Source organism: Monodon monoceros, unplaced genomic scaffold, assembly GCF_005190385.1.
Source record: "Monodon monoceros isolate NGI ecotype Baffin Bay Population unplaced genomic scaffold, NGI_Narwhal_1 Super_Scaffold_6, whole genome shotgun sequence".
NCBI lineage: Eukaryota > Metazoa > Chordata > Mammalia > Artiodactyla > Monodontidae > Monodon > Monodon monoceros.
In genome coordinates, this window is record NW_021703783.1 from 71,840,213 (window position 1) to 71,912,301 (window position 72,089).

General features: G+C 36.2%; 1 protein-coding gene across 3 annotated transcripts; it reads right to left on the reverse strand.

The window, feature by feature from the left end:
• Positions 1–14,138: 14,138 nt before the first annotated feature.
• DCN (decorin) lies at positions 14,139–52,673 on the reverse strand. 3 transcript variants are annotated; one of them, XM_029206516.1, is made up of 8 exons: positions 50,609–50,976; positions 46,496–46,742; positions 34,929–35,041; positions 28,930–29,143; positions 27,998–28,111; positions 23,647–23,740; positions 20,154–20,292; positions 14,139–14,653 (listed from the first exon to the last, which is right to left on the reverse strand). In XM_029206516.1, the coding sequence occupies exons 2-8, from the start codon at positions 46,707–46,709 to the stop codon at positions 14,459–14,461; spliced, it is 1,083 nt and encodes a 360-aa protein (XP_029062349.1). In that variant the 5' UTR covers positions 46,710–46,742; positions 50,609–50,976; the 3' UTR covers positions 14,139–14,458. The 3 variants fall into 3 exon arrangements, with proteins under 3 accessions (XP_029062349.1, XP_029062350.1, XP_029062351.1); XM_029206517.1 differs by lacking the exon at positions 50,609–50,976 and adding an exon at positions 47,512–47,683 and having other exon boundaries at positions 14,211–14,653; XM_029206518.1 differs by lacking the exon at positions 50,609–50,976 and adding an exon at positions 52,564–52,673 and having other exon boundaries at positions 14,216–14,653.
• Positions 52,674–72,089: the final 19,416 nt, after the last annotated feature.

The window sequence follows — 72,089 nt, forward strand, 5'->3', positions numbered from 1 at the left end:
AAAAATATTAATTAAGGCATAAGATTAAAGAATATAAAAGCTCTTGTTCTTTCAGAAATTGACTCTAGATAAATAGTAGTGTTGGCTCTTTGACAATGGTCTCAGCAATATTTTTTTTAGATCTGTCTCCTCAGGCAAAGGAAACAAGAGCAAAAATAAAGAAATGAGATCTGATCACACTTAAAAGCTTTTGCACAGTGAAGGAAACTGTCAACAAAATTAAAAGGTTACCTACGGAATGGGAAGAAATATTTGCAAATGATATGTCTGATAAGGGGTTAATATCCAAGATGTATAAATAACTCATACCACTCATATAAAAAAAAAAACACAGCCCATTTAAAAAATGAGCAAAGGATCTGAAAAGACATTTTTCCAAAGACATAGAGATGGCCATCAGACACCTGAAAAGATGCTCAGCATCACTAATCATCAGGCAAATACAAATCAAAACCACAATAAGATATCACTTCACACCTATCAGAATGGCTATCATCAAAAAATAACAAATAAGAAGTGTTGGCAAGGATGTGAAGAAATGGGAAACTTGTACACTGTTGGTGGGAAGTAAATTGGTATAGCAACTATGGAAAACAGTATGGAGGGTCCTCAAAAATTTAAAAATAAAACTACCATATGATCTAGCAATTCTACTCCTGCATATATATTCAAAGAAAATGAAAACACTAATTTGAAAAGATATATGCACCTCAGTGTTCATAGTGCCATTATTTACAATAGCTAAGATATGGAAGAAATCTAAGTGTCTATCAACAAATGAATAAATAAAGAAGACATGTGTGTGTGCATGTGTGTGTGTGTGTGTGTGTGTGTGTGTGTGTGTGTGTGATGGAATATTACTCAGCCATAAAAAAGAATTAAAAATTGCCACTTGCAACAACCTGGATGGACCTGGAGGATATTATGCTTAGTGAAATAAGGCCAACAGAGAAAGACAAATACCGTACGTTAACACTTATATGTGGAAACTAAAAGATAAGACAAATGAATGAATATTAAAAAAAAAAAGAAACAGATTCACAGATACAGTGAACAAGCTAGTGGTTACCAGTAGTAAGAGGAATGGGGGAAGGGCAAGATAGGTGAAGGGGATTAAGAGGTATAAACTACTAGGTATAAAATAAAAAAGACACAAGGATGTAATATACAGCACAGGGAATATAACCAATATTTTATAGTAACTTTATGTGGAGTATAATCTGTAAAAGTATCAAATTACTATGTTGTAACCTGATACCTACATGTACTGTAAGTCAACTATACTTCAGTTAAAGAACTACCAAACCAATACATTGTACACCTTAAACTTAAACTATGTTATATATCAATTATGTCTTAATAAGAACAACCCGCCCCCCCAAAAATAGTAGTGTTGGTTTCCTTACTCTGACCGACAAAGAACCAGTATTTTTTTGGTAGGATAATTATACCTTTCCACCAACCAAATATGACCATTCCATATTTGAAGAGTTTGTATTAGAAGTCTTTTTACTTTTAGCCATTGTCATAGGTACAGGGTAGCATCTTATTGTGTTTTGTTTGTTTTGTTTTGTTTGTTTGTTTTGTTTTGTTTTCTGTTCTTTAAATAAAAATTATATATATATATATATTAAAAGTGTACAACATGATGATTAGATAGACATGTAAATAGTCAAATGATTACTACAGTCAAGCTAACTAATGTATCTTCTCACAGAGTCACCATTTTCTTTCCTTTGTGGTAAAAGCAACTGAAATCTACTCTCTTAGCAAATTTCCAGTATTCAAAACAGTATTATTAACAATAGTCATCATGAGCTTTTAAACAGCATTTCCCTGAGGACTACGTGATCTGTACATGTTGTACATCGTTGATCTTACCATACATTTTTTGGGTTATTTACATATTTTCTTTCATGAAATGTCTGTTCAAAAGTTTGTCCATTTTTTGAAGGTTATTTGGTCTTACTGAAGTTAAGTTTATGTGTGTATACACACACAAACACACACACACACATACACACACACACTCTAAAGTTCTTTGTTAAATATATGTATTGGAAATGTTATCTCTCAGTCTGTAGCATTCTTTATTTTTCTTAAAATGTCTTTTGAAGAGTAAAAATTTTAATTTTATTAAAGTCCAACTTATAAACTTTTTTTATTACGGTTCATGTTTTATGTATCATATCTAGGAAATATTTGCTTACCTCAAGTTCACAAAGACTTTCTCCTATGTTTTCTTCTAGAAATTTTATAGTTTTAATTTTTACATTATATTTATGATCCCTTTTGAATTAATTTAATTTTTATGTAGAGTATAAGGTAATGGTCAATTTGAATTGTTTTTCATACCAATATCTAGTTGTTCCAGGACCATTTGTTAAAGTGCCTTTCTGTCCCGTTTCAATTGCCTTGTCACTGTCATTGAAAATCACTTGACTGTATACGTATGGGCTCATTTCTGGGCTCATCTCTTTTTTGTTCAATTGATTTTTATATCTATCCCTTGGCTAATGCCACACTGTCTTCACAGAACTTTTTTAAAAGTGTAAATGATCAATTTTTTTCTTGGAAAAAGAGCTTTGTATCTACTCAGTTGTTTGCATTTTCATGTAAAATTTAGAATCAGCTTGTCAATTTCTATATAAAGTCTTATTAGAAATATGATTGAAATTGTGATGAATCTATAGGTCAATTATCTTACAATAATGAATTGTCAAATGATGAGCACTGTATATGTCTCCACTGTTAAGGTCTCCTTTGACTTCTTTTTTTTTTTAATATCTTTATTGGAGTATAATTGCTTTACAATGGTGTGTTAGTTTCTGCTTTATAACAAAGTGAATCAGCTATACATATACATATATCCCCATATCTCCTCCCTTTTGCATCTCCCTCCCACCCTCCTTATCCCACCCCTCTAGGTGGTCACAAAGCACCGAGCTGATCTCCCTGTGCTATGTGGCTGCTTCCCACTAGCTATCCTTTGATTTCTATAAGGGGTATTTTATAGTTTTTTATGTATATGTCTTACATGTCTCCTGTTAAATTTATTCATAAGTTTTCAAACATGCATTTTATAATTCTAAGATAAACGGAATAAAAAAAAATCCAGGTTTTTGCTACTGGTAAGCAAAAACAAACCTGATTCTTGTATATTAACCTTGCATTCTGTGGTCTTGCTAAACTGACTTATTAATTTTAGTAGGTATCTTTTATTGTTATCTTGGTATTTTTATGACTATATTCATGTCATTTTCAAATGAAGATGGTTTTACATCTTCTAATCTTTATTCTTTTCATTTATGTTTCCTGTCTACTGCATTATCTAGCACTTTCTGTACAATGTTTAATAGAAGTGGTAAGATTAGTCATTTTTGTTTTTTCCTGATCTTAGGGAAAAATGCCCCACTTTCTAATACCGTCATATTGAGGGATAGGGTTTCAACAGATGAATTTTGGAATGTCACAGACATTCAGGCCATAACAGAAAGGGAATGGATAAATGAGAGAATGAGGAAGTAAGCCAGGGAAGAGGTGGAGGAGATACCAATAAGAATATTGAAGGAAAAAAGATATTTTTCTTCCCCTGCCTGTTAGCAATGTAACTCCTTGTCCCCTAGCTAATGGATTAGGCCTATGTTTAATTTCATTTCTCTATCAAAGCCTTTTAAAATTACTTATACCTTGTCTCTTTCAGAATATAAACAAATTCCACTGTTGGTCGTAAAACAGCAATGAGATTATATCAGTGAATACACTTGTCAACCAAAAGCTGTCATATCAATGCAAAGTACTGCTATTGTTATCATTACTACTGCAAGAAAACCCAGTGAAAGGATATAAACTGAGAGATGTTAACTAAACTTATTGTGGTGATCGTTTCACCACTATATATATAGTATGTGTGTAAACACCAAATTATTATGTTGTATAGTCGTCCCTCGGTATCCATTGCAGATTGGTTCCAGGACTTCCCACAGATACCAAAATCCATGGATGCTCAAGTCCCAGTCAGTCCTCTGTATCTGTGGATCTGCACCCATGGATTCCATTAACTGCGTATCACTACATGTGTTCATTGAAAAACATACGTGTATAAGTGGACCTGCACAGTTCAGACTGGTGTTCTTCAAGGGTTAATTGTACACCTTAAAGATAATGTTATTATTTATAGTATTTGTAATAATATTTGTAATTATATCTCAGTAAAACTGGGAAAAAATACATGCTTGCCCATGTGAAAAAATAAGCCAAAACAACTTCAAATCAATTTGCTGTTTTCAGAGTCAAAAAGGACCAAGGTCAAGGAGTTCTAGCAACCTATGAAAAGACTCTGTTTACATTATTACCTGATTTCCTGTTTTTGCCCACTAGGGCCAAAGGCACTCTTTCTCAGAAAGGAGTTTAAAGTGGACCCTAGATATCTGAGAAAATGTAGGCTTTGTGAATGTGACAGCAACTTTTATATCCCAGCTGTGTTCTACAGCCCACTCATGAGTAGCTGAGTTTTCTGCACTAACTTTCCCTTTCAGAAACTACGAACTCTATCATCACTCATCTTAGGTAAATAGATTTCTAGTATATTTATCAATGAGAGTTGCTGAAGCTAGGAAGCTATACCAGAGGAAAAAATCCATCTATCAGTCCAGATGTTATGAAAAGGGTCTTAATCAAAATAACAGCATTCATGAACAGCTGGTCTCATAAGCTTTATTTATCATTTCCTAGACCTCAGAAAAAGCTTTGTGAGTTGTAGGTGGCCTGGTATTTCTCACAGTGTTCCAGATGTTTTTCCTGAAGTCAAAGACAGCCACAGGAAATTTGTTTAGCGTTATAATTTTTAATCAGGAACAGGGACACAATACTTTTGACTTTCATTTCCTCTCAATCTTCTCAGGTATTACCATTTCATTCATTTTTAAAGTTGATTGAAATAATATCTCACTTTCACATCCCACTGTTATTAACTACAGGAAATCAAATATACATTTTTTTGTTTTTATTTTCTCCAGACCTAGCATAGCTCCTGTCATATTCTATGTCTTCAATAAATGTGTGAATTAAATAAATACGTGAATGAATGATCAAATTAATTAGAATTTTACTTTTTCTCTTATGAGCATGTTAAGATTACAGGAAGATACCCCCTCCATACACAGCCCCCACATACATGGTTTTGTGAGAAGATAAGAAAAAGTAAATTATTTCAAGAGAAATGTTTTATATTTTTTTACATATCGATGCCAGATCAGGTGGCCTCATGGATTCTTCATAAACTAGTGATCAATAGAAATTATAACAGAATTGTCTATGCTGGAATTCCATGAAATAATGATCAGCTATGGAATTTATACGTGTTTCCGTGGTTTTCTAGTTAAATGTGTTGGTACAGTGCCTGAGGCCCACCGAGACCTCCTGCAGTTTGAGGAATATGCTTTCTTTATGGTACAGGGCTGTTTATTCATAACTGTCAAACCACCAGCAAGTTATCAATCCACATTCAAGGCAGACACCAAGCTGTATTTTTGTTAATGTGAACTCTTGAGAGAAACAGAAACTAGACTGTGTTTTTATATAATTTTTAACTCATAAGAGAAAACACAGGGATTTTTTCAAAAACCATTAAATGCTTTCTCTTCAAGAGGTTTCTTTTCCTGGTATTGTTCAAGCAAGGACTGTTTTGGAAATGCTGACAGGATCTTAGCAAAGGCATCCAGAGGGAAACATATGTTTATTTATCTAAGAAACCACAAGAACATTGCAAAAGGCCAGAATTGGCCCTGTAAAATGTGTTGCTAGCATTACGGTATGACTGCTTAGTTTTGATAAAGTCAAGCCATTTCTGTGCTGATAAAGGAGGGCAATCTATACTCTGACATCTCCCAAACTTATGTCTACAGCCCAACCCTCTCCCTGAGCTCCAGACTCCTAGATCGAGAGCCTCTTGTATACCTCTTTATAGAAACTGAATAGGCATCTTATTTTGTTTATTTATTTATTTATTTATTTATTTATTTTGCGGTACGCGGGCCTCTTACTGCTGTGGACTCTCCCATTGCGGAGCACAGACTCCGGACGCGCAGGCTCAGCGGCCATGGCTCATGGGCCCAGCCGCTCTGCGGCATGTGGGATCTTCCCGGACCGGGGCACGAACCCGTGTCCCCTGCATCGGCAGGCGGACTCTCAACCACTGCACCACCAGGGAAGCCCTGAATAGGCATCTTAAAAGGAACAAATCCAAAACCAGACTTTTGATTTCAGCGCTCTCCACCACAGCCTCCTCAGCGCTTCCCAACTCAGTCAAGGGTGACTTCATCCTCCCAGTGGCTCAGACTAAAATTCGTGGAGTTGTCTCTGTCCCTCTTCTTTCTCTCTCACACCCCATTTGATCTCTCAGCCATCCTTGCCCTCTGTATTTTCAAAACACTTCCATACTGTGACCCATTCTCACCGTCTTCTCTGTCACTAACCAGGTCAAAAAAAATCTTCATCTATTGTTTATTACAGTCGCAACCTAAATACCCCTCCTGGGTCCATTTCTGTTTCTGGGTCCATGCAACCTGAGGTACCCTTTCATAGACAGTTTAATCAAGTCATTCCTCTGTTGAAAACCCTTCAATAGCTTCCTGTCTTGCTCAGGGGAAAAGATAGTCTTTAAAATTGCCTTAAAAAGTCCTACAGGATTTAGGTTCCCATTACCTCTCTGACCTCATGCCATATCTTCCCTCTCCTTTATTCATTTTACCTGTTCACATTTGATCTCTTTCTTACGAGAACCTGCCATGCATCTTCCTGACATTGGGCTCCTTTTTTGGCTTGCTTCCTTCCATCCTTCATAGCTCTGCTCAAATGTCACTTTATCTGAAGGTCTTTTTCTGACCATCCTATATAAAATAGCAAGTCCCATCCTCTCATTTTCCTTATTCCCTTATCCTTTTCTTTCCTCTGTTTTATCATGCCCCAGAAGGTCTCCTCCCACTGTGATGTCTGCTGCGCGAGGGTGAGACACTTCATTGCTCTATCTCCGCCACCAGGGCAATGTCCGACACACAGTAGGTCTTTGATAAATATGTGTTGAATGAACAAAGTGATATGTGCTAGTAGATATGTCAGGCCTAGATAGGAGGGTTAGATTATTTTGATGTTTGAGTAGATTTAAAAATTGATTTGTGTTCCTACGTTTGTCTGTGAAGGCCTGGGAGCATGAATTTAGCTCTCATAGTCCTTACTGGAATAAGGAGCCTGGAGGGCAAGTCTCCTAACCATCGATGGCTAATCAATGGTTGGGAGTCATGTACTCAGGGGGGCATTTCATCTAGTCCTTCTCTGGTTATTGTGCACTGGGGGGAAATATGGACTTTCTCTTACTTCAAATTTAACTCCATTTGAAGGTTGTTTTACATTCCTGGACGTTTATGTTTGATTTTAATAAGTTTAGTGTTTTCCCTCTCTTGATTTTCCTTTGTTTTCCACCGTTACAGTTTGTAGTGTGAAATTGACAGTCTGTCACAGACCTGTGACTTGAAGTAACTGTGACAGATGGTGCACTAGAATATATAAACAGATCTCTTAAAAGAAATTACTTAGCAATAAGTGTGGGAATTAAAAAATGAGCAGCAAAATCAGAAATGAAATAACTCAGCCACCTGTAACACTTGTTCTGCAGGAGATGAGAGTCTGAAGGGCAATGAAGTCTTGTAAAGAGTTAACAGTGTGGGCTTCCCTGGTGGTGCCGTGGTTAAAAATCCACCTGCGGATGCAGGGGACACGGGTTCGTGCCCCGGTCCGGGAAAATCCCACATGCCGCGGAGCGGCTGGACCCGTGAGCCATGGCCGCTGAGCCTGCGCGTCTGGAGCCTGTGCTCCGCAACGGGAGAGGCCACAGCAGTGAGAGGCCCGTGTACCGCAAAAAAATAAAAAATAAATTTAAAAAAAAGAGTTAATAGTGTGCATTGAGGGGCAGTCTTAGAACAGGCCTCGCTGGAACTCTGGATGAATGAGAAAGTGTTCTGTATATGTTTTTAGTTTACTTAAGGATCAGGCATCTCTTTGTTTGCCTGGAAGGTAAGGGAATGAGACCCTGCATCAGCAGCTGCAATAAGCCGTGGAATGAGGAATTGTATTGTGGAGAAGGAGGAAGGAAGAAAGGAAAGGAAGGTATGGGGGTGATTCAGTAAAATGAGTGAACCAGGAAAAAAAGCGTACACCCAGGTTACGCCTGATTTATGTGATGAGAATGACATAGTAACTTTCATTGCCAGGTCAAGGTCATTGAAGAGGAATGCATGAAAAGAACATAAATACTGTGTTCTGGAAAATTTGGGTCACTTGAATATGGTAAGATGATAGCTCTTAAGACCAAAATGTGTACAGCCTAGGCTAGCTTGAATGTATGAAAGGGGCTTACCCAGCCACAAAGGGTCAGGGCCAAATTCATACTTTCCAACCTGTTATGTAAACCACATACAGTCAAACAGAAGTGTTAATAAAAAGGAAAACAAAAAATAAATAAGCATTCTAATAAAGATAGAAAGAAGTGAGTGTTAATGGTTGAATTATGTCCCCTCAAAAGATAGGTTCAAGATCTAACACCTAGTACCTGTGAGTGTGACCTTGGCAGATGTAATCAAGTTAAGACGAGGTCATACTGAATTGGAATAGGGCTTAATCCAATATAACTGCTGTCCTTATAAAAGAGGAGAAAAGATAGACACACAAGAGAAGGAGGCCATCTGGAGACGGAGGCAGAGATTAGAGTTATGCTGCCTCAAACCAAAAACATCTGGAGCTACCTGGGACCTAGAAGCAGCATGGAGGTGTCTCCCTTGGAGCCTTCAGAGGGAGCATGGCCCTGCCAACACCTTGATCTTGGACTTCTAGCCTCCAGAACTGTGAGAGAATAAGTTTCTGTTATTTTAAGCCAGCCAGTTTGTGGTACTTTGTTACAGCAGCACTAGGACACTAATACAGTGTGTAGCAAGGGGGCAGGGGGGGTTGTTCACAGGAGCCAAGCAGTGGGAGACAAGAGACAGACATGGTCCAATAGGAAATGAGAGGACCTTATTGCTTTGTCCCTCAAAGTACAGACCGAGGAACAGCAACATTCCTGGGAGCTTTTTTGAAATGAACAATCTCAGACCCCACCCTAGACTTGAGACATAATTTCCCTTGAGATGATTGCAGCCCAAACTATGCAGCCTGGGGAAAAACAGCAACAGCAATCGACATATTTAAACCCATTTCATGTATTAGGCTCTGATCTGAGAGTTACAGTCTAAGTTAACCCACTTAATTCACACACCAATCTGTAAGGTATGCACTATTATTATTCCCATTTCACAGACAGGGAAATGAGTCACAGAAAGGTAAAGTAACTCTCCTAAGTATGTGAATAGCAAATGTTGAAGTCAAGGAAATGAGCCACATTTATCTTTATTTCAAAAGAAAATATACAAGAAAAAGTTGTGCTGATACCTAAGAGTGGGATGCTGAAGGGTTAGTCCTCCCTCTCCTATGGATCTGAACAAAATTAGAAACAGTTTTACTGCTGGAAAAGGTGTGCTGGCATATCTACCTTGCAGAGGAAACTCCAAAATCTTCCCCATCATTCCATCTCTAGCCATTCCTCACCCAGCTGCAGATTAAGCAGCAGGGTCGCTGCACTTTTTCCCCCACAAGAGGGAGCTACAGCATGAAGGAGGCAAGACTAGAGAGGAGAGTGCAGCATTCAAGGTCCAGCTCTGAAAAAATTGTCTAGAGATGACGTAGACCTTGAACACCAAATGCCTTCCCATAGAGATTACCATTTCACTGTAGCCATGAGAGTGGGATCTCTTGAGAGGTGTGAGAGAGAAGAGGAAAGACGTTTCCTCCTTCCTATTGAACATTCTGGGAAATTGATATTTTGTGGGCCAGCAAGACTGTGGAAAGAGAAAAAAGGCCACTTCTGCTAATGTTAACCTCAGCTCCGTGTATATCAAATGTACATAAAAACCACTGCTTCTGCTTCAGAAGAAAGTAAAGGAGCAAATCCTCCTTTATGCCAGTGGATCAGAGATGACGTGCTATGTACACTTCTTTTTTCTTTCTTTCTTTTCTTTTTTGCGGTACGCGGGCCTCTCACTGCTGTGGCCTCTCCCGTTGCGGAGCACAGGCTCCAGACGTGCAGGCTCAGCGGCCGTGGCTCACGGGCCCAGCCGCTCCTTAGCATGGGGGATCTTTCCGGACTGAGGCACGAACCCGTGTCCCCTGCATCGGCAGGCGGACCCCCAACCACTGCGCCACCAGGGAAGCCCTTATGTACACTTCTGAGTGGTCGAACTTAGTCCCCACCAAATCTCCCTGTTGAACCTTCACACATTCATCAAAGTCCACTTCAACACTTATCTGCTCAGTGAAGTCTTCCATGTTCCTCTGTGCTTATTCTCCTACCCTTGGAAGATCCTCTGAACTACTGCTGTAACTTGCATATACTCCTATGATAAAATTTATCCCTCTGTATTTCTATTGTTGGGTTAAATGATTGTGTCCTTTGTTAAACTCTGATCACCTTAAAGTCAAAGATGGCATCTTATTCATTCTTATATCCCCAGTGCCTGGCACAGACCTAGTAAATACTTTTCCATGAATAAAAATCCACTCTGTACCATGAAAATCATATTTAAAGTCATTGGGAGTATTTAGAATATGATACCCACCAGTTACATATGGCTATTAACTTAAAATTCATTAAAATTAAATAAAATTTAAAAGTTCTTCAATTCTATCACATTTCTAGTACTCCATAGCCATATTTGGCTTGTGGATACAGTACTGAACAGTATCGATATAGAACATTTTCAAAGTTGAACAGTTTTTGTACAATATTTTCAATTTTTATGAGCCAATTTATCTTTTTTGAAATGTGAAAACACTAATTTGGACTGGTGGGATGCCCATTATTTTATAGCCCTGCACACTATTGCAAAGAAGATGGAAGATGCTATGGATGCTCAGTGATTCTTCATTGTTGGGCACATTCTTTTCTAAAGCAGCAGAAAGCAACACATTGAAGTGACAGAAAGTTTCCCTTTCTTACTTACAGGCTGTGTATCCATGGGAAAATTACTTGACCTCTCTGTGGCTCCATCTGCTCATCTGTAAAAGGGATATTAAATAACCACACAGAGCCCACAGGGCTGTTGTAAACATTAAATAAGATACTTTATATACAGTTAAGACATAGTATTCAATAAATAATAGTGATTATCTTTATGGCACCTGCACCTCAACACTCTAACCTATTAACACTATGTGGAGGAACTGCTGAGAACCATGGATAGATTCCCTTCATAATTTTTAAGACTATCACCTTTGGTCTTGACATGCTATGAATTGCATAAACTGTTGCATAAGCAAAGGCTGACCCTAACTGGATCAGGGCTATGATTCTGAGTCTGCATTTCCTATATCTCAATTTCATTATCTGTGAAATGGAAATAGGACATTCTTATGGAATTTTTGTGATAAGTAGACATGGTCCAAAAAGAGCCAAACACAGAAGCTGGTAATTTGTTGTATGCATTGTATAAACTCTAGAAATAAATATCTATTGTTGCTACTGTTGCTGTTGTTGTTTTTATCTTTCTACCAGGAGTTATCTCATGTCTGCAATATATTCAGTGCTAGTTTATTGAATGAATGAACAAATGAATGAATAGAGTATGCTAAAGCAATAAATAGCATTTTCCATTTATTGGCTGATAATAGACTATGAATAAATATCACTAACATGATCACTTGATAATTAAATAGCTCGTACAGAGCTTTGTACATTCCAGGCAGTAACTGGTATGAGGAGAATACGACTTTAACTGCAACAGTTTAGAGCCCTGTGCTCTGACTCTCATGATTCTTGTTTTTTAAATTTATTTTTTAATTAATTTATTTTATTTTTGGCTGTATTGTGTCTTCATTGCGGTGCGCGTGGTTCTCACTGCCGTGGCTTCTCTTGTTGCGGAGCTCAGGTTCTAGGCATGCACGCGGGCTCAGTAGTTGTGGCGCACGGGCTTAGGTGCTCCGCGGCACGTGGGATCTTCCCGGACCAGGGCTTGAACCCGTGTCCCTTGCATTGGCAGGCGGATTCTTAACCACCGCACTACCAGGGAAGCCCCCTCATGATTCTTATAATTATCCAAATATTATCTTGGTTTTCTGCCAAATTTATGTACAAAGCATAATTGACTGCCCGTTAATATTGACAGTGTGCATCTTCTGTTTACTCTTCGATTTTTAATACTAACCATATTTCTTTCAATAAGTGAACTCTGTTTTAGTCAGAGCCATTATAAAAACAGTCTGCTGTTTCATAATGGAAAACCAGATTTAGCTAATCATTTGACAAAGTTTCATCAACTATTTTTGTATTTATTAGCACCTCTGATCAATGCAGAAAAGTGTAAAATAATTGGGGTCATAAAAAGTGCCGGGGATGACAAACAATGTAAATGTGATGCTTAGCTGAGGCTGGTGGAATTTGTTCAATCATCCTACGGATACTGTTATAGTGTTTGGGCTAGTTACTCTTTGAGTGTCCTGACCAGATCCATTCCCCTCCCTTCTCTGCTCTGCCCCAGGAAGAGGCTTAATCTTCCTGGTTTTCTTGATGGTTATCTTCCCTTTAGGTTTGATCAGTGAAAGGATGTTAAGTAGAAGGAAAGAAAGGTTGATACCCTGCTTCAGTACTTCACCTCTGGTAGATGTTGCAATCCTTCCAGGGACATGGCTGCCTGGGCATGGAAACCTTCCATGGCTGTCCTCTCAGTTCCAAAAACTCCATTTCTTCTGCTGTCCATTTAGCCACATGGGTGAGAATGCCTTTCCTCCATTGCCCATTCCTAGGTGCCTCACCATCCCTAATTTCATGCCATAAACTCTGCACACACTCTAAAATAGTCCCTTCATTAAATTATCCTCATTTAAATTCTTTGGGGTAAATTCTGTTTTCTACCAGACCCTGACTTGTACAAAAGTTAAAAGAGAAAGCTCTATTGCCAGGTATTTACCAGGTATTTAACTATAAGAAAGTTATTAAACTTCTCCTAACTTCAGTTTACTTTTCTATAAAATGGGAATAACAACAGTACCTACTCATTTACTCTATAGGGTTGTGAAATTTGTATGTAATGATGAGAGAGAATCTCATGACTTTTCCTGAAATTTTGTGTTAATATGCTTTTGTATGTGGGTAAATGATGGAGGAGATTCATATTTTCCAACCATACGGGAAGCCAGCCTGAAAATGTAATGAAGGAAGGCAAAGCTGAAAGAATTGCAGAGAAACTCCACTAGAGGCTCATCTAATAGCAGGACTGTTTTGTATTTCCCTTTATCGTTACTAGTTTGGATCTGGGTCTCAGTATTTACAATCAGAAAACACCCAAGGTTATAAAAGAAATAAACTGTTTTCTCATGTTTACTTATTAGATGGTGATAGCATAAATGTATTTTTTGATAAATATTTACTCTTGGTAAATCAGCCCATTCCCCAGGCTTATTGAATGGTCTTCTTTGATAGCTATTTCTAAATCCTGCAGAAAAAAAATTTTTAATTGAAGGTTTAACTAAATGCAGGAAATATTTCTAATACATCTAGTAAGTACAGAAATGCTCAGCCTGATTACACACATAATAGTTTTAAAATTGGTTTAGTATTTAGTAACTAAAAATATTGGTTTTTTAGACCAATAAGAGAAAGTCAGTTTTGTGCCTTATCAGCTTAATACTGAATATAGATAAAGTAAGTTATAATGCACGAATGTCAAAGGACAGAGGTAGAATACATACCTAAGAACTTGAAAAGGTGTGCTGTTTTTATCAAGAAAGCGATGTTTACTCTCTTCAGAAAATTGAGGTTAGGGAAGATTTACAATTACGCTTTTATACAATAGTAATTTAAAATGTACTTGTGAATTTATTTTTTTTCAAAATAATGACATTAGCAAAAATTTTACATAGCCTGTATTGAATTTATACACTCAAATGAGGCTTAATCAGTAATAATGGGGATGAATACATTATTGCTAGACTATGTCAAAGGCGCTAACCCCCCCCATGAGTTACAGAAGATTGATACCATTTTTATTGATTTCTTCTGGAAATTAAAAGCTCTACTAAATTGTTTACTCCAAATTTTACATTTAGTGAAATACGAATATCTGCAATAGCTCAGTTAACATCAATAATAAACTTCAAAACAGGATTCTGAAAATGGCAGGCAAAATATTTTTTTTTATTGTAGGCAATTATTTAAACTGCATATTTGGCTTTACGCATAATAAGTCATGTGGGGAAAACATTCACATTGCAGTTAGGTTTCCAGTATCTAGCTTTCATTTTTTTTTTTTCTTTTTTTTTTGAGTAGTGACGTTAACGGGATTTTGCCAGGTTATAAAAAAGAGGGTTTTCTTCGGAACTACTTGTAGTTTCCGAGCTGAATGGCAGAGCGCACATAGACACATCGGAAGGTGGATGGCTGGATCTCCCAGTACTGGACTGGGTTGCTGAAAAGGCTCACCCCGGAATAAGAAGCCTTTTTGGTGTTGTATCCAGGTGGGCAGAAGTCGTTAGGGCCGATTGCAGAGATGTTGTTGTTATGAAGGTAGACAACCTACAACCCAAAATAATGGCACATGGTTATTTTCCTCTAAATATATTGAGACCATACACGTATATACTTTATTCTTTTTTAGTACACTCATCCTTCAGTTTAAATGCCTTAATACTTCTCAAACCAAACTTTTGATTTCTCTCTCTCTTTTTTTTTTTTTGCGGTACGCGGGCCTCTCACTGTTGTGGCCTCTCCCGCTGCGGAGCACAGGCTCCAGATGTGCAGGCTCAGCAGCCATGGCTCACGGGCCCAGCCACTCTGCAGCATGTGGGCTCTTCCCGCACCGGGGCACGAACCCATGTTCCCTGCATCGGCAGGCGACTCTCAACCACTGCGCCACCAGGGAAGCCCTCTCTCTCTCTTTTTAATCTTGCTTTTCCCTCCCTTAGTCTTCCTCATCTCAGTATATGACATTTCAGTCTTTCCAGATGACTCAGGCTAAAAACATTGACATTATCTTTGACTCTCCCTGTCTCTTATACTCTCTGCCCAACCATCAACAAATACATAATCTAGTTCTGCCCCATATCTACTCCTACAGCCTTATCCAAAGCCGCCATTATTTCCTTCTGGATTATTGAAGATGCCCTGATTGTTCTTCCTGCTTCCTCTTTTGCCTTCTTGAAATCTGTTCTTTCTTTCTTTCTCTTTTTCTCCCTTCCTTCCTTCCCTCCTGCCTGCCTCCCTCCCTTCCTTCCTTCCTTCCTTCCTTTCACCAATTATTTAAAAATGTAAGCAAGTTATATCATCTTTGCCTCAATACCCCAGCAGCTTCCCATCTTATGCAGAGTAAAATCCAAAGTTCTCACAGTGGCTGACAAATCCTACATGATCTGGCATCCTTCTACTCTGAGCTCATCTCTCCTCACTGTTCAATCCAACCACCCTAACCTACTTGTTTCTCTTCTCTAGAGGGTGGTCCCTCCTCAGGTTGACACACACTGTTTCCTCCTTCTGGCATAAACTTCTCCAAGATGTCTCCAAGTCTTACTGACTCATGTAATTCATTTATCCTTACCAAAGAAGTCTTTCTTGACTATCCCATTCTGCCATTTTCTGTTCCAATTATATTTATTTATTTTTATTCAGCATAATGATCACTATATAACACATATTTGCTTTTTGTCTGTTTTCCTCCTCTAGAATAAAAGCTCTATGAGGTAGGAAACCTGTTCAGTTTTGTTCGTGACTGTATCTCCAGTGTCTACTAGAACAGAGTAGGTGTTCAACAAATATATGTTGAATGAATAAATGAATGAATTCATGGTTATTTCATAAATTGTGTCTACATGGAATGTTATGTTTTCAGGGCAAAGATAAAATGGTAGACCTTTTAATGAATTATATAAAATAAGGAAGTAATATATAGTGAAGTAAGAGAGGGTATAGAGTATTAGAATCAAAATTAAAAATCACAAACTCTAAGAAAAGCTTGAATGTCACTGCATTTGGAATATATAGACCAAGAAATTTTTAACAAAAATGTATTCTATGTTACAAATTCAGCTCAATGAATATAATGTTATAGTTCATCAGAAATTTTTTCTGAAATATATTTTATGGTTATGTTTAAGATAATGGTAATTTGTTCATAGATTTTCTTAGGGAAATTAATATCAGACTTAAAAAGAATTATAGAAATGAGTTTTTACTCCCATTATTTATATGTGAATTCTGAAGAATAAGAAGTGAATTGATCATAAAACCAAGGCTAAAATATAATGCTAAGGCAATAATTTCTAAAGCAAGCTATAAAACCTATGAGGTACTCCCTTAAAATAATTGATTTGACGGCTTCCCTGGTGGTGCAGTGGTTGAGAGTCCGCCTGCCGATGCAGGGGACACGGGTTCGTGCCCCGGTCCGGGAAGATCCCACATGCTGCGGAGCAGCTGGGCCCGTGAGCCATGGCCACTGAGCCTGTGCGTCCGGAGTCTGTGCTCTGCAACAGGAGAGGCCACAACAGTGAGAGGCCCGCGTACCGCAAAAAATAATAATAATAATAATTGACTTGAAATATTGTTCCACCTACCAGAACACTTGCACTCATATGCTGGTGAAAAGGGTCTTGATTAAGAAAGGGTTTAGAAGGAGAACAATAGATGTATTACAAAAATAGAAACAAGGAATATTAAAATCAAAACAGTATCTGTGAGGTTCGTGTGTGTGTGTGTGATTCTCAAACTTTGAAAATTTCTTCTTGTCATTGACCATTCTCCATTTCTCAGAAGTGACTAACAAGAAAGGAGAGAGGTGTTTGGTGAGAGTTTATGGCTAATAGTGAAAACGAGAGAAGGAAATATCAAGACATAAAGAAAGTATTAGTCTGTGTAAAAAGGAAAGTAAATTTCCAACCTGTTCTATGAGGTCAATATTTTCTTAAAGCCAAACAAAAATCATCACAAAAAAGAAAACTACAATTAAATATCTCCTATATAGACAAAAAAATTAACAAAATATTAGGAAACCGTCTGTATCTCACAACATTATAAAAGGACTATTCACCATGGCCAAGACCAAGCATGATTTATCTCAAGGGTGTAAAAACTTATTTAACTGGAAATCAATTAATTTAATATAACATATTAAAGGAATAAAGGACAAAATCACATGATCATCTCAATAGAAAAGAGAAAGCATTTGAAAAAACGCTTTCATGATAAAAATTTTCAGTAAACTAGAAATCAAAGGGAATATTTTTAACTTGATAAAGAGCATCTACAAAAGACCTATAGCTAGCATCATGCTGAATGGCAAAAGGTTGGTTGCCCTTTTAAACTAGGGACCAGGCAAAGATGTCTAATTTTATCACTTCTATTCAACATTGTACTGGAGATTCTAGCCAATGCAATGAAGTAAGGAAAAGAAATTAAAGGAATTCAGATGAAAAAGAATACTTAAAATTCTCTTTATTTACAAATTACATGATCCTGAATGTAGAATATCCAAAGGAATTCACAAAAAATTACTGCAACTAAAAACAATTTCAGCACAGCACTAGGGTAGAAGAAAGATACACAAAAATCAACTGAATTTCTATAAACTAACAACAAAAAATTCAAAAATAAAATTATGGTAAACAATTCATTCACAACAGCATCAAAAATAATACAAAATTTAGGAACAAACTTAATAAAAAATTGTAAAACTTGCACACTAAAAATGCCAAAATATTGCTGTGAGAAAATAAAGACAAAATAGAGAGATATCCCATGCTTGTGCATTGGAAGACTCAATGTTATTACAAGGAAAATTCTCCCCTAATTGATCTACAGATTCAACACAACTCCTATCAAAGCCCTAGCAATCTATCTGAGAAGAAATGAACAAGCTGGTTCTAAAATCTGAGTGGAATGCAAAGAAACAAGAATAGCCAAAATTTTGAAAAATAAGAACAACGTTAGAGGGCCTTCATTTCTAATTTCTAAACATAATCAAAACCTACAGTTATCAAAAGGTGTAGTACTAGCAAACAAAATGTGGTATATCCATACAATGAAATGCGATTCATCAATAAAAATGAATGAATTACTGACACACATTATGATATGGGTGACCTAAAATTACTATGATAAGTGAAAGAAGCCAGCCACAAAAGCCATACATTGTATGATTACATTTATATGAAATGTCTAGAAAAGGCAAATCCATAGAGACAGAAAGTAGATTAATGGTTCCCTGTGGCTGGGGATGAGATTAAGAACAAGTAGAAATATATAAAAGGGATATTTTGGAGGTAATCAAAATGTTCTAAAACTGGATTGTGGTGATGGTTGAATAATTACATGATTTTGCTAAAAATAATTGGACTATGTAGATATAGAAAAGAAAGTAGAGTAGGTGAAACCCCTGGGACCCTCTAGAAATGCAAGTAAAATGGGTACATGGATGCCAGTTAGAGATGGAAAACCAAGAGTGAGGTCCTTCTGAATGTGGGGCTCTGTGTGAATGCCCATGAGATTTGCTGATATTCAACAAAGATTTCAAAATGGCATGTTTTAGAATTTTTTCTCTGTGACCCACAGTACGACACACACTATATACTGAGCTTTAGTATATATGGATCTATGCATATGAAACAAAAATTTTATAAAATACTTGCAATTACAGTGACATTTTCTATTCTATTCAACTTATTCCATCCCATCCCATGGGATGTTCCAAATGAAACTATTAAACTGATTTTATGAACTCAGTAATATGTCCAGACTAAAATTTGAAAAACAGTAATCAAGAAGATGAAAATTATTATTGTGAAATCTAAAAACAAAACCCAAACCAACCAAACAAGAAAGCCCACCACCAACAAAAACCTTAATAATGACAACATTAGCTATTTTTATTAGGTCTTCCAAGCATCTTGGTTTTACTTGTGGCTCCAAGCTATGCTTACTCACCGCTCTACCACCACCACCAAAGACCCACTGAAAATGAATCAGCATGAAATAAAACGTCTTTAATTTCATCTTCATATGTAGAATTCTTACACTTTACTGAAAGCTAGCTAATGTAAATTTTGATATGTAAACTTAATTTGGAGTTTTTGGCACAACTCAATAAAATAAAAGAGATCAGAAGTTTATTGACACTGTTGACAGCAGAGTAAAGGATAAACCCATTTTGAACCCCAAACAAAGAAGTTGAGATATTAGATTACCAAAAGGTCAACTTTATAAAATGGTTTTATCTGTAAAAGAGTGTCAGTTTAAGACACAGTTTCTGAATCACCATAATTTCACTAAGTACCTACTGAAATTTCTGAAAGAAACAATTTAAATACAATCTTTAAAAAAACTGAAAAATTAGAAGAAATATACAAATATGTAAAATCTGTCGATGACCACATTATTGATCTTTTAAAAATATATAATTTAAATAATGAGTTTGTTTAATTTCCTCAAGGTAACAATGGAAATCTTATATTGTTATATATGAAATTACTATGATTATTTAAGGTAATAAGCACGCTTTACATTTATAGATTTATGGACTGTAAAGCTATATTACCATAGTAGGCCACTGAACCATATCTTCTTATCTTTAAGAATACACTATAACTTGATAATTTGTATAAAGTTAATTCAGTCAGTCACACTACTATCAATAGATAAACACTGTCTTTTGACCTATATGACATCTGCTGAAGCTAAAGGTTACAATTACTATTTTATTCCATATCTATGCACTACAGATGATATCATCTTTTCCAACAAGTATGTATTTGTTACACTGATCTGTGACTTGAAACTACCCTACTTCATAAAAAAAAAATATTACATTCTGGAAGCAAGCATTATAGTATGTTCAAGGCAGTAGTCCTAATTTTAAAAAAGTAATACTAATTTAAATCTATAGATTTCACAAAACCAGAATGAATATGTAGAAACATTAAAAATATCTCTGCAAAAGAATTTCTAAGCAGAGCTTCCTGCCTCCTAGCATCCCAGTAGGGAGGATTTGCTCCCTAGATATTCCTCACAATAGTTAGTGGCATTGCATTACCTGGATGTACTTATGATCCGCCAGCCCACCAGGCACTTTGATAAGCTTGTTGTTGTTCAAATGAAGTTCCCTCAAATGAGGAGTGTTGGCCAGAGAGTCATTGTCGACAGCAGAAATGCTGTTGAAACCCAGTCCCAACCTGCAACAGAAAACAGAAACGAATGGCTACACTACACGTGGATCCTTCTTACAGGCATTGTGTGATTAATCAAGTCAATAGGAAAAGAATTTTGTTTTGTTTTGTTTTTGTACTTACTGTTACCTCTGCCTAATGTGATTTTTCCAAACTTTCTGAGTTGGATAGAGCCCATTGGTTCTTAAGGTTTCAGCTCAGAGTTACCCTCTTTAAAACTCCTCTGACAGTACCAGACTGGATACGGTGTACCCCTAGTGAATGCTCATATGGCATCCTGTTATCACCCTCTTGTAAAACTCTAAGGACTGTGTACTTGTGCGTCTTGCCTTGAGAAAAGTGACTGTCTTGTGGTATATCCAGTACTAACACAGAGCTTGATATGATCAATGAATAGCTGCTGAATTGACTGTATAATGAATACAGTGAATTCATTTGAGAGAAAAATGAAAGGAACATTATCATTTCTGGCACTTTGTAAACCAAGCAATTGTATATTTATTACACAAATTTATTTGTTGTAAATAAAAAGTGAAAGGTTCTAATGAGTCAATAAACCTACCTGCCACAAAGGTTAACAGAATTAGCATTTTACATTTGTTTGAGTTTATCAGTGACCATCTGTTAACTGTCAGAATATGCCTGGTGCCAACATTCTTGGCCTCCAGAGCCCTGATCTCTGACCCTGATCTTGGCCCCTCTGACATTTCTTATACAATGCCACTCAAGGTTTTGGGTTGTATTTTTTTAAAATTAGATGTTTAACAAGTGAGAGTCTGCAGCTGTGATGTCCCCTCACAGTAAATGGGATTCAAAAGTCAGGAGAAGTTGACTTGAAGACAAAACTTGTGTACCCAACATTCTAGGAATAAATCTCTGTCAGAACCAGGGTTCTGTCAATCCAAAAGGGCAGAGAGAGATGAGGCAACAAGGTTGTGGAAGAGAACCAGAAAGTTCCAAGGAAGAGAAAGGGGAAGAATCTATTGGATTCCTTCAAATTTAGTGAGAAAGACTTGGGTCCTTTTTGTAGGATGATTCCTGCTTGCTTTCAGCTAGTTGAGATCTTTGAGCCCTTTTGGGATTTAGATGTTGGTCTAGGTAACCAAAGTCTTCCAATTTTAATCATGACTTGGTATTTGAAATAACTGAGATTAAAGTGTACTGATTTTAGGCTATTAATAGCACAGTTGGTTTGTCTTACCTATTGATTATCAACCTGGCATCTTGTCTCATAATATTTTGTTTTTTCCCAGTCTTAAACTTTCATCTCTTGTTTCTGGTCTTTCCTTTTCTATTTCAGAATCATGTCTCTATTTCTTATAGCATTCTAAATCCCATATCCAATTTGGGCTAATACATTTCTTAGAATATAATAATCTTAATTATCTATTGAAGGAAACTACATTTTCAATGATTAATTTATATTCACTCATCAAATGTTTTTGAGAACCTATTATGTTAAAGACTTTTATCCTAGGCTTGTGAGGGCAGAGGAGACATGGCTCAAAAACCACTATGATTCTTTCCATCGAAGAATATTCCACCTATTAGGGGAGATGATGATATATATGCTTAATAAGAAAAGGGAAGTTTGCCTGATTAAAACACTTTATTTTTTTGCAGAGGGACATACAGTATTTTCTCTTCACTTGTTCCTAGTAACTCATCGGAATATTTGCACTGCAACAATGTTCTGAGATCAGTGGCTGCTTTTTTCTCCTTTCCTCAGTTTTGATTTTCATCACCAAAATACCCTTCATGTTCCAAAATCAGTGAGGAGCAAAAAACATAAAGATTTGATGGTTTAATAGTTGGATTTTTCTGGACTTGATTCCAAAGATAAATGTATTTAGTCAATTCAAGAGTTGGGAAAGTTTATTGGCCAATGAGGTCTTTTCCCTGATTTAATGAATGGAATTCAAAATCCATTTAAACAGAAATCTTCATTTCTATTGACTTTTTCAAAGTTTATTAGCTCTTTATAGTTCTATGCTTCTATTTGATACAAAGCATACGATTTTATATTAAAGAGAGGAAACTCAAAATCTCCATACCACTTTCAGTACAAAATAAACTTACTTTTCTAAAATGGCACAAATATTACGACTGATTTACCATATTTAGAATTTTATACTATGGTCAATCCCAACTGCTACTTCTACTCTTCCTCTTCCTCCTCCTAATAATAATAATAATCCAATAATAATAGCTGTCCAAAAGACAGTTCTACACAATGCACAATGCAATTGTTCTACACAGTTCTACACAATAAACAATGCAACTTATCTTCCTACAGTTTTCTCCAGCTAGAGAGACCTAATCAACATAGAAAGGTAGGTAATGCATAACAGTATTTTGAAAAATATCTTCTTCATTAGAGAGTGTAATTAAAATAGCTTTAGATAAAGGATTTCTTATCATTTGAGACACCAGGGTTATATATTGCAGCTATAGTCACATGCATATGACAACTTCAGGCCTCACGCTCCACTGGGTCACTGGGGGATACCCACAGAAATGGGAAAAACTGCATTATATATCCATCTGCTCTTAGGTATTCCTCAGAGACAAATGATATGCTTTATATTTATTTATCCACTATGAAATTTATATGCAAAAAAAGGAGTGAGCCAATTTGGTACAACCCTGTGCTTCTCTGTAAGGACATTCAGCAATACGTGTGGATGAAGAGCAGAGTGTTCCTTGAAGACAGCTGAAAGGGTCTGCCAGCACTCGTTTTTTATTGCTTCACCACATTGCAAATACAGAAAGACTGAAGTTAGGTTAGAAAGCAGGATGGGCACTAGTGATCATCTATAAGGAAAAAAAAAGTTAAGAAGGCTCAGAAAAAAAGTTTTTTTAGAGTACATTAAATGTCCAGAGACATTTTAAACTCTTTAGAGAATAGGAATTAGAGAATCTCATGATAACTATTCTGTACTGTAGTGTGAGATGCCCAATATTCCCATGTCTGGTAACTTTCATTTTAATACATTTTCAAATTCTGAATACTATGTTATAATTTACTTAGCCTTCTGTTTCATACAGTCAAGTTAGAACAGATTGAATGAATATACTGATTTAATCAAATATCTTGTACATATATCTAAATTAATCTAAAAACAATATGGTATTCATAAAAAATAAGGGTGATTTTGGTGGGGTTATGATAAAAACACTATTTCATTAGTTTTTTTTAATATTAATAATTGAGCAAGCTGAAGTTTGAGGTTTGTAGAAACAACAACAAAAAATGTGGTTTAGGCAAAAGAATCAATCATCATGTTTCTAATTCTGAGCATATAGGCACAATATACCTAGCCATTTTACTGATAGAATGTTATGAGAGAATATTATTACTTAGCCAAATTATTCAGTCCTTTCAGGCTAGCTGCATCAACTTTGGTGATTTTGTTGCCATCAAGATGTAATTCAGTAAGGGAAGGAGGAAGACCTGCAATATGGAAATATAAGAAGTTAAATTAGCAGATAAATGTAATTAGAGAATGTACAAAGACTTAATGAGAACATGTGCCATCAATTTTTCAAAAGACATACAGTTTCAAAGGATTTTCTTTGCATCTGATTCATCAGTTTTGCTTTTCATCTTTTTCCTTCATCCCTTTTATACAATACTATATCTTTTGGGAAGTAGTACAAGCCCTTTCTGCTTTTCTCCTAGATTTATTATGACAAAAACATGGACTGGGTTTATCATGTAGTAGATTTTTGTCTTAGCCACTGCCAGGATACAGTTGTAGAACTGAAGAAAAACCCTGAATCTCATTAGTTTCTTACAGCTTTGTTAATGGGCTAGCACTGCCATTGACAAAGGATAATAACTGTAAACTGAGGAGATGGGCATTTGCACTACAATAAAGCGATTATGTATAAGTTCAACCTATAAACAAACTTAACCAGGTATTTTATTAATGAGCATAATTAATAACTAACACTTATATACTGTGCTGGCTTTAGTTTTAATCAAGTTTTCCATGAAAACATCAAATGCCTCTGTAATACAGTGTGTAGCAAGAGCTAACACTTGTTTCTTTAAAATCAAAACTGTTTCTTTATACAAGACGAGTACAGAGACCTATAATCAAGTGATCTGCCATATGTGGGGCACCTGGGGAAAATATTTTAAATCCAAAGTATCCACTAAACCTCTGGATAGTACTTCATGAATGGCTACGACTTCTAAAAATTTAGTAATGTAAATTTAAAAGTTTAAATCTTTTATTTTCATTTCATCCTGCCATCTGTGGCTCTATTAGGTTTTTATACAGCTTTTTAAATGGCATATTGTTCCATTTACAAGAACAGCAATAACTACAAAGAAAATAGCAAATGGGTCACATGTAGAACTAACATCTGCTTAGCAGATATTGGGTTGGCCAAAAAGTTCGTTCGGGTTCTTCCATGAGATGTTTCAGGAAAATCCGAAAGAACTTTTTGGCCAACCCAATAGTATTGGTTGGTTGTCCATAAAGAATAAAACTGGAAAATCACAGGTTATGTTTGGTCTGAAATTTTCATTGCAACCCACTGAATTCTGTCAAGATCGTCTATTTAATGTAAAAGTTTATTCCCTATTTGATTTGAAAATGACTATTAGTTTCTCAATAGTAGTATGATTTGTGTGGGAGATACTAAGGAAAGGAACTTCTACTTACTAAATGTCTGTTATGTGCTGGACACTGAGATTAGCATTTTCGTAACTTAGCTCATGTAATTTTTTTCAATGTATAAATTATTTTTCATTAACCTCGTTTCATTGATGAGGAAACAGAGATTCACAATTACCCATTTTGTAGGCTATCTAGCTACAAAGTGGGGAAAGTAATATGCTCCCAGATGGCCAAAGAGAGTTAAAATAACATGTTCTTAAATGGAGGAAATGGAATAACAATGGCATTATTCTTATGAGTAAATGTCAGGAAATCAGTCACTCTTGGAATAAGGGATTTCAACCACTTGAGTCTCCTTAGAATAAATAAACGTGGATTTTTAAAATACTTCTATAAAGAAAGCAAGTGAGTATATAACAAAGCAATGAGTGTATGTCCTTTTTTCCCTATCACTATGAAAAGACATTAAAAAAAATGTAGTGTCTCTGGAACACCAATTATCATCTCATCCATCATTCTTACCTTGTTTCTAAGTGTCTTCCCTTGTGGGACATCAGTTTCCAAAAAAAAAGTTATGGGAAGTTTGACTGTGGAAGGAAATTTTGCAATGGGATGGAGAGAGGCAAATTTATAAAGAATATCATTAGCCTTTGCCACTATAGCATTTAGCCAAATTACTTTTTTTTTCTTTTCCTCTTCCATTTTTAAGATAAAATATATTGAGAGCTTACTTTGGGCCAAGTACTCTATATATATTACAAGTCTTATTTATTGACACATCTATTAATCCTCACAAATATCCTAGAAGATAGGAGTCACTAATACCTTCATTTTATAGGTAACAAAACTGAGGTTTTAGAGATGTGGAATAACTAGCCTGAAGTCACAAAACAGCTAAATGATTGAGTCAAGCCTCTCACCCAGGTTGGTCTAACTCCAGAGTGTGAATTTATAATCTCTCTACTCCTCCATGGCCTTTTCATGTCCCTCAGTGATGGGACATAATATATGGAAATTAAGACTCCTGGAAAGTGGTGGCATCCAGGCATAAGGGTCCCAGCCTAGGAAAGGTAGACTCATACATGACACAGGCATAAATATTCACAGGAAGAAGGACTTAAGATGGCAGCAGAGTGAAATGGTCAGACACATGAGCTCTGATGTCAGCCCAGCACAACCCAGCTGTGCCACTTCCTAGCTCTAAGGCCTTGGTCACAATTTACTATCTCTTGAAGACTTATTTTCCTCATTTATAAGACAGGTGTGATAATATTACTATAAAGGATTGTTTTGAGATTCATATAACAGAAGCTATGAAAAGCATTGGGCACAAGTGCTTAATAAAACTTACTATGATTTTAATATTATTAAGAGTTTAGTAAATAAAAGCAAGCTAGAGAAGATGAGAAAAGAGCACCTAGCATAGGGATAGACACATATAAGAAATCAAGGAAAACTGATCACTAAGTGATGAAATGTGTTACAGAGGTATATTTAGGAGATGTAATTAGAAGGACAGTAAAATCAAAGATTGTACTTAATGCAAGTCATCTGGCAGCATCAAGTAGTGAAAAATACCTGGACTTTAACTTCTAGCTACTTTACTTCACCTCCTACAGCTCTAAGGCTTTAGACAAGATAATATAGAAAATTATATGTATATGTATATATATATAATAAAATATACTATTGTGACTATAAATTAAAAATATATTTACAAATATAAAATCCTTGTACTTGGGATTAAAAAATTACTTGTTACATGTAACAAGTCAGAGACTCAACATGGAAGTACTTAGTGAACTATAAATCAGTCTCCATCCATCCATCCAACTATCTATCATCTGTACCAGTACTTGCTATTAATGGGCATCAAAAACATACTTTGTAGCAAAAAGACTGTGGAGAGGGCAAGGGGTAGTAAGGAAGCATTCTATGGACTCCGTACTCTCTAGACTTGAAGTTTCTGTGGAAGCACAGTAAAGGGAAATTGTTTTCTGTGGGCAAGTACCTATATTTTCTACCCAGTTCAAGAACAAGACATCCAAGTTGAGGAAGGGCCAGACTAAGGGGAAAATTTGAGAATACAGAGGCAGTTTTGTGAGACTGAAAAACCTGGGACCAGAAACATGTAAAACTTAGAGAAACTTATTTTTGGTGATTTGATGCCTTTTCTGTCACAAGGATTGGCTCATGCGCCTCTCCTGGCTAAGCCTTCGCATGACGAGCTTACCCCTGTGACTGTATGATGATTGCTGTTTACTTGCCTGTCTTTGTTCTATGCAATAAGATCCTTGAAGGCAGGTCTACATCCTATTCACTGCCCTGTCTCCAGTGTTTGTACTTTGCCTAGGCAAAAGGAGTGTTTAAAACACTTTTAATGAATAATAGAAGGTAATATTAATCCACTACTTATCTACAGGCCAGATATTTCTCTATTTATTTAGTTTTAAAACAACCCAATGAAGTGGATGTTAATATTATTACCACTTTACAGATTTAAAATATGGGTCATACATGTTGAATAACTGGTCCAAGATCGTAGAGCCAATTAGTGACAGTCTGAACTCATGCAAATGACCCCCAAAATCCACACTCTTTACAGCACATACCACCACTCTTAAATAAGAATGTGACCACTGTGAGTCCTGTTATTCAGATAGTAATGACTAGAATGTCCTAAGATGGAAAGGAATTCAATAAGGGATTAGAGACTCAAAGTAAAAATTGGCTCAATATCAGAGGTACTTCCACATATCATTTTTTTTTAACAAAGTACCACTAAAGCACTCTATTTTTTAAATAACTGTACTTTTTCCCTGTGATATCACAATTCCATAATATAAAATCCTTGTGTGTTAACCTACATTTTATGTTAGATTTAAGAGACTTTATAGGTGAAAGAGTCTAGGCATCTCTACTGTGAGCCTAGAGGGCCCAGTGGTCAGCTAGGTTCAGTAGAAACACTTCGAGGGATAGAGAATGGCCGCTTGAGTCACCATTCAAATTTCCAAAACCATTTTTCAGTGTCAAAGCCTTTGGATTTAGATATTCAAATTGCTTTGGAGAATTTTCGTCACCTTGAGGGATAGTGGTTATATTGGTGTCAGCAATGCGGATGTAGGAGAGCTTCTTCATTCCCTGGAAGGCTCCATTTTCAATGCCTGAGCTCTTCAGAGGGTTGGTGCCAAGTTCTACAAATGCAATAAGTGCAAAGCTTTTAGAGGACAATTTGAGGATATTGCAAGTCAGAGTACTGTCTGTTCAACAAGAAGAAATTTGGGTTAATAACAACTTGCCTGAAAAACAAAAGAGAAATTAAAGGACATGCTTCTCAAAGGAATGGCAAATAGGGTAAAAATTTCCCTTATTAAAACAATCAAAAAAAGAACAACAACAAAAAACCCCAAAGATTTATGAGAAAGCAATAGTAGCAAAAATGATAACAACAAAATTATTTAAGGTCCATACACAGGTCTGCCTAGAAATCAATAAAAGTAAGTGTTTACAAATCACACTTATTACGGGGCAATTACTTTACTAAGATATATTAAAATGTTGTTAAAATAATTTGAATCTAGGATTTTTTAAGCCAATTATAAAATTACAAACATTTTACCACACATAGAGAAAAGCTTTAGAACACATTTTTTTTAAGCAAATGATTTATAGATGTTCAGACTAGAACAAATTCCCACAACAGAAAGGTATCCTCCAAATATCTCTAATAAGCACTACTTAATTCCATCCTGTACCTTGGGCATGCGGAAGCTAGTGTAGCATCTGCCCTAGAGCTTTCTTCCACATTCTCAGATCCTCAAGGACAAGAATAAAAACGTCTTAAGGCACAGATTCAAAATCCCATTTCTCCTGGCCCGGCTACTGTTATTTTTATAGTATTAAGACATGTAAGTTCTAGCTAATTTACCTTCCTGTAGCTAAAGCTTACTTGTAATCTCTTAAGGTGAACCTTGAATCCTGCCTGGTCTTAGAGTTATAAGAATATCTGTACCTACGACAATCAACTGGTTCAATCCATTGAGCACAGACTTTCGCACTTTGGTGATCTCGTTCTCATGGACACGCAGCTCCTGAAGAGTTTTGGGCATTTTCTCTGGCAATTCCTTCAGTTGATTCTTGGACAGATAAAGTCGTTCCAATTTCACCAAAGGTGCAAATGCCCCAGGGCTGATTTTGCTAATTTTGTTGTTGATAAGAATCAACGTCTGTAGGCAGTGAACAAAAGCAACATCTTAATTCCAAAACCTTCCACACATAAATATGTATGTAAAGCAAGTGTGTGGTTTATTCATTCCATTCATGGGACTAGCAGAGAAATCTGCAAAATTAGAAGAAATCAGAAAAAAATTAAACTGATCTGCTTCCTTTACTTGAAAACATATGTGGACCTGAACATCAGGAGTAAAGGGGAGAGAAATTTGATAAAATACAGATTATAGATAGATAGAGATACTTAATTTTTAAACAATAAATACTCCAAAATATTGAAATTACTAGAGTGACCTGTAAAGAATCGTGTGCCACAGGCATCCATTCTCCAGTCAGCTTTTCAACCTAAAAGTCCATCTTCATTGGTTGTTGTCATGGATTCCACTACAAAGGGGTGGCACTAATTTATAACATCACAAACAATGCAAGAGAGTAACATTTTCTTGCAGCCTCACAGAGTTAGATATAATCGTCTTCTAAAAGTTTGCCAAATTAGCACATTATGTTGTAGCTCATCGCTTTACTTTGCATTTCCTTGTCACTTGAGAGGTTAAACAAATTTCCTTTTTTATTTTGCTACCATTTATTGTTTGGAGGAAAAGGATTGCTTGCTCACAAAACTTCACATTTTTCTTAAGTTTTTTTTTTTTTTTTTTTGCAGTATGCGGGCCTCTCACCATTGTGGCCTCTCCCGTTGCGGAGCACAGACTCCGGATGCACAGGCCCAGTGGCCATGGCCCACGGGCCCAGCCGCTCCGCGGCATGTGGGACCCTCCCAGACCAGGGCACGAACCCGCGTCCCCTGCATCGGCAGGCGGACTCCCAACCACTGCGCCACCAGGGAAGCCCATTTTCTTAAGTTTTAATGTATTTTAATAACTGGTTTACAGAATAAAGGTATAGATAATAGGATATGCAGAGACAATATATTTTTCTTATGTTTTTGCCCTTTTGACATATAAGGGCTTTATGTAGTCAAATATGTTATTTTTGGGGTAATTTAAAAATGTTTCTGAGTTCCATTCATATAGGAAGTTACTTGTATCCATTATTGTTATACTATAGATATTGCTACACCTACTTTTGGACTACCTCATTCTCTTCCAATGATCTATATGTATACAGAACAACACTGATATTATATTAAGTCAATTTATCAACTAATCCTAAGGAATTTAGGATAATTTTATCAAGGTTTAAGAAACTTGTATTTTCAATTGTAGTACAGTTTTAGGAGCATATGAAAATGGAGAGAGGCAAAATAGGAACTAGAGTAATAGAACAGTGAGAACTTTCTGTCTCAGAAATGCAGGACTACTTTCTGAAGGTAACAGCTGGTTTAATGACCCATGTACATCCTCATATAGTTCACATTATTTGACTAATTAAAACTTATTACAAGTAACAATCTTTTAACTAATCCTAACAGGTACATTGGTTGATTAAAACAAAATCCTAGGAAATTTCAAAGACTATTACAGAAAGTTCAAAAACCCATGAGGGTTAAAGTCATAGGAAATTGATATTAACAAGCAAAATGTCCAGAAAATCAGTAAAAGCCAGAGCTAGAGGAGAGAAGAGAGAACTTGCATCATTAAAAGGCAGCCAAAATGGTGGATGCTTAATTATAAAGGCAAAGGCCATCCTTAATTGCCACCCATGCAAGAAAATTCTGAAAGACCGATACAATTAAATGAATTAAACGTAGTCTGAAAATCTGTCTTATTTTACATTAAATGTTGAAACCTGTTATGAAGAATCAACCTGCTGATGTGTTATCTGAAATTTCAGGTAATAAAATATTACTTCTTTTCCTAGATAATAACTAGACAATGTCTCTACTGGTGAGTATGCTGTAGTAATAATAACTGCTGCTAAATTTTGGGGTGGTGTGACATTTGTTCCCAATTATTTTTTCAGTAAAGTAGAAACTATAATATCACCTACAGGGGGTTGTTGTGAGGATTAAAAAATGATCATGCATATAGTCTGCTTCTTTGGAAAGCACCTTTCAAATGGCATTGTTGATTGAAAGGTCTAGTCCAGCAAAAAGCATTTCCACTTTCAGAATAAAATAAATGTGAAAAATGAATCAACCATACAAATTTTGGTCATCATGAGGTAAAATGTTAAGATATATAAAAATTAGAGCTTCATCTAAAACAGATCCATATGTGAAAAAAGGTACTCATGTATATACAGTACTGCTAAAGATGGTTAATGTTAGTTTCATACACAGGGAAATGTATTTAAGAAAGCATAGTTATAATATTACAACAGGTAATGGAAAGATGTCAACATGGGAAAAAACTGACTAATTACATTGGCTAATGACAAAACAGAGAAAGAATCAAAGGTGAACCGCAGATATTCTTCAGGAGATCAGCTGATGAAAAAATGAATCACAAGGGCTTCCCTGGTGGCGCAGTGGTTGGGAGTCTGCCTGCCGATGCAGGGGACACGGGTTCGTGCCCCGGTCTGGGGAGCGGCTGGGCCCGTGAGCCAAGGCCGCTGAGCCTGCGCATCCGGAGCCTGTGCTCCGCAATGGGAGAGGCCACAGTAGTGAGAGGCCCACATACCGCAACAAAAAAAAAAAAAAAAAAAAAAAAAGAATCACAAGTAGAAATGGATTATCATTAGTTAGGTAAGAGGACGAGAGAAGTTGAATTAGGAGAGACCTTGTTGCTCAAGGGTCAGGAAATGCCTTGAGTACTATTTAACCTGAAATTGAAGCACAGGCTCAAAAAATCAGGACTGCCTACTTCTCTGGTGACTAAAGAAAAGTGATCTAGCCTGGTAGGTAGGGGAGAGGTGACGAAAAAAGTGACTGACCATAGAAGTAGACTGGAAGGGGGAATAAAAGCATTTTTACCACCTTCATCAAAGAAAGTGGTCAAAAGGTATAAACTTACAGTTATAAGACAAATAAGTACTGGGGATGTAATGTACAACACGATGACTATAGTTAACACTGCTGTGTGGTATGCCTGAATATTGCTAAGAGAATAAATCCTAAAAGCTCTTGTCACAAGGAAAACATTTGTTTTTCTTCTTTTTTTTTTAATATCTGTATGAGATGATGGATATTAATTAAACTTATTATGGTAATCATTTTGCAATATATGTATGTCAAGTCATTATACTGTACTCCTTGAAGTTATGTAGTGCTGTATATCAATTATATTTCAATAAAACTGAAAAAAATGTTGAAACCCGACTTAATAGTATGTACAATTTTCTCCAAAGCCATTTATGTAGGGCTCACACTGTACCAGGTGTTGTTTAAGGGATTTTATTGTTACTGTCATATTTACAGGCAATTTATAAGTGCACAGACTCAAGCCAGACTGTTCCCGAGGTTCGATCTCAAACTCTGGCTCTTATTTGTTGTGTGACAGTAAGCAAGTAACATAACCTCACTGTGCCTGAGTATCCTCATCTGTGTTAAAGGTGCTCTCAAGAGTGTCTACCTCATTAGAATAGTTATAAGAATCAAACAAGTTAATGTATACAAGATATTAAGAACAGTGCCTAGTATATAGTAATGGCTAAAGAAGTGTTTGCTATTATTCAACCTTTGACAATTTTTGTTTATTTTTAATTAAAAACTTTAAAAATTAGATTTATTAAGCTTTAATTCAAAGGAAATATATTGAATGTTGATATTATTATACTGAATTTTCCATTGCTTTATGGAATAATTATGTATTTTTTTCTGCTATATATAAGTATACAACTACTCTTAAGCAATATATACTGCTCATAGTGAGGCACGGTTGTAAATTAATAAAATTATTGAGAAAAAGGCAACATTTTTCTGTTAAATCCTTTCTATTTTAATCCTTGGTAAATTTTTATTTCTCTCCCTTCTCATTCAAGGGTGGCTTTCCTGGCTGAAATTATGATGTTTATTTGCATAATAACAGGGATAGAAATGGTCATGAATGAAAGAGTAAGAGAAAAATAGCTGTTTAACATCCTCTAAATGGTTAGAAGCTCTAATGAACTCTGTCTTCCTCCAGTGTATACTCTAAAGCAGAAAGAAAGAGATTGCCAAGATGATAAGTTGCCTAAAAACATACTTAGCAGGAGACGGGGAAAAGAAAGAACACATTGTTACAAACACCAGATTCAGTGAGAATGTCACAGAAACTAAGTATCTCTTATTTAAGGTATGAGGAGTTTAAAAAAATTATTGAGATTATACTTAAACATACAGGAAGTTGGGTATAAGAGAACTTTCCTTCCTTAAAAAAGTAGCTTTAGGCTAAAGTTATGCCAAAAAATGAAGCTTTTTCATATTTTAGTTTATTGAAACTAATATATTCATTTTTTATTATCACCTCTTTTAACTTATTCCAATGATAGTTTAAATACTCACTGACAAACTTTGCTGGTACCTCCAGCATTTCACTCCCAGTGAAATCATAACATGAAAGCAGAGAGAAGGTGAGTAGGGGCCCATGTCCAGTAGCCTATCAGTGGAGGAGGATCCCATTGGTCCAGGGCTCGAGATCTCCAGCACAAGCCTTACCTTCCACTACTTTGGAGCCTGTATCTTTCACTTTAGCCATCTTCTCTTTTTGTCTGCTGCTCATTTTCTTCTGCCTTTCCTTTCCTCTTGCACAGAAAACTCTCTTCCCTTCCTTTCAAAATTCTGCTAATCCTCTATGTCGCCTTTGTTCCATATTCTCCAATAACATTAACTGGGTAAACTGATATGAGAGCATGTCTTTTTCTTCTCTTACTTAGTGCCCGAAATATTCACTACTTATATCGTAATGTGCTTATATTGTTGGATACTTCAGTAATTTGATGATGCCATTTTATTACTTGCTATTATTTTTGTTAATTGTTCCATGGGCAATCTTAAAATCTCAAGGAAAAATTCTTTGCTTCCTTTTAAAAATCTGGTAAATTGGGCTTCCCTGGTGGCGCAGTGGTTGAGAGTCCGCCTGCCGATGCAGGGGACACGGGTTCGTGGCCCGGTCCGGGAGGATCCCACATGCCGCGGAGCGGCTGGGCCCGTGAGCCATGGCCGCTGAGCCTGCGCATCCGGAGACTGTGCTCCGCAACGGGAAAAAATCAGGTAAATTCTCTCCTAATGGATAAATGTTTATTGCTTTTCTCATCTTGGCTGTCAGAAAGTTGATAACTAAATCTTGCCTTGATCATGCCATCTCTTTTCTGCTGGAATCCTGACTGGTAGACTGGATGTGTTACATTACAATAGAGTAGAAGTAAGTGAAAAAGCAGAATAAAAACACAGATACAGATAAGGATGCAGCATGCATAATCTTAAATACAAAGCAAAATATATAGCTATATAGACATTTATTTTTTTTCTCTTGGTGCCAGTCTTTGAGCCTTTACAAAGCCATTTGCATGTCCTAGAAAACGAATGAAAGAAAACAAAAGAAACAATGAAATAAAATAATACTAAGATCAGTCCATTTTGTGTTTTGTTCCACTATTGAAGTACATTCTAATTGGGAAGATAAAGATTTTTATTGATAAAATGTGTGAGAAGATTAAGATATAACATATCTTTTAGAAAGCCAATACTAAAGTTATATGAGGTATATGTAAGAAAATTGGATGTTTTTTTAGGGGTTAATGAATATAGTGCTTTGCTCCTTTATCACCCCCTAAAAAGAGAATTTAATAAACACTTATGTGCTTATTTATTACCGTATGGTAATCTTGGCCTTACCTAAGTTTTGTTTTCAAAAATACTTTGAGTAAGATCTTGTTATAACTCAAATAAATAATAATTCTTACGTGAAGGTTCTTCAGGTTCTTAAAGTCTCCATCTTTGATTTCAGTTATTTTGTTGTTTTGCAGGTCCAGCAGTGCAGTGTCAGGGGGAAGATCTTTTGGCACTTTTTCCAGACCTAGCATGAGAGTAAAAGCAATGTGCACTCAGTGAAAAGGGACACATGACTACAGAATCACAAAGGATGGTTTACAGAGAAATCAATGTTTCAATGATAGTTTTACTGCTACCATATTTTTCTTCTTCTAGGAATTATATCAACTGTAGTTTAAAATACCTGTTCTATCTTTTCCAACAAAGTCAAATGATTTTTTTAAAAAATCATAAACAGGTACATTATTTACCCCATGTAATTACTCTTCTGCATAATAGGAAAATTAATATTTTGTAAGGTGTGGTTCAAATGTCTCAGTACACAGTGTGTTTTACCTCATTGTTCTTGTCTTAGAAAATCATTCCTTTGATAAGTGTTAAGTGGGAGTGATTTGTAAACCTGTATTTTTCTACATAGATATCCTTTCAGTAGAGAAGAGCTTTAGCCAAATCATCAAAGATCCTTTTGATAAACCTAACGCTGTCACAGATCTACATATAAAATTAAAATTATGTGAATATGCAACCACGCTGTTGTGTCAAAAACTTGAAAATTTATCCAAACTTTTAGGAGAATGGTTCTTTCAGTTTTAATTGGAACGTTAAAACAGTATCAATTTTATGACCAATAGATATGTAGCTAATCAGAATAAAATGAACAAAATTTGTTAATATAACTTCTCTAAAATTTATTATATGAGGGCTTCCCTGGTAGCGCAGTGGTTGAGAGTTCGCCTGCCGATGCAGGGGGCATGGGTTCGTGCCCCGGTCAGGGAAGATACCACATGCCGCGGAGCGGCTAGGCCCGTGAGCCATGGCCACTGAGCCTGTGCGTCTGGAGCCTGTGCTCCGCAGCGGGAGAGGCCACAACAGTGAGAGGCCCGCGTACCGCAAAAAAAAAAAAAAAAAAAATTATTATATGAAGCATTACTTTTGGACTTTAAATTTAGATCTAAATAACTGAGTTATTGTTTTTAGTTTATAAATGTAAACACATTGAAAAACCAAATGCTCTATGGCATTAAAAAAAGACATTTCAATAGTCATTCAACTAGATGTATAAGGATCAACTGCTTTTATTCAAAAGGTATGGCATTTAAAATAAATTATCGGGCTTCCCTGGGGGCGCAGTGCTTGAGAGTCCGCCTGCCGATGCAGGGGACGCGGGTTCGTGCCCCGGTCCAGGAAGATTCCACATGCCGCAGAGCGGCTGGGCCAGTGAGCCATGGCCTCTGAGCCTGTGCATCCAAAGCCTGTGCTCTGCAACGGGAGAGGCCACAACAGTGAGAGGCCCGCGTATTGCAAAAAAAATAAAAAATTAAAAAATAAAAAGTAAATAAAATAAATTATCATTATGAACGTTAACGAAGAAAATATTAAATTATATAGCCTTTTTCCTTTCTTTCTTCCATTGGCTTTGTTCCATATTGATGTAAGCAAAAATTTGATATTTTATTAACTCAAATTCCTATGGTCATTTTCATATTTTAAGATTGCATAACGTAAATCAAAAACGCTTTTCAACCCCTCCATCATATCTTAGACTTAAAGTGCTGAAGATCATTCTTTCATTCATTCAATAACATCTTATTGAATACCTTTTAGACACCATTAATTTATTAGGCTCTGGGGATATAGCAGGAACAAAACAGAAATTGCCTACATCCTCATGGAAAAAAGGGTTCAATCTACAGTCTTCAATTAAAAGGAAAATTGAAACAGGGTATATAATAACTGCTATGTTGGGAAGATATCTTTTCAATTTTCAATCTTATGTAAGCATACAGGTAAATTATCATGCTAACCATATTCCTATTTTCATATTGCCATGAAAATTACAGAAAATGCATCTGAAATACCAACTTCTGATTTCTTCCCCCCCAAATTTTTTTGTTCACATTATCACTGTTCTGTTGATAATGGCAAAAAGTCTAGTTCCCAATTCAGTGATCAGCTATGGTTATAAACTTGAATATCAAAGTGCAGGTAATTCTGCACATGCATAAATAGTCCAAGAACTCACTACAGAAATAGTTCACAGAGAAATAACAAAAATGAAGTGTTTTCAGCGATGAACAGCAAACCACCAGAACAGCTACCTTGTAGGAGGATATTTAACTGCACTATACACTCATGATCACTGCCATTTTCAGAAATGTCAGTTTGCTAATTTCATGCAATTAAGAGTGGTAGACTTCTGCCAAATCTTTGGTAATTAGTGTTCTTCAACGCAGAAAAGGCACATTTCCTTTCATTTGGAGAAAAGTTACTGCCTACATTTCATCATTACTTCGTGGGCTTCTTTGTCAAAGTCTTAATTCCCACTTATGCTTAGTTTTATACATTGTTGAACTTATATTATAGTGGCCCCCTTAACAATTGTTCAATGCCAAAGTGAAGATGCATTTCAGATGTGAAGAGAAAATGATATATCTGGATGGCTGACAATTTTGATTATGTCATCCTAGAATTTTATAGTAATAGGAACTGCTTGGGGTGAATTATTTACACCTTTTCCCTGAAGATTTAGCATAAAAAAAACCAGGCTTGTGGTTCCTGCAGCTTAGTTCTTAGAGAGTTGTTATAATGATTAAAATCATAAGCCTACAATCTTCTCTGAATTACTAGAAAATTCATATTCATTTGAGGGACATCACATATCAGCACTTTACTATTAAAACTTTATTTAGCTTTAAATTTATAAGAAAATTGAAAATATGTTATCTCATTTACCTCACAGCAATCCAATGAGACAGGTAAGGCAGTATGATAATATCATATTTTCAGATGATTTTTAGAAAAAGTTCAGTGACATGAACAAGCTCATGTAGCTAGGAGTGACAAAATGCAGACGAAAAGCCTAATGTCCTGGCTTCCAACAGGATATATTTTTTTCCTATCATACCTATTTGTATCCCCAACAAGAATTATTCTGACATCAGACCCAATAACATGCTGTACAGTTAAGGGCTAGACAAGGTATTGAGGTATTAACTAGCTCACTCAAAAAGTATAGGCAGAATACAAAGGGGAAATTATCCTAGCTATGAGTTCTTAGAATGTCACAAAGGGAAGGACCATTGAGTATCAGCTAATCTATGGTTTCCAAATTCTGATCAGGTAGACTCTATGATGAGGTTCTTATCAGTCTATATCATAATCAGAAAACTATGAGGGCAATTTGGTTAGTTTTAATGTAAATTATTAGACACACATACACATGTACACACACACATTTCTGAGACTAGCTCCTGCCTCCATTTTAAATATACCTTCTTTAAAAAAATGATTCTGATAGCAGATGCCAGGTTGTTGTTATTTTGTTGGATTTGGTTTTGACCTTCATAAGAAAGTAACTTGTTCAACATTCAAAAAATTTTACTTGTCCCAGAAATCAGGAACTTTCAAGCCAGTCTAATACTCTCTTTTCATAGGTAAAGAAACAGAAACCTAATGAAGTTAAGTGGCTTCTCCACAGTGCCTCATGGCTAAACTAAACCAAGAACAAGATGCATGAGTCCTCACTCTAGAACTACCTGATATGCCATGGATGCATGGAAACGATGTACATATTTTTAAAAGATGCTGATCTACACTGTCCCCTGAACATCCTGTGCTTATTCCCAGCTACTCATTTTGTTCATATAATTTGTTTTATGGAATACTCCACCCACTCATTTTCTTCCACTTCCGTTCTAACAGTCCTTTGAAGTGTACCCACTATCCCAACCCCCCTCTATAATATTTGTCATAACCACTCCAGAAAACAAACTCCTCCAAAATTCTGATCTATCAACTTATTATGTATTAGACCACATTTTAGTTTTCTTTCTTTTCTGTAAGTTCTGGGTAAGCAAGGACAAATGACTATTTTTCCTGAGCGCTTTGATCTTACTGCCCTATGTACAGAAATCAAGTTTTGACTGATTAGTTTTAAAATCATAGTGTATTCTGCTGTCCCACTGTGAAAAGTTCATGGCCATGGCTTCAAGATCTTTTCTTCTATGTTTTGTTACAATCATCTCTTCACATCCTTCTTTCATAAAGGTACATATTCTCATAGTAAATCTCCCAAATTATTAGGATGCAACTGGGTCAGAATTCAACAAGCTATTCTAGAAAATAATTTCCTACTATAGTGCATAGCAGGATCCCAACTCCTGGTACCTGTAATTATTATCAATAATGAGAAGAGAGGGTAAAACTCTATCTTGCTGATTATTAGTCTGTAAGTCTGTGACAAATGATTGTTATTTTTATTTTCTGTACAATACAATTATAATGCATATTATCCTGAAAGCTGCAATCTATTTTTCAGTTGTTATCGCACACAGACTTTTCACCTAACGCACTTGATTCTGAGTTGGTTTTTCTTGTCATTTTGTGGGTTTGTTATAGTCATCATTTTTCCCATGAAGTTCAAGACCTTTGGACAACTCGTCTACCAAGCCCCCCACTTTTGGATGATAACCCCTCAGTTTAGTAGGCACATATTCCCAAAAAACAATTAGACCCCCCAAAAAGCTGTTCACGGTCAATTTAACCCTAGTTCAATTATGGCAAATCCTACAGGCTTGCAAATCTGTAAAGTATCAGTCTTTGTTTATATTAGGATATTCTTTCCTTTCTTTTCCTCCCTCCCTCCCTCCCTCCCTCCCTTTTTTCCTCCCTCCCTTCCTCCCTCCCATCCTTTCTGCCTTCCTTGGCATTAATTATATCTCCCATCTTACATGTTCTTATCCAATACACACTTGTCCAACCCCTCAAAAGATGGAGTCAAATTCCTATCCCTTCAAATGTGGCATGGCCTTATGATGTCTCTCTGACCTAATGGAACGTGGTGAAGGTGACAGAGCATGACTTCCGGAGCTAGGTCAGAAAAGGTTGTTCAGCTGCTACCCAGTTCTTCTGGGATGCTCACTCTGGGGGCATCGAGGGGTCATGTAAGAAGTCTTTCTACACTGAGACCACTATGCTGGAGAGGCCATGTGAGACACTCCAGATGACAGAAGAGCTGAGCTCCTAGGCAACAGCAGAACACACTGCCAGTCATGAGAGTGAGCTGTCTTAGGTCCAGTCTGGGCCATCCTCCCCATGGCTATGGCCTCAGCCAACACCTGACTACAAATGCATGAGAGACCCCAAGTGAGAGCAGCCCTTCTAAGCCCTGCTCAAATTCCCTGTAGCTTAAATCATGAGCAAAATAAAATGATTTTTTAAGTCACTAAGTTTTGAGGTAATATTTATTCAGCAATAGTAACAGGAAAAAAGTGGTTTCCTAAATTTAATTATTTTTCAATGAGCATTCTTTAATATAATTCTAAATCTCCCATCAAAATGCAATTATTTTCAAGGCTAGACTGAATTATTTAGTTGCTCTTCCAAATTCAGTAAAGGAAACTTTATCTTCTTTAAAATAGGGTTATTAATTAAAGTAAATAAAACTCTATTTAAGACATTACCAAAAAGTCATTTCTGAAATAAAGGCTAATAAGAATTGTACTTTTTTTTTCTAGTTGTCTCAGTGATGAATAGTATTGTTGTGCTAGCAAATTTCATCAATCTGGTAAACATCATGTTGGACAAAGGCCAGGTCGTCCTAAAACATCATGCCTTTTTTTTGTTGTTTTCTGCCCTGTGGCAGGGGTCCAAACTCCAAGATTTATTCTTGTTGATTTCCAAAATGTTTTTATATTTCTGTCTTCAATTTAATAATTAGGTCAGTGGTGATACACTTTAGTTTTGGCATATGATCAAAATAATATGTAGGAGTCCCAGCTCCATCAAAAACCATTTCTTCCAAAGGCAGGAATGTTTCCCCCTTTTCCTCATAAAAAGTAGCAATTCGACTCTGATGGCAGTTGGATTCAGAAATAATAGAACATCATTTTAATTCGACTCTCTTTCCAAATAACTTAAGGAAGGTTTAAGCTTCCTGGTTCTATAGTCATCCTCAAAAAGAATACGAAAGGATACGCTACAGTTCCATGACTCCTAATTTCCAGTCAGCCATGTTCCACCCTGTTTCCAGCTTGAGAGAATCAAGAATATTGTAGAACTATGCACTCATTCAAGCACTAAGCCATGCATATGTTAATTTATTCACTTATCGAGCATTTATTGATGTTTGAGAACCTACCAAGTATAAGGCATTTTTTGGAGTGAAGACCAAAGATAAATTATCACCATGCTCTTCTTCTGGTAGAGAAAGTAAATATTTAAATAAGTAATTAAAGATAATGAATAATTATTATCTATGTACATATAATTGATTATTGCAGAATCATCAAAGCAAATATAGATTACAGTGAAAGCACAGAAGTAGACAAGCTTCAGAATTTGCCTCAAAACCATCTTCAGACTGAGTCAAGGGTTAATTGAATCTTGAGTGTTACAGTGTAGCTGCTACAGGGCTTCTTCCTTCTGTTAAGACTAGATTGCAAACTGGGTTAATTCTTCTTTATCCTTATTTTCAAGGAAATATATAATTTTCTTGCTACTCTTTTGAAGGAGAAAAGTTAAGATTAGAGGGTCTCCTGCATTTTCTCTTTCATCCAGGAAATTGATATTCTGACTAACCTATTCCCATCCTGTCCTCTGGAGCCAGAAATGATCTTCCAGAGGAGAATGCATCGCAGCTGCAGTCTAACCAAATGCCTTGATCCCACACAGCTGCCTCTTTCTCCCTCCTGGGACTAAGAAGGAAACCAGGGAAATGTCAGTTGTCAGTCAGGTCAAGGAGACAGATGCTTCCTTTGGCCTTCTCTGACCCCTCTCTTCCTCCTTCTCACCTTTAGCCCCTTGAGTCAGGGCTTTGGTTATCTGGATCACACCTGAGCATTCCTCTTGCTGCATCTGAGATCTGTCATACTCTATCCCTACCCAAAACTATTTTAGGCAACCCATGGGCATGCTCTGTGCACAGCCTCCTTCTTGCACCACATCCTAGAGATACCCTTTTGATGCATCTGAAACTCTGAATGAGAGTCACCCCACATCCCTGCTGCTGTAAAGCTAGATATAAACAATGAAAGCAACTAAGCTTCCAGCATTCTCTGCCCCTCTACAAATAGTCCTAATTTATTCTTCTAGGATGATTTCACAGAAGAAGTCTAATGGTTCATTTACTTCATGCATAAGATTTGCTTCTGGAAAACCAGTTTCCCCAAACAAGAGACAAGCTCTGGCATCTGTGTCCCAAGTGGTGACCACTAACAAAATTTCCACCTATTGAGGCAAAATGATTAAAAAGAAGAAAACTAACTTTATGCAATTTAAAGGGTTGTACATTTTCCTGAGATTTTTAAAAAGTAAAATATCCTTTGCATTATGAGGTACATTTTAGGGACCATTAGTTATTTACAACGCTTTTGCTTGGCAAAATAAAATGTTTCATCTTCTGGCATCATGTCTAGAGGGCTAACTATGCAAGCTATGAATCATCTGTGATTATTAAATAGCCAAAAGCTTTATTGTTCTCTCTACTCAACCAAACCAATTTTGTTCAAAGGAATAGTATTTGGAGAATACTATTTTGATAATTATACAATTTTCTAATTTTTATCTATTTTGTGATGTGGCCTTCTTTGCGGGGAGGGGAGAGAAGGTGCTATTTTGTATCCAGCTTGACAAGCCATATACTTAGTGTTTCTCAATTTCACATAAAAATAAAGAACATCATGAGAAATAACTTCGTGTTATTAGCTGACTTTGTATGAAATGGTCAACTGAACATAACAGTTACTATGAAAAATGTTTTTATAAATATTTTCTATTCTTACCTAATAAGGTAAGAGATATTCCCATTTATCCAGTGAGGAAACAGGTTTTGAAAGTTTCAAAGTTACAGGTAATAAATGGTAACGCAGGACTTGAGTTCAGAGGTGTTGAACTGCATGACCCAAGATCTTTCCACTATTAAATATTTTTAAGGGTATTTCAATTCTTTTGAAAGTTGTTTATAAGAAATATGTCAATAAATATTGCTTTAATTTGGAAGAATACTTATGCTTATTTCACTTGGCAGGGCTGATGTGCCTTTAATAAATGAGATGAAGGTCGGTACCAAATAATGCTTCTTGGTGACACTTGATCCACAGATGAATGGCTGAGCCAAAGAGTACATAAGTAAGGGAACTGTCTTCCTTTAAGATACTAAGTACATAAAACAAAGCATCCAATCACAGGATTAATATTAGGGCATTCAGACAAGAATGAGTAACATTGTGGGATTATTATTTTAAGGAAACCCATAGGGTTCTGAATTTGCTAATCCTACGTTGACTTTTATATTGTTATTTTTATAAATGCTATAATTATGAGTGGATTTTTTATGTCTTGAGAGGATAGATAAAGAAAGACAAGAAGATATGGGTCTCATAAAATTCTGGTTCAAATTACAAGTTAAATTACAAGTTCAGCCAAATAATTTGGCCAATATCAATGGAGAATTCATTACTTTCTTAGACAGGCTAAAATATGTGTTTACTTTTTCAATCCCCCGTGCTCTAGAAAAACATATTATAATGCTATTCTGATAAGTTGGAACTAGGGACTAAAACAGTCAATGGATCTTCTTGAACACCTCAAGTTTCCCACGGACTGATTATTCAATTTTAATTTCACAGTTTTTATATCTTAGGTTTGAAAGAACTGTTTAAAATTTTGATGTTGTTTAACTTTGTCAGAAATACTTCTTACTGGCAAAAATAGTCAGACCTTTGAATAAGACATGTTTGCTTATATTAAACATTATGTAGATAATAAGATGACAAAGCTCTATTGTCCTTCAACACTGAAGCTCCGCTCTGCTCATTAAAAGCTCTAGCAAGAATAATCCTTAAGAAAATATTAGTCCTTGGTATAAATAGGCATTCACATTTCTCACCCCAAAGTGCATTTCATTTTTTCTTTGCTATAATAATTCAAGCTTCATGTTCAGATTACTAGAGAACTTAAAACAAAAAATAAAATAAACTGCATTGCCTTTACTATGAGTGAGGTTGCCCTTTTCCCCTTCTCTGCTTTTTCCTATGCTTCTTTCATCTTTTACTCCACATAATCATCATATAGAAAAAATGTATGGAGGCTCTACTATGGGTCAGGTACCTTACACAGATAATCGAATCTCTAAGACTGACTGTGATTTCTCTACAGATGAAAATGTCAAGGCTCTGAACAGCTTGCTGTGATCATAAAGGGAGCAGAGGCTATGCAGTAGTTGAAAATGTGAATACAGTGTTTTCTTTAAAGGCAGTGGATTGCTTTTCCTTTTAAGAAATGTATTTTCTGTTTCAGAAATATCTGACTGATTTTTTGGACAATATATTTAAATATGCACATGTGAAAAAAAAAAATAAAAGTAACTTGGTTGAGGCCATTGCTCATTGGAACTCAGTACTCCCCTTTAAACATGGTTCCCCAAAATGAATCATTATTATAATCTTAGCTACTACTTCTGTATACAAGATCAGTAAGCCCAAAGGAATGATGTACACTCTGGGCTCTTAGAGAAAAAGATAACTTGGAAAACGTTCTCATCTGAAAACAACACAAAATAAACAAAGCAAAACAATAACAAGGACAACCAAAAAACTGTATCATGAGACATCCACATCAGTGAACTTGATGTTCCCTAAGGCTACATTTTTCTGTTTAGTTTTGAGCAATAGGCTTGGGAGTTTTTTTGTGATAGACAATTAGAAAACTGTCCCAATGCTTTAATCAGAGTCAAGCTTTATGAGTTATTTATCATGAAAGCAAAGTAAAACCATATTTTTGGAAGAATAAAACTTCAGTGAAGTGACTGGACAAGGCTTCCTGAAAAATATCAACTCTTTATTGTTGATAATATGTGTAGTGGGGGGTAGTTATGGATCCTTTTAAACTTGTTCTCAGGCAAAGTGAGATTCCATTTGCCTCACATTTCTTAGGAACTCGGCCATTTTTGCAATATTTGAAAAACTTTACCACTAGTATATCCATCATAGGGTGATTCCCTTCTTCAGATATTTTTAACACCATTATTTTCCTGTCTAAACCAGTAATGGAGGTAATCTCTAGATGCCATAAAAGTTTCTGTAGAATTTGCTAGTAATATGATTCCCCTTGTCTCTAATACACAATTCCAAAAAGGAATAACTACCACCAGTAGAATATCAGACCCACAAGAACTAGGACCATATTTGTCTTCCTCATCCCTTTCTCCCCAGGGCCCAGAACAGATCTGACCCGTTATGGGATCTCAATATATTTTCTGAGTTAATGAGTCAATTAATTAATCTAGTGGAAGTATCCTGGAGCCTTTTTAAAGCCTTTATTTACACGTTTTATTTGGGTTTAAATGGCTATACAGTACATGCCAGCATCAAAGAACCTATCTCAAAGTGTTTGTTTTTCAGTTGTCACTATTTAACATGTTTTACATTTTCCTGGGTTCCTGTATGTAGTTTATTCCAATTCTAGGAGTTAGTAGCAAATTTTCCTGCAAAATACTCCTAGAAAGCATATTCTGAATAAATATAGGATTTCAAAAGTAAGTGCTCTACAAAGCTATGGGGTTTATTCTATAAGGAAATGCACCATGGCAGAATCATTCTGTGTGGATTTTTTTTTTCTTTCCAGTAAGAAAAATGAACCAAAAAAAAAGAGGAATGTGAATCAGCTGCCATGTAAACTAAATTCATTCCCTTTTGGCCCATCTGCTGGGGCTTCGAACTTTCTGGAGATTTATCTTCTGAGTATATTGCTTTTGGAATTCCCAGGCCAAATTTTTCTTGAAAGCTAATAAATCAAACTGTATTTACAGTGTTAGGGTAAAGATATATGCTTCACGATTATGTTGAATATTTATACCACAACTTAGTTATAAAGATTTCCTTTGAAACTTTCTAAAGAATATAAACAGCTAGATTACAAAACGCCAAAGGCAGAGGCAAAACTAAGACCCAGGGATTAAGGGAGTATTTTGGTACTTGAAAGATAAATTTCTGTTCTAAAAGTTTACTTGTTTTGCTCTTGATAACTCTGCATGCTTTACAATTTAGTAATGTTCAAACTTTTATCTGGGCTAAGCCAAGAGTAGAGAGATCACCCAGGTTTTCTTAATATCTAAGATTTCATGAGAGCAAATCATCAAATTAAAATAAGCTATCACCCTGGAATCATAGAACATAAGATATTATTTTGTTCAAAATTTTATTTTACAGAATGGGAGCCATGAAGCTCAGAAAGATGATTTTTCTTTTTAAGTGACTCTTCCAAGATTGCAAAGTGATGGAGCCCTGACTTAGAAGAAAGTCCCCTAACTTCAAAGCTATTTCTTTCTCTCCTGCTCTGCTTCCCTTACTCCTCATTAGGTGGCACTGTCTCTCACATTTGGAATTGCAGAAATTAAAACTGAAAATGTTAAACTCCCACAGAAGCCATTCCCATGAATAAAGCAGACAAGGTAGGTGAAGAGAGCCTGCACCCCACTCACCCAAATCAGAACACTGGACAACTCGAAGATGGCATTGACAGCGGAAGGGGCACACTGGCACCTGAGGCTCTAATTCAGGAACTTCGTGAAAGCGGTCGTCCGGGCCTATCCCAGAAGCCTCATCTTCCAGCATAAAGTCAAATAAGCCTTTCTGCTGAAATGGTCCAGCCCAGGAAACTTGTGCAAGCAAGAGGAAGATGAAAGTTGCCTTCATGATTTATCTCATGTATTTTCACAACCAGGGAACCTAGGAAACAAATGAAAGGTTTAGAAGAGTAGCCTTGCCTAGTGTATGTGGTTACTCTTAAGTAACACCTGACAGTGGAATGAGCATAGAGAAAAGAATAAAAAGTAATATTTTATTTATTGTTAGGAGCAGAGCGTTAGAAATATATTTGGAAGGTAACAAGGTACATTAGAAATTAACTCGCACAGCTATTTACTTATGGAGAAAAATTTGAATAGTACTTGAATCTGCTTGGTTTAATTTGGGTCTGAATTAAGACCATGGGTTACATAGTCAAGCCACCTGCAAAACTATTATGATGATAAACCACTTTGGAATTTTCAATGCTCACTCAACACAAGCCATGCCACAGTTAAATAAAGTTTTGTCTGTACACATGAGAGGTCTCCAATTACTGCTTCAGAAATATCTCTGGAAGCCAATCTCATTTCTCCACCCCACTGTATTTATCTTGGTCCAGACCCTTCTCATCACTCCCTGAACAAGAGCTTCCAGATGGACTCAGCCTTGAATATTTCTTCTGCTCCAGGCCATCTTCCATTCTGCTGCCCAAGTTATCTTCTAAAAATTAAATTTCATTGTATTAATTTTCTACCGCAAACCCTTTGTTGACTTCTCACAGCTTGCCAATAAAGTCTACATCCCCTTTGTTGCATATAAGATCATACATAATTTGATACCAACTGATATTTCTAGCCATATTTCTCTCTACTCCAAGTCTCCACCTCAAACCTGACACTCAAAGCTAATCACCATTTAAAATACCTACCTTGTAAGAGTGTTGTAAAGACTAAGTGAGATAATGGGATTCCCTTGCGTATTCCCTGGCTCATTCAGGCAGGATGCTGCTCTCTCTTCTATGCTCCCAAAGCATGTTGCTTACCTCTTTTAAAGATCTTATCACATTATATTGTAATTTGTTTCGCATGCTTGGCCTGCCCGCCCCCCCCACTAGAAGATGTACTCCTTCAGGGCGTGTCTTAATCTTTGTTGTGTACCAGGGCCTTGCACAATATTTTGCACATAAATGACTCAATTGACCATCAATTTATTAACAATACACGTTATTCAATATGTTCTAGGCAACAAACTAGTCTGATTTTTAAAAATATGATTATCTTTTTTCAATATCAAATTTCTAGCATAAGAAAGATATCAAATTGATAACCTCAACTTGGTATAAGCAAGATTCAGTTTTTAAAATAAATCTATTGGCTAGTTTCTCAAACTAATCATTTTTAATAAACTAATAAACATATATGGAAAATCCTATCTGATTTTTATATGACTTATATGTTATCTGATTTTACCAACAGGACTATTTTGTAAACAAATCGACAAACAGAAAGTATGATTTCGACAAATCCAGACAGTTTTAATCCATTCATTCAACAAGCCCTTATAGATATGTACATCTATGTTATTAAGTCAGTTGTTTAGTTGGCTGAAGTGAACTAAATGTATCTGAATAACAAAATCTTAATAAATCTGAATAACAAAAAGTAGTTGATCATGGGGGAACAGTCTATTTTTGAGTTCTTGTATTTTCAAACCCCACTGAAACTGCTCAAAGTATTCCCAGAACACATTGTAGATATTATCTTTAGTCTCATCATCTTTAATTGTACATTTATAAGGGTTCATATTAAAGTTGTACATTCATAATTAGAATTAGAGAATTATTTTCAGTCATTATCCAATTATAGCATATACAGAAAAGAAAAAGTCTTTGTATGCTCTAACCTTAATGTATCTTCTGGAAATGTTTGCCTAGATCTACTAGAGGGGAAACAAATGTTTTAAAATTTCTTACAATTTTATTCTTAGTTTGTATTTATTACTGACGCACATCTCAGGCAGCACGTATGCAATACAGAATAGTGACTTTTCATTTAAATAATACCACGAAGATTATTATTCACACTGCCCCTTTAAATTCAGTATCAGGTTTCCTTTAGAAACCCATTCCCACTCAGTTACTGCATTGCCTTTTAAAGGAGACCCTATTGTTTTGGCAGTGTTCCCTTGGACTGGATCTAAGGGAGTGGTTTTCTGTCTGTTTCACATTAAAATGCAATGTTTATGGTTTACCACAAGTTTGCTAGCCTTGCATATTTAATGTCTTACAATTTTTGAGAAAAATGAAGCAAACTAATTGCAGATTTAATAAATAGCCACGAGAATTAATGCAGATGTCACTTTCTGATCTTTCTCCAGAGCAGAAAATGCCTGGTTCACAAATCCAAAAAAGGAAATACTAAACATTAGCTCAGAGGAATATTATCATTTACACTTGTTTACTCTTGTTAAAATGGTACAAATTCTCTACACAATATTCTTTTTGGTTGAAGCTGAACTCAGACAGCATTTAAGCTTCCATTACTTATCATTTTGCGTGTGTGTGTGTGTGTGTGTGTGCACACGTGTGCATGCATTTTAACTCTGAATGTCGTGGGGAAGAATAATATGTGTCCAGGTACTTTATACAAAGTCCTCCATGAAATAACTTCTTTAAATTAGTGTCATAGTACTTAAAAACACAGCATCTTAAAACAATTAATGTGGGCTGTTGATACTGATGACTTCTTTAATCATTTCCTTCCTTTCTTAATAAATCAGAAAAATAAACAAAAAAACCCCAGCAGTTGCCCATGTAGACAGCAAGGAGACTATTCTTGAGACGATATGCTATTAAAATTTCATTTCAACTGTTTTAAGTATTCTTAGAATGTATGCCTCTTTTTAAAATGCTAATTGCTAAGAATGTCACTACTTTACTAAAGCTCATTGCCATAATTTATGTGTTCTATCAAAAATAATGATTTCTGGTTTCTTAAACTACTTCATTTCATTATACCATTCAGATCAACATTTGTATGATGTCATTTAAGCCTTTGGTGTGATTTTCGAAGTCAAAATTTAACCCTCACGAGATAAGTGAAGCTGTAAATGCAGAGCAAATTAAATCCCCCAGCACTAGGTGAATTAAAACCTCAATAATAATAGAAATAAGTTAAAAATAAACAGTAAAAACGGTATCCATCCATAAATAAAGGCTACTATAGGAGGCATTTGGTTCTTTTTCTGGTCAAAATAGCAATTTGAAGAAAAAGCCACAGGTATTTACATCACTGGGAGTCCATTTAACCAGTGGTCATCATGTTACCCTGTTTTGAAATTAGAAAGAAAAATAACCCCCACTTTCATTTTATAGTGAATGTATCTTATAGTAAAATTTTATTTGCAGTGAAAATTCTGGCAGGGTCTCTTCTTTACATTTAAGAAATTATGTAGCTAACTGTGAGATTATCTTAGTTCAGTCCTTAATAATCAGCATAAATATATTCAGTGTTTATTTTCACCTCTCTGGTGATAATTTCTATTATTTTCTAGTATACATTAGACTTCTATAAGTTATCACTAGAGTTCACTTCTCTGAGGTTTTAAAGTTCTTAAAGTATACAAGAATTCAGGAGGAGAATAAATCCTTAAATATATAATCCAACTACGGATAATACGCCAGTCTAGAATACTTTTCTATAAACATTTCCCAAAGAGCTAAACATTTAATTAGCACAAATAAAAAATATATCAATAAAGATAGTCATGATGTTAGGTTATAGTTTCTTAAGAAACATCTTTGCAAGAACAGAGAGAAAGAACTAAAGCAATGCATTCAACCATTTTACCAAATATTTACTTTCTGTTTTCAAGCAATACTCGTTTAAAATGCTGCATAAAGGTTACTAAAAGTTTAGCACACATTGTTTGCTTTTTTCCTCTTACCAAATAATCCCTTTTTTCTCAACTTGATCAAAGTTTTATTAGTCTGTAGCAGAGTTCAGGACAATTATTGAAAACCATACCTTTTAATCCGGGGATCTGCCACAGGAGCCCTCAAAGCTGAGATGTAATTACACTAAATATTCAGCCCAGGCAAAAGAGTTTGCAGGTGTGGAAAGGAGGAGGGGGCAGGTGCTGCTCTGTGACTGTCACTAGGTTGAAAACCTCCTGCTTCTACTCCATAGCACAGTTAAAAAATAAGGTTTCCCTCAATGAACACAATCCGGCTGACACCCACATTAGATCATATGGTAATGATATGTCTCTTGTATTGTAGCCAGAAATTTTATCGGCCTTTTTTTCTCCCCATTTAAATGCTTTATTCCTTTTTCATCTGCTTAAGATTCTAAACTTCTTCTGTAGTATAGCAGTGGAGCAACTTGACTTGGAATTTGTTTTACCGTGTGGATTCATTTCCCTAAAATTGTAACTAAAGGGTTTATTTCCCCACCCCCAACCCTACTCCTTTTTTCCACCCTTTCTAGTCTTGTTTATAAGTCACATTTATCATATTACCGAAATGACAGTTTTTCTTGCTTTCAGGATGTGTAAGTCCAGCAAATGGAATGAAATTATTTTAACTGTGGTCTGTGAAAATAAATGAGTAGTCATTCGGATTCTTACTTGCCTTGGGCTGTTTGTGCAAGTTCAAGTACTACACTGTGGAGGTTTTTTATGTATTTTGAACGTATTTCTAAAGTGTCCTGGAAGAAAGCCATGGTTTTATATGAAAAGCATGTCATTTATTACTTTCCTTACTCATAGTTTAAAACCTTTCTTGTTGTCTACCAGTTGTGTGTGTGTTTTTCTTAAATGAAACACATAGATATTAGAAGTTGATCACAATTTAATTTAACCTGTATATGAAAATTTTTATTTTCATAGGCTACACTTTTATATAATTCAGAACTTTGAAAATGGCAATAAAGTCTATGGCTCTTTCCAAATTCAGTAAATAGAAAGTGCAAATTCAAGGAAAGATATTTATTCAGCCAGTGGAAGCTTTTTTGAGTTTTTGTAATTCCCTTGCTGGATGCTGTCAGTTCTCTGTATGTGTCTCTATGTTTGACTTGTATCTTTATGTCCTGGCCCCTAGGCTGTTACCAGGTAGAAACTTGAAATCAACATCTGTGAAACATGAGAGGATAACCTTCCCATCCTCCACCCTCCCTCCCTCCCTCCTCTAGCTATCTAAGTGCACAATTCTACAGTAAATATACTTTTGCCTTGATGAAATGTGAAGAAATTAAAATTTTGAGTGTGCATCTAAAGAAGGGAGGAAGGGTACTATCACATGCTATTTTGTCTTATTTTCCAAGCCCAGTCTCCATAATTTTAACACCTTACCCCACTCCTTTTCTCCTTGGCATTTAATAAACCCATGCCCAGTTAGTCTCATGGTTTAGGAAAAGGCAAATATTTTCCCTGGACATTGGTGCAAAATCCATGCTCCCCTTACCTGGAATCAATTAACTTTTCCACTTGAACTCCTCTTGCATTTATCTCATTCTTATAACATGCAATCACTTCTTCATATTATGGTTTTTTATGTACATCTCTTACCCCAAGGAATAAAGCACATCCTCTTCATATTTGTAAGAGTCCCCACACTCAGCACAAAGTATATAGTAAATTCTCAAGAAACACTTGATGAATGACTATTACATGAAGATAGATCATTAGCTATGGATCATACCATGATTATTGTTTTGCTCAGGTCTGGTTTGCTCCTTATCAAAGCCCAATCTACTATAGTGCTATAGTGTATATGATGAATAACAGTAGTAATTGTTACCAGAGAGAGAGAGAGAGAAAGAGGGAAGGGGGATTGGAAGAAGAAGAAGAAGGAGGAGGAGGAGGAGGAGGGGGGGGGGGGGAGGAGGAGGGGGAGGGGGAGGAGAAGGAGGAGGAGAAGAAGAAGAAGATGTAGGACAGGAGGAGAAGAAGACACATTATCTTGATATGTAGATCATCTTACTTTTATAAAGCAGAACCATTTTGGTTACGTTTCACATCCAGGTTCTTCCCTCTGATAGTAAGCTATATGAACTCAGCATTCTTATCCTCTCTGAGTCTCAGTTCCCATATCTGTAAAATACATGAAAAGCATTACCTAATACATAATGTTGAAATAAAGATGAAATGAGGCAAAAGGTATAATAAGGCATATAATTCAGAGCATGGCTGGGATAAATTAAGCTCCCTGTAAATGTTAGTCTTTATTGTTTTCTGATGTATATCATAGCAATCCCTTGAGTTGGGCAAGGGAAATCATCTTTACTCTTTCCAGTTTATAGATGAGAAAACTGAAGTCCAATGCTCTACCCAAGCTCACAGAGCTAGTAAGAAGCCCAACAGAAATGAATACCCAAACCTTCTCATACCTAATCTAGTTTACCATTACTATACTGCATTTTAAGAAAGATCAAACTCTTAAGTTATAGGAAATCAATAATAAAAATTCTTGGGTAACATGTGTTTGCAGACTAGTTTAAAAGCTGTGACCAAGTTTTACAATTCTTTTTAAACTTTATCTTTGTGCAGGAAAAAATATTTCTATCTTTTAAGTTTTAGTAAGAACCTCACCTCCAAAATCCCAAGGATTTTACTGAATATCATATTATTTAAAATTTGTACCTTTAATCAGATGTTGTTACATATGTTGTCATATCCACTTTTAGATGGAAAAAATTAAGTCACAACAAAGTCATATACAGCAAGTCACAAAGAAGCCATAAGGACCATTGTCAGAATCCTAGGTCACTTGCAATCAAATGGGAAATGAAACAGTTTTGAGGCTAGAAGCCATGCTTGTGCAAAGGAGGCTGAAATTTATCCTGGCTTGGAATGTTTGGGGGTAGGGTTCACTGAAATCTTGGCTGCTGTATAGATATTTGAAATATTCAAATACAGAGCAGATACCAAATTAAACTGTGATTTCTACTGACAAGCCACTAGTTAACAGGGTGACTATATTCTGCATGTTATCAAAGTTCATTTCAAGGCTAGTCACTCTTTCTCACCGACATCAAATACAAGTGATGTAAATTGTACCTGCATACTAAGATGTAAAGAATGCCAGAGCTTAGGAAGGTCTCCTTCTGACACCCTTTTATTTTCAAAGAGGTCTGGAAGTAAGTGATTATCTTCACAAACCTGATGTGACTGTTTTATTCTCAGACTGACTCTTCAAAGTAAGGTCAGCAGCTGGAATGGGTTGTTTGGCTCTTTCTTTTGCCACCCTAGACAGATTTTCTTCTTTAGCCAAGAAAGAAGGCTAGGGTGGAATTCAGGGTGGCCTAGAATGCAAGTTTGAAACAAAATTGGTAGAAAACGATTACCTTGGCCATCCTCTTTCTTCCCCATATGCCTCTACTCCCTCAACCTATCGCCACTGTGTTCAGTGTCCTTGTGCCTTGCATAAGTAACGTAACCTTCTGTTTTTCAGGCTTCTAATCTATAAAATGTGTCTAAACATAGTACTACCTACATTATAGTTTTGTGGTAAGGTTTAGAAAAAGATTAATACATAAAGCATCTAGAACTGCACCTGACACATCTCAAACAATATATACGTGTTTGTCGTTGCTTCTGCTGCTGCCACTCTTGTGGGCATGGTTGTTACAAACCTTTCCTTGGACACTCCAGTCCAGTAATCAGACCGCACCCCTGTCCTAGCCTAAGGTGTTGTCTAGCTAGCAACGCAAAATATCACCTCAACTTTGATATAGTTGGAAAAACAGGGACTTTGCAGTTAGATAAGCTTGTGTTTAAACCTCTACTTTGTACTTGTAAAATAACTGTCTGGCTTTCTTCATGCATGATGTTTTAGTGGGTTCCACGCCCTGCTGAAATCCATAAGGATCTGAAATTTATAAGGATCCAGAGACTCCAGGTAAAGAATCTCTACTCTGAACAATGAAGGAGAAGTGGGAATAGAAACAAGGACAGGGTAAGTTATGAATTAAGATAAAGGTATGGAGATACGTGGCTCTCTTTCATGACAAGGAGGTATTCAGTTCCTTAATTCTCTGACTCTTGAATGTTCAGGAGCATCTCTTTTGTCAAGTGCAGTCAAGAGATTTATTATTCTTTTCACAGAATTGATCAGTAGGTTGTACTGAGACACCAAGCCAAGATTTATTGAATATCTAGTAACCTATCAAGCAATCAATCAATCAGCAAATATTGACGGATGAACCACTCTGGAAGAAAATGTTAATACTAGGCCCTGTGGAGGATACTAATAAACAGAAAATATAAAGTGAAGGGCACGACCTCAAAGGACTTACACTGCAGTGAGGAGATAGGGCATAAGCTATATATATATATCTATATAAAATAACATTTTAGAGTTGTAGTACCATAGAACTTATAATGTACTATACAATTATAACTCCTGGCCAAAGTAAAGTATGATGTAATTAAAAATAATTGTCTTAGCAAGTCAGAAGAGGAACAGGGGAGAGATCACCTTACATATGGGTGGTTAGCTAAGTGTTTATGCAAAACAAGGTACAGTTTGAGCTGAATCCTGAAGGATAAAAAGAGTGTGAAAGAAGAGGGACAGCTTTTTTAGGCTGGCAGAACAGCACTATCAAAACCTTGGCAATGAGAAAGCAAGAGATAATAAATAAATAAATTTGGCTTAAAAGGACACTTTTCAAAGAAGCTGTGAGCTCTTTTCTCATCCTTGAACATTCAACAACTACAGTGGTGTCTGACATGTGGATATCACACAATAAATAAATGTTCCATGTTTATGATAATAACTAGAGACAAGGAAAGAGATGAGGGTAGAGTACGACTGTGGAAGGACTTGAAAGTCTCCCATGGGGCACTTATTTACTCATCCATTTGTTCAGCAAATATTCATTTGATGATTAATATGTGCCAATTCCCGTGCTAGCATCTGGATGTCATCAAAGGTACTTGAAGGAGGTAGTAACATGATACAATTTTATTTTAACAAATCAAATCCAGCAAGCATGTGCAGGGTGGTGACACTGGAATCAAGGAAATCAGGAGGCTATTGCTTTAGTCTTGAAGTATGAATACCTTAGTAAAAAGAAGATGATCATGGCCAAAAATTGGGCCACTGCTCAGGAAGCTGATGTGATATATTAAAGATAAATGTTTAGCGCACCTATTCTGTGCCAGGCACTGTGTTGTGTTCTTGAAATTCATTATCTCAATTAAGACTCATGTTAACCATATCAGTTATGCACTATCATAATTAATTTTCGTAATCAATTTTAAAAGCCTGGAACTAAGGCTTGAAGAAGCTCTGTACCCCACCCACTGGTCTCTTTACCACTCCAACCAGCTGCTTTTGTCACGTAAGCAATGGCAGGAAAATAGTTAACTTCTTTGCTTGCATCTCTATCTCCAAGGAGAACATCGTTTAAATGGAAAAGAGCATCAAACAGAGGTGATTAATTAATGCTCTTGATGTCTGCAAAAGTCATAAGAAATTAACTATTTTATGTGAGGTCAATTTTTAAGGCACTAAAATAATCAGTCATCTTTTTTTTTTTTTTGCGGTACGCGGGCCTCTCACTGTTATGGCCTCTCCCGTTGCGGAACACAGGCTCTGGACGCGCAGGCCCAGCGGCCATGGCTCACGGGCCCAGCCGCTCCACGGCATGTGGGATGTGGGATCCTCCCAGGCCGGGGCACGAACCCGTGTCCCCTGCATCGGCAGGCGGACTCTCAACCACTGCGCCACCAGGGAAGCCAATCAGTCATCTTGATAGTGACTCTAGTGTGAGTAATTATGGAGAAATCATGCAATCTAAATTATGGAATAAAAAAAAGAAATGAAGGATTTACGTAGAAGCCTTCTCTGTGAATTCTCACATGGGAAAAGCCCTTGGGTTGCATGAAGGCTTGCTTCCCACCTTGAGTGATGGAAGAAATGTTGACATTTTACAGACAAGACCACCTTTGGAGATGTGCCTATCGAAAGTGAGTGGAAACTACAAAAGAAAGAGATAAAAGCCAGACGTTATCTGAAAGACCACCTCCTAGCCATGCTCCTGCCTGTTTACTTATTAGTTAACTAGTGCCGCCGGAAATGAAACCTGCTACCACAAACCCACCAAAGTTTGGCAATGCTATACTTCCTTCTCAAATGAAGAAAAACATTCTGTGTGAAGATGAAAGTTGAAGCCAAGCAGATGAGATAGACCACAATAACGTGCAATGCCTGCATTGTGAGTTGAGCACACACACCCTGAGGCCAGAACGCTCAGGTTTGATTCTTGGCTCTGCCGCTGATTATGTGTGTGACCTCAGGCAGTTTCCCCATTAACGATCACACCTTATTACACAGGAATAATAATCACACTTTACTACACAGAAGGATAAAATGAGTCTGTATTTGCAAAGGGTTTAGAACAGAACCTGTCCTATAGGATAACCTATGTAAGTTTCTGTCAAGTAACGCAAGTTTCAGAACAAATTGAGAATTTTAAGCGATTATTTGCTTCTTCGTCTTGCCTTTTATTCATACTCTCGCCTGAAAGTTATGCCCTGTTTAGTTTGGAGCATGCAAATGCAGGTCATGTCTGTGCAGTGTACTTACTGCAGGGCACCTATTTGGTCTGTAAATATTCTCCTTTCGGTTTACCCTGTATCCTAGGAAAAAATAAATGCTCCACCACAGAATACAGTCCTCCAGAATTTAAGTAGGCAAATGAATGAAAAGTTCGATTCTAATGTCCGTACTGTAAAATAATGGTTTTGTTTAGGAAATTTTTCTGAGATAGTTATAGCCCCCTGAGAATTATTTGACTTGATTCAAGTTGTCCCTTCAATAGCAGTAATTCATCCCTTGTAGTTTTTTCTTGTTTAAGTTATTTCTTTAATAATTCATGAGATGAAAGTTTTGATGCAGATAGATATTAACATGACAACAAAGTGAACCACGAGTGTTTTTATTTTTGGAAACAAGCCTCTATTTTGAATAAAACCATTTTAACTTCTTGAAGAAATATTACTGTTTAGAAATAATTTATGTGCCCATTTTTTTGTAGAATGATGTCTCAGCATATTATTTATAAAAGCATTAAATCACCAATGTGTGAGCTTACTTTATAATTATGAGTCTCTGGGGGAAAAACAGAAAATGGAGGCCTGATCACTATGGTGCTTCAGGTTTAAATTCTCTTTGGGGCTTTCTTCATCAAAAGGTTGGCTTCTCATGAAACATCTTCATTCCTTGAGGCCAGTTTCAATAATTTCTCTGGCATTCCTCATGGTCTGAGACAATACAAAATCCAACTAGAAATTAAGTATTTAATTCTTCCCATAGGCCAAGAATCATACAAGTTGGTGCTATCAAGACAGCTCTTAAAGATTTGTTGCCTTCTGAATTATAAGAACATTATGTGCTTGTCTGAGAAGAGTAAAACCACGTAGTGAAAGCTGCTGAGAGATGACAGGAAATACGGGGAAGATTTTTTTTGTTTTTAATCCATGTAGTTGCAAACCCCAGTGGTTGCTAGCTGGCAATTAAAATGTAATGGCACCAATATTACATTAACAAGTACTTAATGATGCTGTTGCAAATCTGGTGGTGTCAAGGGCTTTTTTTGGTATGTTTTCATTGTAGTAAAAATATACATAACATATATTTTATCATTTTACATTTTGTGTTCAATTTAGTGTCATTAAGTACATTTACAGCGTTGTGCAACCATCACTACTATCCATTTCCAGAACTTTTTCATCATCTCAAACAGGAACTCTGTACCCATTTAACAACTCCACATTTCCTTCTCCCCTCAGTCCTCAGTGACCTCTACTTTGCTCTCTCCATGAATTTGCCTATTCTAGATACCTCACATAAAGTGGAATCATACAACAAAATTTTAATTTAGGGAAAAAAATAAGCTTTCCTTTCTTTTTTTTTTTTAAAAAAAGAATGTATTTAAGTGGAGGGAGAGTGGAATACAAAGAAACTATCAGGGACAATGAAAGAGCTGGAACCATGTTGCTCTAAGGGAAGGGTTTCTTCCAGGAGGAAAACCCTGGCCTCAGTCATTAAACCTGATAGATGGGCCTGGGAGCTCACTCACTCTGTTTATGTCAAAGATGTAATTTGAAGGCACCTAACATTCTTTATTAAAATCAGCACCAAACAAAAATGTAACAATTAAGATATATTAATTTTCTGTAGAAAATAATTCACCAAGGAAACTTTCTTATCACCAAATGTTTGTTTATAAACATTGAGAATATAATTTTCAGGCCAGCTAATGCATTTGGAATGAGGGTATTGACACTCCTTACTGGTAGGCATTTATTTTCAGTTCTTTGCTCAGTGCTGGTAACTGAGCTATAGTAAGTATGTGTGTCTTGTCACAGCAGTTCTGTGAAATAAGGAACAAAAGGGTATGTTTTGTGACTATAAAATACACTTAAACTAACGTGGCATAGCCAAATAAAACCTTTAATCTTGGTCTTACGAGAAATACTTTCTGAACCAACTATTTTTATGAAAGTACTAAAGAAAATATTTTCCTGAAAGAATAGCATCTATTTCTATAAAGTGCTTTTAATATTTCTTTTAAAAATATTGAGTATGTTAAAATTAAAAACAAACTTCTTAAATGTTTAATTCCAAACAACAGAAATAATTTAAGCACCATGCAAAGATTTTTAGAAAAAGATATCAGTACCAGACAAAAGCTACCCTGGGAGAAGTGAAGTTACTTTCATCCATAATTTAAAAATCAAAATTCAGTTCCCTCCAAATTTAATTTATACTTAGGCATCCTAGATGTGGGTGCCAGAATGAAAGTTCCATCAAAGCGGGGATATTTGCCTTTTGTTTCACTGCTATATTTCTTGTGCTTAAACAAGCATGGCACGTGGTTGGCCAACGTAAATAGTTGTTGAGCACTAGCCCTCTAGGGTCTGAGGTTCCCCAAATTCAGGGCATACAACATTCAATTCTTCCATGTTACATCCCTTAAACACCTAGAAGAATCTATCTTCACTGTTAAGACCTCTTAGATTGGCACAGGATCAAGTCCAAGTTCCTCCTTCAGACTGGTAATTTTGGAGATAGTCCTTCCAGCTTTCCCTGCCACATTCCCAAGTTCAGACTGCACCATCCCTAATTGCTCTTCAAAGCACCACAAATGATCCCCAGGTACCCACACATAGAATTGCAAAACCTCATCTGTCTAAACTTCCTTATGTGCCTCTTTACTTCCATTTCCGTATCCCAAGTTTTATTCACCCTGCATCTTTTCACTCACAGCTGTCATTTCCCCCATAACTCAGTGATCTTCAAAATTCGTTAAGTTGATTACCAACATCATAACTTTTTATCTTCTCTGTCTTACCTAATGATTATTAGTTTTACTTCATAATTATTTACTTAATGACTATTATTCTAAATAAAGTCTGAAAAACCATATATCTATATAGTAGTTATATTTCCTATTATATGTTTAAATAAATAATTATAATAATAAAACTATTTATCAATGAACCCCCTAAAATTTCATTGCCTACTATCAATGAGAGAGGTTTTACTTTTTGGAAAATATTTAATAATCCTTAACCCAATGCTCTTAAGACCAAATTCCAATATTTTATATTTGACAATGTTAGTAATGATTAATCCATAATAGATATCAGGCATGTAGATATTTGAGGGCTTCCTATCTGATGCCCCTTTATTTTGCTGGGGTCAGGTCAGAAACATATCCCTAGTTCTCCATGTCTATGAGGTCATTCAAACCTCTTTCCCAAGTGTCACAGAGATTCCCAATAACAGCAATCTAAAGGCTACACTACTCTTATTTTCTTTGTATTAAATCTACTCTGTATGGATCCTGGGCTGGTTACCCATAATGCTTTTGCTGGGTGAAGTTACCTGGAACAACAGTATCTAGACCAAATCTCACAGACCTTCTAACGCCCTATCAATCCAGTGTTAGATCTTCCCTAATAGATTCCCTTATTATTGCTTTATCCTATTTCCAGACTTGCCCCTCAATATTTTCTTTGACAGTTAAGACTCTTACATATACATATACTCAGAGATGCCTTAGGTCAGGTTCATCAGAAAGTAGATTCTGAGACAAAGTTTTCTTGCAGGAGGTTGATTGATAAAAGCTCTCAGAGACAACACTTGTAAGGGAGAGAGGGAAGCAGGGGTTAGACAGAAGGAGAAGTTGAACTGTGTTGAGGTCACAGCTACAACCTTGGTGAATCCGGTGGAAAGCTTTGAAGATGAGTGGACTTTAGACTTGATTCGAATTCAGCAAGACAGCTGAACTCCTATACCCCAACATCAGCCAGATACAGTGTGTGAGTCGCCTCTGAGAAGGGACTTAACCTTGTGCAATGTAGCTCCCTTCACCAAGGAACCATGATGTGAACTGTCAGATGACAAAAATTCTGGCAGTTAGAGAAATAATTGCCTCAACACTGAAGAGGAGATCTGAGCAATGACCCACATCCACCACAAGAACTTCCTATCCTATAGTATAGGAAAACACAAACCAAATTTTTATATGAATCAAGTTCACAGTATTTTCCATTATTTTGAAAATGCCTTTGTAATTGTTTATCTCACTGAACTATGAGTTGGTTGAAGGTCAGGGCCAAGACTTTTCCGCTTTTAATTCCTGACATCTGGCACAATAGGTATATAGTTGCTCAAAGATTGTTAAAACATTGAAACTAAAAAACTGGACATTTGACACAAGTCCATAAGCAAGCAAATTACAACAGATTAACAATACAGTTGACCCTTGAAAAACGCTGGTGTTACTGGGCCCTCCACATACTTGGATCCTCTGTCCACACAGTCCTTTTACATCTGTGGATTCAATGAACCACAGATAGTGTGGTTCTGTAATACGTATTTATTGAAAAAAAAAATCCATGTATAAGCGGACCCTCCAAATTCAAACCTGTGCTGTTCAAGGGACAACTGTATATAAAAATCACAAATTTAGCTAACAGACTTATACATGACTTTATATATTATAGCATTTTGTTATAAAAGTATGATGAATTGTAATCTAATCCAGGGGTTTCAAACACACTAGCACTTGAGGGTTGAGGAAAGAAATGGCTGATTCTTCCCCAAACCTCCTCTGCAACTAGAACAATACTGACATTTTATGTCCACATCACCCCATCACTGAAAAGAAGTCCATAAAAAGCTAATAGTTCTCAACAGTTATTTCATACAATATCTATGAAGAAGACACAGTGTTTTAGTCTGTGGAGGCTGCTATAACGAAATATCAGAGACTTATAAACCACAGATATTTATTTTTCACTGTTCTGGTGGCTGGGATGTCCAGCATCAAGGTTCCAGAGATCCTGTATTTGGTGAGAGGGTGCTTCCTGGTTCATAGAGGGTTGTGTGTTTGCTATAACCTACATGGCAGAAGGGGCAAGAGATCTTCTCTGGGGCCTCTTTTATAAGAGCACTAATCCCAATCATGAGGGCTTCACCCTCATGACCTAATCACCTCTCAGAGGCCCCACCTCCTAACACCATCACATTGGGGATTAGATTTCAATACATGAATTTCGAGGCGCTGTAAACATTGAGTCTATAATATACTACTTTACTACAATTTCTCATATTTACAACCAGCTCTAAAGTAAAATAATTACAAGAATATACAAATTAGATATATGGTGTCATTTTTTAAAAATTTGGCTATTCATAAGATTCAAAAACATTTTTTAAAAATTTTGTCTATTTTCCTAAGATAGCCTCCTAAGTTGAGGCTACGGATTTTAGATCTTTCTTCTTTTGTAATATATGCACTTAATGCTATAAATTTCTTCTTACCACTGCTTTTTTACTGCATTCCACAAATTTGATAAGCTGTCTTTACATTTTCATTCACTTCAAGTATTTTCAAAAAATTCTCTTCAAACATTTGTCTTCTTTTACTTAAAAGTTATTTAGAAGTGTGTTGTCTAACTTCAAATATTTGGGAATTTGCCAGCTATCTTTCTGTTTGATTTGTATTATAATTCCTTTGGGTCTGAGAGCATACTATGTGTGTTTTCTATTCTATTAAATTTGTAAAGGCACATTTTATATCCCAGAGTGTGGTCAATCTTGGTGAATGCTCTATGTGAGCTTGAGAAGGATGTTGTTGGCTGGAATAGTCCATAAATATCAATTAGTTCAAACTGATTAAATTTGGTTAAATATATCCTGATTTTCTGTCTGATGATCTATCAGTTGCTGAAAGAACAGTGTTGAAGCCTCCCACTATAGTAGTGAATTTGTCTGTTTCTCCCTTCAGTTTTTGCCTCATTTTTTTGGACACTCTATTGTTAGGAACACACATTTAAGAGAAATTAAAATTGACTCTTTTATCATTATGTAATGCCCATTTATCCATGATAAATTTCCTTGTTCTGAAGTATGCTTTGTTTGAAATTAATACAACTACTTCAGTTTTCATTTGATTATTGTTAGCATAATGTCCATTGCTCTATCCCTTTTAACCAATCTGAGATTTTTTTTTTAAAGTTGGTTTCCATCAGACAACATAGATTGAGTCTTGCTTTTTTATCTACTCTGACAATCTTTGAATTTTAATTGGTGCTTTGACTACTCACATTTAGAGTAATTCTTGATATAGTTGGATTAATATCTAACGTTTGTAACTTTGCTCTATTTGTTGAATTTGGGTTTATTTTTTTTCCCTTTTCTGCCTTGTCTGCCTGCTAAATGAACATCTTATATGATTCCCTTTTACTTCACGTCTTAGCACATAAATTAGTTTTTAATAATGTAGTGTTCGCCTTAGGTTTTCCAATATACATTTTTAATTAGTCTAATTGTTATTAAAATGATACTATATCACTTCACTTGTAGTGCAGGAGCCTTATAACAGAATATCCCCAATTCCTTTTTCCTCTCCCTGTGATATTGCTGCCGTTCATTATTTATCCACAGGCTATGCTCACACAGAATATTATTACTATTATTACTTTAAACAAAGTTATTGTTTATATCAAATAAGAATAAGAAAAATAGGGCTTCCCTGGTGGCGCAGTGGTTGGGAGTCCGCCTGACGATGCGGGAGATGCGGGTTCGTGCCCCGGTCCGGGAAGATCCCACATGCTGCAGAGCGGCTGGGCCCGTGAGCCATGGCCGCTGGGCCTGCGCGTCTGGAGCCTGTGCTCCGCAGCGGGAGAGGCCACAACAGTGAGAGGCCCGCGTGCCGCAAAAAAAAAAAAAAAAAAAAAAAGAATAAGAAAAATAATTTTTTTTAATCTTTATGTTTTTCTCTGACATTTTTCTTTCCTTTAAATAGATTCAAGTTTGTGGCTTATATCATCTTCCTTCTGCTTAAAGAAATCTTTTAACATATTTTGCATACAGGTATGCTGGTAATTAATTCCTTCAGTTTTTGTTTGTCTTAGAAAGTTTTTATTTCTCCTTCACTTTAGAGAGTAATCTTTCTCGATATAGAATTCTTGCCTAGTGCTTTTTATTTTTCTTTCAACACTTTGAAGATTTATCCTACCTTCTTTCTTGCATAATTTCTGACAAGAAGTCCACTGTATCTTTGTTTCTTTGTAGGTAAGGTGCATTTTTCCCCTCCCGGATTCTTTTAATTTTTTTTTTCTGTCTGTCTGTCTGTCTCTCTCACTCTCTTTATTTTGGAGGGAAAGGGTTTCTAAATACTATGTGCCCAGAAGTAGTGTTTTGGTATTTATTTTTGGTATTTATCCTACTTACTGTTCTCTGACTTTCCTGCATCTGTGGTTTGGTGTCTATCATAAAGTTTGGAAGCTTCTCAGCCATTATTACTTCAAATATTCCTTTCTTCTTCTAGTATTCCATTTATGTGTATGTTATATCTTTTGACATTATTCCACAATTTTTGGATGTTCTGGGTTTTTTTTTTTTTTCCCATTCTTTTTTCTCTTTGAATTTCTTTTTGGGAGGTTTATATTGACCTATCTTCAAGCTCACTGACTCCTTCCTCAGATTTATCTAGTCTACTGATAAACAAATCATAGCATTCTTAATATCTATTATAGGGTTTGGGATTTCTAGCATTTCTTTTGGATTCTTCCTCAGAGTCTCCATCTCTCTGCTTACTTTACCCAAGTGTTCTTGAGTGTTATCTACTTTTTCCATTAGAGCTCATAATGTTTTGTCAATAAGGTTTTTTAAAAATACCCTGTGAAAATTTCAACATCTGTGTCACATTTGAGTCTGGTTCTAATGCTTACTTTGTCTCTAGACTATTTTTCCCTTACCTTGCATCATGCTTTGTAATTTTTGTTGAAAGCCAGGCATGTGTATCAGGTAATGAGAACTGAGGTAAATAGGCCTTTAGTATGAGGACTTAATGCTAATTTGCTTAGGAACTGGACTGTATTTGTATTTGCTCTGGCTTTAGGTAACAAAAGTTTCAAATTCCTTTAGTGTCCTTGGTTTGTCTCCCCACTTAGCTTTTGGCTTCCCTAAGTACTCTTCCTCAGAAAAGGTTTGTACCTTGCAGCTCTTTCAGCTATAATCCACTGTTACTGCACTAGAGCCTTATTGCGTGACGATAAGGAAAGGGGGAGGGAGAGCATTCTCTAATCTTATGATTAAATCTTATTCTTTTAGTGGGCCTATGAGTCTGGACTATGGCCTTCACAACTATTTCTCTCCTGGTGTATCTTCCCACTGCCCCACCCCCACCTTGCTTTGGTAAAACAGGAAGTTTAGAGGAGCTGGATAAGGATCAGCTGGGATAAGTCTCTGGTAAAGTCCTTTCCCCAGGATAGTAGATCTTTGTTACAGAGAGTACTCTGGGTGTGTTACACAATGATTATACAGCTCCTCCCCATTCCGGAGCTCTGAGGGGATCTTCCTCGGGTCTTCAATTGAAACCTGGTAGAGTTTCTAGAGGTAAAACCCATAAGTTTGGGGTTCCCGTAAGACCTCAGAACCTAAGAGTTTCTCATTTTCATGCTAAACCACAAAATTATCATTTAAGTGTTTCTACCAGTTTATGGCTACCTTGGCTTCTGCTCCACTTAGCAGATTCCAACTATGAGTCTCTGAATTCAACTGTCTAGCCAGTATAGTGTTTTGCCCTGAAACCACCATTTTCTGATGAGTTCAAGAAAAGTCATTGATATTTGTGGTTTCTGGGTTTTTTGTTTTCGTTTTGTTTATAAATTGTAGCAGCAGTTACTTCCAAGCTCTTCACATATTATTGCTGCAATTGGAAATGTCTTAGTTCTTTTAGGTCAGTGACATTTGTCTTTCTAGCTTCTAAAATTCTATTGCTGTAATCGTTTTTGGTTTTTTTTTTGCGGTACGCGGACCTCTCATTGTTGTGGCCTCTCCCGTTGTGGAGCACAGGCTCCGGACGCGCAGGCTCAGAGGCCATGGCTCACAGGTCCAGCTGCTCCGCGGCATGTGGGATCTTCCCAGACCAGGGCACGAACCCGTGTCCCCTGCATCGGCAGGCGGACTATCAACCTCTGCGCCACCAGGGAACATTTTTATGGGATTTGGTGAAGAAGTAGAGGTTAATACATTTGTTCAATTTCCCACCCAATTAGTTAAACTTCACCATTGTATTCCCTCAGAACTCCATGAGACATAGTTTCCTCAGCTAGGTCAATATCTATATTGGCTCCTAGAATCATTATTTTGTTCACTTTTATATCTTCAAGGCCAAAACAGTACTTGGTAAGTAATAGGTACCTCAAAAATATGTGCTAAGTAAATGGGTAGATGAATGAATGACTGAATGAATGAATGGTCACTTAAATTACTGGAGTTGTAGGTATGCCGAGAAGGGCCTTCTCTTCAAACCACCTCATCATTGGTCTGCTTAAGCTGGAAGTTCCTTTGGAGTTTCATAGATGTCAGTCTGTAAGCATTTTCTTCTTTCTGGAGTTGTGTGTTGATGTTGAATGACTCTGGGAGAAATGACAGAGAAGCCAATATCACCTAACATTATGGTAGAAACTTTGCATGAACCTAAACAAAATTGTTTGAAGACTGTCAAAACTGGCAGAACTCACATATTTGTGTTGGTTAAGATACTCTTCTTTGTAATACCTTGAGAGGAAAATAAAATATCTTTAATATTAATTCTTTTTCCTTATCACAATTATATCTGCATATATTTTTTAAATGCTGAATTATTACTTTTTTTTTAATTAATTTATTTTATTTTATTTACTTTTGGCTGTGTTGGGTCTTTTTTGCTGTGCGTGGGCTTTCTCTAGTTGCGTCGAGCAGAGGCTACTCTTTGTTGCGGTGCGCAGGCTTCTCATTGCGGTGGCTTCTCTTGTTGCGGAGCACAAGCTCTAGATGCGCGGGCTTCAGTTGTTGTGGCTCACGGGCTCAGTAGATGTGGCGCATGGGCTTAGTTGCTCCACGGCATGTGGGATCTTCCCGGACCAGGGCTCGAACCCATGTCCCCTGCATTGGCAGGTGGATTCTTAACCACTGCGCCACCAGAGAAGCCCCTGAATTATTACTTTTACTGAAGAATTTCCATGTATCATTTGTTAGTCTAATGCCTGGCACATAGGTAGTTTTTAATAAATAATAATTTCTAATTGATCAAACAAATTGAATGAATTCATTCACACATTGGGTTGAGGGATGTGTGTTTATTATAGAATTCTGCTCTAGAGTAGAAGTCAACAAATGTTTTCTAGGTAAAGGGCCAGGAATTAAATATTTTTGGTTTGTGAGCATAAATCCCTGTTATAACTATTTAGCTCTGGCATTGTAGAGCAAAATCAGCTACAGACATATGTAAATGAATAGGCATGACTGCGTGCAAATAAAACTTTATTTACAAAACTAGGAAGTGGGCTGGATTTGAGCCATGCACCCTGGCTTGGCAAACCCTACACTAGAGTCCAGGCATTTGACCTGTACTCTGTAATTTTTTATTCCTCTTTCTACTGAACATTCCCTTTGGTATGTACCATAGGCCCCTCAATCTCAGCATGTTGAAAACTGAGTTTATCATTATTCACCAACTTAAGTGTTCCCTGTGTATTTTCTACCTCAGGAAATGCCAAAACCTTCTCCCCAACTAATCAACAGTCTAAGATTGCCTATCTCCACTTCACTTAGTTGTTCCGGGGTTTTATCTTGTTCCTTCATCTGGAACATATTCCTTTGCTGTCTCATTTTGTTTAATAGGGACCAATATCCCTTTCATTTTATAGGATAACATTTTAAAAAGTAACATACATGAAAAGAGGATTTGAAATCAGTTGTGTTTTTAAAGACATGTTATCATGGTTTCTTTTAAATTCCATCAGTGTATTTCTACAACAGTGCATATCTATGACTATATCTCTACTTGGAAATAGTATTAAAAGTCAAAATTCAAAAAGTTGTAAATATCAAATTTAGAGCCAAATGGTCCTACTATATACCTTAACCCCATGATGACTTTTGATTTTAATGTATGAAAACATAAAGAGAGGGAATATATTTATTTATGCACATGTAAAATTCTTATTTTTGAAATTTTTACAAGTTTTCATTGAGGGAATGTAAAAATTGATGGGTTAAGATATTTTATACTATTGTTTTGAGCATAATATATATATTATTTAAACTGTTAACTCAAGATTTCCATATTTCTTACCAATCAGTTGTCTTTTTTTTCCCTTGTTGCTTTATTTTGTAAGTAATTATTGACCAAACCTGGTTGTTCTCTAAAAGAAATTCATTTCCCCATAATGTTTGTGTGGACTCTGGGGCTATGAATCATGGAGACACATAATTTATGTATTTGTAGGGATACATTAATGCATATTTTTTACTTGAAATTACATTTAAACCCTGAATATAACAGTAAATATTACTCAGCTGCTTTTTTTTAACATACAAAGTTTGTAAAGTAAGGCTTTTAAAGCATGCAATTCATGTTAAAAGACCTAAAACACCCATCGGCCTGATCTGGAGTGAGATGTCCCTGGAGTCAGGGGAACATCCATATCCAAATTTCAGTTCTTCAGAAATAGCTATAAATCTGTGCAAACAACGTCTCTTATTTATTAATACCACCTTTATTTACACTGTATGTGTTTTTCCTTGAAGATTACTCAAAATTTTGCAAGTTAGTCTGTGAATGAATACATAAGAAAATATTTATCACTAATCACATGCATTCACTCACTTCAGGGAACTTCCATTTCATAGAAGAGTGTGTTCCAGATGTGTTTTATAAGTTGCTTCTCCTAGAGACATTGGTAGAGAAAGAGAACTCAGATCCTTAAATTGCCATTCCAGAACTCCACGTTTTGTCTGACAGCAGAAGCAGTGGTCTTAGGGGGCAGAAGTCCTTTGAAATTCTTTTCAAAGTTTAGCCTCCAGGCAGCAAGGAGAGGCAATGGTGGCCAGCGAAGGGTGAGTGAGCAAAAGAAAATGGGATCTCAGGATCCAGAATTCTGGGTCAATGCATGGCCAAACATCTTCCACAACCTGGTTTTTAAGAAGCAGTGAAAAAAATCGTGCACAGATGAACTTCTGTAAAGTTCTGATGCATTACTGTAAATTGCTATGAAAAGACCAAGATTTATTAATATAATGTACAGTTTCCTAATGCTATCCCACCTGAAGCCCATGGCACTTTATGTCCTCTGGTTGGTGTTGGTTCCTTTCCAGGTAGAACCCAAATCAAAGGTCCAATTTCAACTCAGTGGAATGAGCAGCTCTACTTCAAAAGGTCAACTTGTGTCCTAAAAATGACATAATTAACCTGAACTATTAGGTTCAGGTTAACCTAACCTGAACTATTAATAGCCATTTTTACTGGTTTCCAAAAAAGAACAAGTTCTTCTTACTGTTAGGTTTTTTTCACCAAAGGTTTTGGTTTAGTGCTAGATTAAAAGGTAAATTTAAGTGGACATGATACATTGTTTGGAGTTCTTTTGCTTTGGAGTAATCTGTATTTTGGCAACCAGTTTTTACTGACAGAGCCACAGAATGACAATGTGGTTTAAAATTGCCTATGAAGCACAATGTGTTCATGAAAAAATGTTATAGAAATGCTCTGTCTTTGCCATTTTATTCAGTGTCCCCCAAAGCGGTCATGTCACTGAGGTGAGAGGGTTGACTCTTCCATACTCTTTTCACAAAAATCTCCTATATAGTATTTCTCAAAGTATATTAGTGGCAAATAACCCATTTACATCAAGATATCTTTCTTGCCACTCCTGCACAACTGGAATTCATGCCACCTCACCTTCTAACCCAGCCCTTATATCTCAGCCTGTGGTTCAGTCCTTCTCCAGTTAGGAACAGGGAGAGTGTGTTGTGGGGAAGAAAGGTTTGTATTAGTGCTCTATTGCTGCCGTAACAAATTACCACAAATTGAGTGGCTTGAAACAACACAAATTTATTATCTTACAGTTCTGGAGGTCAGAAATCTGAAATGGTCTCACTGGTCTAAAATGAAGATACCGGGGGGCCACATTCCTCTCTGGAGACTCTAGGTTAGAATAGAAAAATCAGAACATTTGTGCTGTGCCTGGCATTGTGCTCAACTAGATGGAACTAAATGGCTCTCAGTTTATAGGCACTGGGGAGTGCTTCTCTATTCATTTGGCTTCCTTCTATTTTTATTCCAGAACTGTGAGTGACAGCAATTACTGGTAGGTGGGTTTGCCCGCAGTAGACCTCAAATTTTCCTTCAGTGGTCTATTCTAATGTCTCAAGTGGGGTTGAGGGTGGATAAAAAGAACAGAGAGCATCCCCAAATCTATTTGGCCTTTAACCTAAGCCACGTTTTCCAATATAGGTTTCACTGGCAATAAAGTTGACATATTCATCCTATCACTTTATCTGCTATATACAAGATGAATTTTATTTGTGACCCCCTAAAAATTCAGTATCCCTTCTATACAGTAGTTCTGGATTTACTCATATCACCAGTCTGGACTCAAACACAGATCTGACACCAAAGGTCTTATTCTTAACCATTAATCATCTTTGCCTACATGCTACAATTATCGATATTTTAAAGTTTAAATAATTTCATTAGCCATATCTCACACATAAAAGATGTTCAATAATGGTGAGATTTTCTCCCTCTGCTTTATGAGTAGAAGGAGAATCAAGTAAAGTAGAAATCTGTAAATATTGTATAAGGTAATTTTTACATTAATCAGCTCTCAACATGTAGGGCAAATAATTTTCAATCTAATGGTTGGTTTTTCATTCATTGATTGGTCTCTTCATTCATACATTCAATTAGTTTTTACTTTTTAGAGAAAAATATAAGGCAAAATGAGTAAGTCCAAATTTAGTTTTGAGCATAGCATTCATGTTTTTAAATGAACAATATAGAAGAATGAAATTCAACTGTTTCCCTGTAACTCTCAAAGCTAATATTTCTTTTTTTTCCTGATATAGAATAACATAACCAAAGAAGATGAACTGCCTGGAACTTATAATAAATAATACCAATTCAGCTGTGTAGCCATAATTTTTGCTTTTGTGACCCCAGCATGAATTCATCCTTGTATCTTCTGACAGTAACATAACCTTGGCATACCTCTAACAGACAGTCTGAATATCACATTCCCTATAATAATTATAGGAAAGGTTGAGACAAATTTTTACTTGATTTAAAAAAAATTGTGGACAGGATACTCTCCAGTATTATTATGCTTCCATGGAAAAGCCAACTACTAACACTTACTAAACAACTAACAACAGATTTTCTCTGTTGCAGCTGGCGATAAGTTTTATAGATCAGTAGATATTTCTCGGGACATCAAATGCAGGATGAGATCAGTCTGTCTCTATGGGATTAGGCTGCAAAGCTATTGGTGTTTTTGAGGAAAAACAGTGACAGATGGTGTATCATTTACTTTTGTTGTTGGGCAGATTTATATAAGCATCGCGCTACCACGTAGCTAATGTTAAAAGCAGAATTTCCACTTGTGAAAATATACACTGTTGCTTTAGGAAGTATGAATACCTGCTCTATCATCTAATGCTCTAATAGTTAAGCAGAATGTGGAAGTTTCACCCTTTTGGAAATACAATTTGGAAAGACAGATTTCATTTGATTTTTTCAACTACAAAATTTTCTAAGGCTCTTTTGATACTTGCTTGAGGGTGTGATGATTTGCAATGTGTAAGATCAAGTATTAAATAAAACACTAAACTCTGAAGTCAGAAAATCAGAGCTTGAGTCCTGGTTCATTCATTTGAAATGCATGACCTTGGGGAGATTATTCAACTTTTCTAATATTTATTTGTAAATAACGTATATCAGCCTCAGACATTTATTATGAAATTTTATAGGTCATTTTCACTTCTAAATATAATATTTGGTATGTAGTAATACTTATTAGCTATTATTATTACTTTATGTTAGTTAGGGTTTGAGCAGAAACAACACATTCAAAGTATCGAATTGAAAAGACTTTATAATGAAGGACATATACAGAGGCGTGTTCAGGCGGTAAAGAAAGTAGAGAGAATGGTTGATTATC

Excerpts from the sequence above, each read along its gene's own strand:
- DCN (XM_029206516.1), bottom strand. The coding sequence starts at position 46,709 with ATGAAGGCAACTTTCATCTTCCTCTTGCTTGCACAAGTTTCCTGGGCT. Across the intron at positions 20,293-23,646 it reads GGACTGAATAATTTGGCTAA|GTTGGGACTGGGTTTCAACA; the intron begins GTAATAATATTC and ends TTTCTGTTGCAG. Across the intron at positions 14,654-20,153 it reads CGGATCATAAGTACATCCAG|GTTGTCTACCTTCATAACAA; the intron begins GTAATGCAATGC and ends TTTGGGTTGTAG.